Source organism: Nicotiana sylvestris, chromosome 7 (assembly GCF_000393655.2).
Source record: "Nicotiana sylvestris chromosome 7, ASM39365v2, whole genome shotgun sequence".
In the NCBI taxonomy this organism is placed as follows: Eukaryota; Viridiplantae; Streptophyta; class Magnoliopsida; order Solanales; family Solanaceae; genus Nicotiana; species Nicotiana sylvestris.
In genome coordinates this window covers 69650883-69722971 of record NC_091063.1, presented here as the reverse complement: position 1 = coordinate 69722971, position 72089 = coordinate 69650883, and the positions used below count along the sequence as shown (strand labels likewise).

The following is a 72089-nucleotide window of genomic DNA, read 5'->3' as shown; positions in this document are numbered from 1 at the left end:
GATTCAGAGAGTGCATATTTTGGAAACTCAAGCACTGCGGCCGCAAAGCATTTTGTACAAACCGCAGTGGCCTCACCGCGGCTGCAATCAAGTTTGTGCGGCCCGAAAAGATGGGGTTCAGAGAGTTAGGAGTTTTGGGGATTAATGCCAATGCGGTCCGTGGTCCTTTTTGTGCGGACCAAAATTGAAGCCACCACGACCACAGTGTATTTTGTGCGGCCTGTAGTGGCCAAGTTCAGAGAGTAGAGTTTTAAGCCAAAACGCCTCACTGCAGCCGCACTCCATTTCTTGCGGTCCGCAGTACCCCCGCAGGGGTATTTTTGTCCAATAAATTTGGCCTAGTATAAATACTTTCTTCTCTCATTTTTAGGTCATCAGTTGTAATCTAACTTTGAGTTGAGCTCGTGAACAGTGGTTTTTGACCATTTTGAGTAATTTGTAGCTCCTTTAACACTGAAGTTTCTTTATCTTAGTTTGTAATTAAATCTTATGGGTTTTTCTTCATCTATTTCTTTGTTTTCTTCTATTATTATGAGTAGCTAGACCCATTAGATAGGGTTGTGGCTCAACCCTAGTATGCGTATTTGATGGGTCTTGAGTTTTAAGGCTTGAATGTCTATGGGTGTTTGATATTTGGACTAATTTGTATTTTCCATGTTGAATTACTGGTTACAAACACTAATTTCTGCCTTTTTGACTTGGGCTCCTTGAGAAAGAGAGCTTGATTCTAGGAAAATTAGCCCAACAAGGAATTGGGGTGTATTCAAGAGATTGATAGCCCCAATTAAAGGGTTAACCCTAGAGATAGTAATACCCGACTTGAACCTAAATTGCTTGCACAAATTATCATACCCAATTGGTCTTGAGCAAGTCAATTAGGGAAAAATCACTCAAACTACCGATAGGTATAGAGTGAGAAGTTTCGTGTATTGGTTATATCGGAGTCCCCAACATGACAATCTTGCCTTACATCCGAGAACCCGTCAAGTATTCACCTAGGAGAAAGTCACTTCCCTAGTGCCTCTTTAACCACTTAGACAAACTTTCAAGTATCTTACTCTTATCTTAATTTAGCATCTTATTAGCATAATATTAGAATTAATCAAAAGATCAACTATGGTTGGAAGTGCAATTAAAAACAATTACGCATCTCTAGTTTAGATAGGAATCCAATTCCCACTTCTAGCTCCCTGTGGATTCGATCCCGACCATCTCGGATAAAAGCTGCTTCGACCACTCTCGCTACTTTGTAGTGGTGTAAGGTTGGATCCGATAAAAAAGAAAAGGCCAACGTGGAGGCAGTTGTGGCTGTCTATCGAGCCGATCCTGAAGCCGCTAATGCTCGAGCAAAGGAAATTTCCGATGTCGCTCAGGTTCGATTATCCTGCACTACCAAGCATGCCAAATGTCAGTATCAAAGGGAGACTCTCGAGGAGGTTCATGCTCGTGGCTTTGACCTCATGGCCGATATTGAGAATGCAAAAGTGCTGGAAGCCGAGGCCGAAGCTTTGCTCTCTGATGATGATGACTCCAGGAGTGTGAGCGAATCCGAGAGTGAAGAAGATGAAGATGAATCTCCCAGGGAAGATTAGGCACTTAGGATTTTTTCCTTATTTTTGAAATTTTGTGTAAGGCCCTTGTCGGTTCTTGTACATATTTTTGTCCATATATATAAAGAAATTTCTATTTTGAATGCCTTCTCAAATTTTGTCTTCGATCATGTTTCGTGCTTGTAAAATTTTAGCACATTTTTATGCTTTAAATAATATGTTCGAGACTTTGGTTTTAAACGACTTGATCGAAGCCATAATACTGCTTTTATAGTCGGGTTCAAGTGAAAACTGAATTTGGAATAAAAGTACCCTTAGGTTTGTATTGAATAATAACGAACCTCGATCTGTAGTCGAGTAGGTTCTTATTTAAATTCGAGAGAGTGGGACCCTTAAGTTCTAATCCAATGAGAACGTGTTCTCGAATTCAAAGTGTGTTGGCCCTTAGGCTCTTTGAATTGGTCCGATATGGCCTCTAAAGAATGACTATTTTCCCTCTCTTTTGGCTCAAAGACTTGGTAAAATTTTCTTATGCCTTAGCATGATTTTTTTGTACCCATTGGGTTTTTTTTCGAGGGTTTAGTGTTGATCGAAACCCCTTTATTTTTTGTGCCTTAGCACAAGTTTTTATTTGAATAATTCGATACCTCTTAAGGTTTTTCGAGGGCTAATTTTATCAAAGAGCTTTGATTATTTTGCCGAGGGTATTCTTTTTAAACTGCTTTTTAGAGAATTCGAAGGCATGTTTTTATTGCAGGGTTCGGACGTCTCCGAGACATGTTAGTTTGGTCGTAACCTTTGGGTGTGACTCTTGGTCTTACTTTCCCATCAACACTTTTCAAAGTGTTAGTCCCCGAGAATGATGGCCTTGGCCTATAAATCGAGGGGTGCCTCTTTGAGGTCTTTAGATAATTCGAACATATTGATTTTCGACGACAGTCCCCGAGTAAGGGGGTTAACCGTTCGAGATGTATATATACTTGGACCTTGGGCCATTTACTATTGAAGGTAGAGTTGTACTTGGCCCTTGAGTCATTTTTCACAAAAAATCATAAGCATGGAGCTTGTATAGTAGAAAATTTTCTTTGAGGCATAAGATATTTGATAAGGAAAAATACTTCTTTGTATAATTTATACATGCGTACATGTTTTGCCATTGGACTCGATTAATCTACACGGACATGGTTTGTTCGACCGTTTGGCCCATTACAAAGTTTCCCTATAGAGGCCCTTTTGACACAAAGTATTTTCCCTTGAAAATAAATCATCCGAGGGTGATGCCCCACAGTATTCGAGGTTGAATATAGAGAAGCCTCGGATGCTGTTGAATTGTCCCCAGGTAGCACATATAATTATTGCCTCATAAAAAACCTTGCCGGAAAAATCCATTTGGGATTAAAACCGATCTAAGGGAAAAAGAGTGCAACACGTGCTTTAAAACCTAAGGTTCTCGTGTTGAAGAGCTTCTCGACATCTTCGATCGAAGGCCTGCAATGAGTTAGTATCAAATGCAAATGGAAAGGGAGAAAGTCATACCTTAGCAATAATATCGTTTGAGGAGTGATATATTCCAATTGTTTGGCAATTGTTCGCCCTCTATTGTGCCAAGTTTGTAAGATCCCTTCCCAATGATATCGAGGACTTGATAGGGTCCTTCCCAATTTGGGCCAAGGTTTCCTTCATTAGGATCTCGAGTGTTGATGGTGAGTTTCTTTAAGACTAAGTCCCAAATTCTGAAGTGGCGAAGGTTGGTTCTTCTATTATAATATCTCTCGATTCTTTGTTTTTGCGCAGCCATCCGGACGAGTGTGGCTTCTCATTTTTCATCCAATAGTTTGAGGTTAGTATTTAAAGCCAATTCTTCCATTGTATGTCAAAATATGGCGCTATGTTCCCCGACTTCAATAGGAATCAAGGCTTCTAAGCCATTATAAGAAGAACGGGGTTGCCCTCGTACAGGACTTCGTGTTGTTCGATATGCCCAAAGGACCTCGGGTAGAATTTCTCTCCATTTTCCCTTGGCGTCGTTCAATCTTTTCTTTAGATTCTGAATGATAGTTTGGTTCGTTGACTCGGCCTGTACGTTTCCACTTGGATGATATGGTGTTGATAAGATCTTTTTCATTTTATGTTCTTCGAGAAACTTTGTTACCTTGATGCTGATAAATTGCTTTATGTTGTCGCATACGATTTCGGCAGGTATCCCGAATCGGCATATGATGTGATCCCATATGAAGTCTATAACTTCTTTTTCTCTGACTTTCTTGAAGACTTGTGCTTCCACCCATTTAGAGAAGTAGTCAGTTATAAACAAAATGAATTTAGCTTTTCCTAGAGCTGATGGCATAGGGTCGATGATATCCACCCCCCATTTCATGAATGGCCATGGGGATAAGACCGAATGAAGTTGTTCCCCAGGATGATGGATCATTGGCGCATACCTTTGGAATTTATCACATTTTCGAACAAACTCCTTAGCATCTTTTTCCATACTATCCTAATAGTATCCCGCTCTAATGATTTTGTGAACTAGTGATTCGGCACTGGAGTGGTTCCCACAAGTACCTTCATGGACTTCTCGTACAACATAATCGGTGTCCCTTGGTCCCAAACGTAATGCTATGGACGTCCTTCTGTACAATGTTCCATCTTCAACCAATCTGAATCGAGAAGCTTTTGTTCGTAGGGTCCTCAATTCTTTAAGGTTCGATGGGAGCTTTCCGTTTTTCAAGTACTTGATGCCCAAGTTAAGCTTGTGGAGTTTATCTCAGCATGACCTTCTTCGACCATGGATCTCGAGGGTTGGACGATAGTCGCCGAGCTAACTTCATCATCTTCGACTGATGACCCTAAGTTTGCAAGGGCATCGGCCTTACCATTCTGTTCTCGAAGTACATGTTGTAGGGTCCATCCTTTGAACATGTGTAAGGTTACCTGCAATTTATCCAATTACCTTTGCATTCAGTCTTTTCGGACTTCGAAGGTTTTGTTGACCTGGTTAACCACGAGCTGGGAATCACACTTGGCCTCGATGACCTCAGCACCTAAACTTTTAGCCAACTCGGCCTCATTGTTAGTCAACTTAGGGGTTTTGATAGATTGTCTAATCGTATTGCGTGTAGGCAACCTCAAAACGATGCCTAGCCCGGACCCCTTCACATTCGAAGCGCCATCTGTGAAAATGGTCCTCACCCCCGATGATTTACCCGATTTTAACAAGAGTTACTTCTCGATTTCGGGTACGAGGGTTGGCGTGAAATCAGCCATGAAGTCTGCTAAAATTTGAGACTTGATGGCCATTCGAGGTTGATATTCAATATCATACCCACTGAGTTCGATGACCCATTTGGCCAATCAGCCCGACAGTTCTTGCTTATGCAAAACATTACAAAGTGGGTAAGTGATTAATACACATATGGGGTGACACTGAAAATACGATTTTAGCTTCCTAGAGGCACTTATCAGTGCAAGTGCTAATTTCTCTAAGTGTGGATATCTAGTTTCTACTTCTTCTAGAGTTCGACTTACATAATAAATAGGGAATTGCGTACCTTATTCCTCTCGAATCAGGACACCACTTACCGCGATCTCTGAGACTACCAAGTACAAGTAGAGTTTTTCATCTGCCTTTGGAGTGTGAAGTAATGGTGGGCTCGAGAGGTATCGCTTCAATTCCTCTAATACCTGTTGGCATTCCGGGTCCAGGCGAAATCGTTCTTCTTTTTGAGTAGAGAGAAGAATGTATGACTCTGATCCGATAATCTCGAGATGAATCGGCCTAAGACAGTTATCCGCCCTATCAGCCTTTGCACAACTTTAATGCTGTCTACGACAGTGATGTCTTCGATAGCCTTGATTTTGTCGGGTTTGATCTTGATCCCCCAATTCGACACCATGAAGCCAAGGAACTTGCCCGAACCGACGTCGAAAGTGCATTTCTCAGGGTTGAGCTTCATGTTGTATTTTCTCAGTATCTCGAACGTTTCCTGCAAATGTGTTAAATGGTCCTCTGTGTGCAGGGATTTAACTAGCATGTCATCAATATATACTTCCATTGACTTACCTATCTGTTCTTCGAACATTTTATTTACTAGGCATTGGTAGGTAGCTCCTGCGTTTTTTAGCCTGAAGATCATTACATTATAACAATATGTTCCATACTTGGTTATAAATGAAGTCTTTTCTTAGTCTTCCGAGTTCATTTAAATTTGAATGTACCCGGAATATGCATCGAAAAAACTAAGGATCTCGTGGTCGGCCGTGGCGTCAATCATGCGATCGATGTTAGGCAGTAGAAAAGAATCTTTGGGACATGCCTTGTTTAATCCTTATAATCTATACACATCCTAAGTTTGTTCCATTTTTTAGGAACTGCGACTATATTGGCTAACCATTCGGGATACTTCACTTCTTGAATGGACCCTATTGTGAGAATTTTATTACCTCGTCCTTTATGAATGCGTGCTTTACCTCGGACTGGGGCCTTCTATTTTGTTTCACCGGTCTAAACTTTGGGTCCAGGCTTAGTCGATGTGTTCTTCTCTCCAGCGGGATCCTTGTCATGTCTAAGTGGGACCAAGCAAAACAATTTACGCTATCAATAAGAAATTGAATAAGCTTTTTCCTGAGTTCGGGGGTTAACCCCGTTCTCAGGTATACATTTCACTCGGGCAGGTACTCGATCAATATAACCTATTCCAGCTCTTCGACCGTTGATTTGGTGGCGTTGGAATCTTCGGGAATAACAAAAGTTCGAGGGGTCAAAAAATATTCCTCTTCCTTTTCCTGCTTCTCCGATTTTGTTGAGGCTGGTGGCAGTGATTTCTATTTGGCTTCTTGTTTACCCTTGATGCTCGATCCTTCCGATGTTGATAGCGCTGATATCAGTATTACCTCATCGACCGTGAATATTTCTTTTGCAGCATGTTGCTCCCCGTACACTATTTTCACCCTGTCCGACATCAAGAATTTCATCATTTGGTGGAGAGTCGAAGGGACTGCCCTCATGTTGTGGATTCAAGGCCTCCCGAGCAGGGCATTTTACCTAATGTTGACCTCGATTACGTGAAACTTGGTATCATGGATAGTTCCAGCCATGTTCACCAGTAGGATAATCTCTCCTTTAGTTATTTCACTAGCCATATTAAAACCGTTCAAGACCCGAGCTGTGGGCACGATCTGATCTTGTAGGCCAGGCTGTTCCACGATCCTTGATCGGATGATATTTTCCGAGCTACCGGGATCCACTAAAACACACTTAACTTGAACTTTATTTAATAAGATAGAAATTACTAGAGAGTCGTTGTGAGGCTAATATATTCCTTCTGCTTCCTCATTGTTAAATGATACGGTGCCTTCTGGCTCATAATCCCGGGTCCGTTTCTCCCTAGTAATTGATACCTTAGTGCGTTTGAATACGACCCTTGTGGAATATCGACCCCTGCGATGATCATATGAATTACATGTTGCGGCTTCTCCTGTTTATTTTTCCTGTTGGAGTCCCTTTCCTTGAAATGATTCTTGGCTGGGTCACTTAGGAATTCTCGAAGGTGTCCCTCATTGAACAAACGAGCTACCTCATCTCTCAATTGCCTGCAATCCATGTGTACCATGATATTTACACATCAGATTAGGGTTCCTTTGGGAAGGATCGGTTTGTATGGTCCTGGGCCATCTGGTATCTTTGATTCTTCCAATTGCTGATACAATGCCCGACACATCGACACTAAAGTTATATTCCGACAATCGAGGTGTCTCTGTGGGATAGGCATACTTATCAAAACCATTTTTGTTCATGAGCACCCGAGAATTCTATCCTCGATCGCTTCTTCGATCATTCCGGGCGGAATTGCATCCTGGACCACTGTTCCTGCGATCTGAGGTGTACGGTTGATATCGATCTTTGTTCGATCTTGGCTTCCTGTCAATGTCCCTCTGATTTTTGACTGCTGGCCTGTTTGAGTGCACTGAACCAAAAGGAGCTCCTAATTGGTCATCCTAGACCCTGATCATCGATTGGTACGATTGTGTACATCTGCCCAAGTTACAGTCGGATACTCGATCAAATTTTGCTTCAGCTGATATGATGTTATCGAACTTCGTTTATTCAATCCCTGAGTGAAATCTTGAATGGCCCAATCATCTGTGACCAGTGGCAACTCCATGCGTTCCATTTGAAATCGGGATAAAAACTCCCTCAACATCTCATTATCCCTCTTTCTCACTTTGAAAAGGTCCGATTTCCTTGCCGCAACCTTTATGGCTCCGACATGTGCCTTTACGAAAGAGTCTGCCAACATGGAAAACGAGTCAATGGAATTCAGCGGTAGATTGTGGTACCAAATCATTGCTCCTTTCGAAAGGTTTCCCCGAACTTCTTCAATAAAATAGATTCGATCTTATCATCTTCCGAATCATTACCCTTGATGGCGCATGTGTAGGAGGTGACATGCTCGTTGGGATCGGTAGTACCATTGTAATCTAGGTATGTCCGGCATACGAAACTTCTTTGGAATGGGTTTCGGAGCTGCACTCAGAGGGAATGACTTTTGTACAATTTCTTTGAATCCATCCCTTTCAAGATTGGTGGTGCCCCCAGTATCTGATCAACTCGGGATTTGTATTTTTCACTTTTTTATCATTTGCTTCGATTTTCTTCTCTCCTGACTCAATTCTTTTAGTGAGCTCCTCGAGAATGAGCTCCTCGAGAATTTTCATTATTGCATGATCGATCCCAGATTCGTTACCATTTGACCTCTCTAGCACTGACTTGGTACAACGAGAGATTTCTGGGTTGACCCCACTCGGAGTCCTATGTTGATTTTGTAGCTGAGCAATAGCGGTTTGTTGAGCATGTAGCAACTCGAATATCACTTGGAGACTAACTCCTCTATCTCCTCTGCCCTGTGTACCTTGGCCACCAGATCGACTTTCCCTGCGTACGCTCCCTTCGGGGTCCGCATTTAAAGCAACGTGTGAACTGACATCGATCGAATCGGCAACCAGTGCTCCCCCGTGATTAGCCGGTGGCACCTTGGCTCCTGGAGCAATTACGGTGTCATTTTCCCCGTGAAATCCGAAGACCATTGTCACCATGTGTGGATGCGTTTTGTGAGTTTGACATGTTTTAACCCGAGAGCAAAAATACTTGACAAGAACAAGCGTGAAATAATATGTGTTATCAAAATCAGCACCGAACAATCACTATTATCCGTAGTCCCACGGTGGGCGCCAAACTGTTTACCCTCAAATTCGGATAATAATTAAACTTATATTATGGTTTTAAGGATATGTGATTTCGTTCAATACTAATTGATAAGCAAGGAAATAAATGAATAAATTAGAGAATAAAATAAATCAAACCAGTACGCTAGCCAGGTCTCGACCTCGACTTGGGATAGTCTCGAGGTGGGATAGTAAGAATAGTAAATGATAAAGCAACTCTGATGAACAGTAAGTGAAATGGTAGGAAAGTAATGAGTGTATATATTCTTATCAGTGAAAAATGATGATCCTTACAAATGAATGGGATCCCTCTTTATATAATAGAGGAGTCATAAATAAGGCACACTTCTAATTATAGCAGGAAACCATATTAACATCTGATTAACCGTCGTAGATTGATCCGTTCCGAGATTCACGCCATGATCCTCGACCAATCGCGGATATCTCGCCTTTTCCGTTATCAAGCTATACCGATGTCACTCAAAGTCTGTCTCTTTCTGGCCGCAATTGATGTCGACCTTGGTCCGGACTCGACGTCCTAACTCTTTGACGCGACATTCTTCTCTCAACCAAAGAATAAAATCGGGTAGCCCCTATTTCTACCATTTACGAGTACACTTTTGCGAAAGGCCTTGAATAGTAACGTACATTTTCACTAAGTTTCAAGAAAAAGTATCCTTCGCACTGTTAGTGTTGAAAAATGCATTCAGTTTATTTAAGACACCCAAGTCAACTCAATTGCATTAAAATTCAATTATTTTTTATGCTATGTTATTAGTAGAGTTTACCGTTTACACACTGATAATAAAAACTTTTACGATTTCAAGTTCTTTAAATTGCGATCCACAGTAACTAATCGCATTAAAAACATAAATAATTGATAATGTGGAAAAGAAAATTAACGGATATCAATAATATTTTCTTCATATTATAATATACTACATCCCTCTTATATTACTTGTTCATTTTTTCTTTTATACGCCCCATAAGCATAAATAAGAAAAATATTTTTACTAATTTACCCTTTTAACTCTTTTTAATATCTACTATTTGACTATTTAAGTGGCCTCAAACTAATCAACTCAAGTTAACAAAGTGTATCCAAAAGTTCTCGTTGACGGACTAGCATAAAGCATATGAACAGACACCATCAAAACTGATTTAATTTTTAGGGTAAAATGGGAAAATTTTAATTTTTGTTTTGTAAAATTGACAAGTAATTCGGGATAGATATTTTTAGTAATGTGGACAAGTAATATGTGACGGAAAGAGTATATAGCTTAAATTTTATATTTCCTTTGTTATTATCATTATAGTATTATTATTGTTCAGTTGATGGGGTGGATGGTACTGAGCCATTTCTAACCCTTGCCTCCATTTTCTCCTCCAAAATGGAATAAAGTTACTCCAACCATTTTTTACTTTTATTTTATATTTCTCTCTCTCTTCAATATTATATTATTATCTTTTATTTAAATTTTATTTTCTTATTTCTATTAAAGAAATTCTATCTTTTTTTCTTTTTTACATATTCATCACATATAATTTAATATAAAATTATTTTATACCATAAGTTTTTAAATAATATAATTTGTAAGCAAATATTATAAATTATATATATGAACGGATATTTCAAATAAAAGTGAAATCATGGAGATACAAAGAAGTTATTATGCTATTTACCATAGTTTCTATTTTTATGTATTTTAATTTAATGTATTTTCAGTTTTCGCTTTTCAATTTTAGCAACATTTTTATATTCGCACCTTTCAATTTTACAACATATAATATTTTATATTTGCATCATTCATTTTTTGAGATGATTATATATTTTTTGTACAATTATAACTTATAATAAAATTAACTTACAATTTTACATAAAAATAATAAATGCACGAAAATTAATTTATCAAAATTATACGCTAAAGTTAATATGTAAAATTAATATTATAAAAATATTATATAAACATAATTAAGTATATATAAAGAGATAAACTAAAAGAGTTAAATAATAATAAAGTAAGAATGAATAGTAATGGAGGAGATGGGGTGTCACTCCAAATTTAGAGTAACACTATTCATTCCCATTTTGGGGGCAAAAATGGAAAAGTATTGAAGCTACATTTTGACAAAAAAAAAAGACTTATTATGAAAAAATGGGGAGGGTTGGAGATGCCGTGAGACCTTGATTGCACATTTTACTACTCCAAGAGAACGGAGTAATAAATTCTTGAGGGAATGAAAAGGGGTGGAGGGTCAAAGTCACCTGAAAAGTGTTTGTTTAATTACCTAATTAATTCCTACCCTCTAACTAACCTACGCCAACAAACCTAGCCGACAAATATAAATGTCGTATATGAGTAACGTCCACTCAGCCACCTTCGTCTTTAATTAACCACCAATTATTTTTGTACTTACTCCCATGTTCCCGTTCACATAAATTGAAACGGAGGGAGCATCAATTATTACCCTCTATCTTCCTTCGCTCGTAAATCTATGATTTGCTTTGGTTCAAACGTAAAATTAACTTTTTTTTCCTCGATGCATATGTTATATAATTTTCATTTTAAATACGAATAGATATATTTATCATGATTTTTAAACTATTTTAAAATTATTTTAAATTAATAACTATTGTAAATTATACTAGGACTTATTATTACTAGTTTTCAAATATTTTAATTTTGGTTAAAAAGTTCAAACTATTCAAGTTCGTACTAAAAAATAATTTGACACCTTTGCCCTTAAATGGAAGGAATAATATTTTCCTTATATATGCAACCACCACCTAGTATTCGGAACATACTACTTCGACTAATTTAGATTTTCGCAGGGTAAGGCCTTTTGAATAAAGGAATTGCTTCCTATATATTGTGAATTATTGTGCTCTGAATCCGAATACATAATGAATGGAAAAGAATTATATTTATTGTATAGGTCCAAATTTGATAACAACTATAAAGGAAAAGTAAGACTTAGAACGGGGTCGACCACGACACAGCAACTGACGGTCGTCCAAATAAAGGCCAGCGACTAGAAGCGGGCAGCTGAGATATGATAATAACGGTAACTTAAACTGAGAAAGAGACAGGAAGAATATTCCTCTGGATTTTATGTTGTACTTTTTAGGGGGTTTTGGGGAATGTTCCTTATAAATAGGAAGAGATAGTGAACAAAGAGGGGATCTGCCTTTTTGAGAATTGAGACATATTATAAAATTGAGAGAAGAATATACGAAAGAATTGTCTTATTCACTTTATTCAAGCACATGTTATTCAACCTTCATCCATAAATCTCAAGATTCCACATTCATATCGACTGCTTACCTTTTCACGTCGTTAGAGAAAGGAAACACCCAATCACACAATCATTGGGTGATAATCCCTTTACACTATAACCCTTATCATTTCTTGCATTTATTATACATTTATAATATTACATATGTTGTCAATCATAGCATATCAAGTTTACTATTTAATGCTCCTAAGCTCTACTCGTTGTACAAGAGTCTTGTTTTATTTGGTCTAGGATTTATTAAATTCAACTGAGATTCACCCTATTAACTTACTATTAATTGGTTTAGCAATAATTTGCTCAAACAATTTGGCGCCGTCTGTGGGGAGGGTTTAGTTGAAACTATAGTTCTTTCTAGATCATAAAAAAACCATCTCTTCTACGTTTGCAAAAACTAACAATGGCAGGAAAAGGAGATGCGAGACTGAAAGCGATAGCAGGCGTCACTACCAACATTTTAAACACCATTAACAAAGATGGCAGGGGAGACGACGAGAATGTGACACCAAACGTTATGCCCACGCGAAGTATTTCACCTCCCCCTCACGAAAGCATGACGGTTTTCACGCGAAAGGGGATCCTCCACATCCACAGCTAAAGAAGCACCACCATCAGTGAAGAAACTACTAGAAGAGTGAGTGACAAGCACTCTAAACAATATCCTCGATAGACCTGCCCAAAGGGAGAATGAAAACACCGCGCAAGCAGATATTGTAACAACTACTGGCGAGCAGCCCCTTCTTCAAACAGGTAACACTTACCCCACTGTGGATGCAGGTAACGATGCGCTCACAGCCGTCCTAAAAAAATGGAAGAAATGGGAAACGAAAACAAGGTGCTCCGCGACCAGATGAAAGAACACCAAGAAAGGGTCGACAAGATACCAGGCACCCCAAAGTTACTACCAAAACGAGACATTGGTTGACTCGTCGAACAACCGTACAGCGAAGAAGCGGCTCCACACGCTATTCCCAAAACCTTCAAAATATTGTACATGAAGATATATGATGGTACTACAGATCCAGAAGATCATATTGTCCACTACGCTACAGCGGTGAAGGGCAACGATCTCTTGAAGGAGCAAATACCATCGGTGCTACTGAAAAAGTTCGGCGAAACCCTAACAGGGGGAGCCCTAACCTGGTATTAACAACTGTCGGCGAGGTCAATAGCAATGTTTAAGGAAATGGCTGACAAGTTTATCACCGCCCATGTAGGGGCTAAGAAGGCGGAAGCCAGGGTGAATGACATATTCGTCGTTAGGCAATCGACTGGCGAGGGACTCAGGGACTTCCTTGCCCGGTTTAATAGGGTGAGAATGAGCCTACCAAATATATCAGAAGGGATGGCGGTAGTGGACTTCCAGAATGGGTTGAGCAGGAACGAGTTGAGGGCAGCCAAAAAACTATTAATCAGGCTCATGAAATACCCTCCCACCACTTGGGAAGAAATCCACAATGCCTATTGCGCCGAGGTGAGAGCCGACGAGGACAACCTTAACGGTCTGATCCAACAACTGACATCAGTTCAAGCAGAATCGAGGAAGGATCGTCGTAACAACGGTCGAAAGGATCAGTCGGGCCCCTATCTCAGCCGAGAAAGACATCGGCCATATGTCACAATAGCTATCCCACCACCTCCTCAACATACGGAAGGGTCGTCAAGGCCGCACACAGGGACTCAACAAAACGAACTTATCCTCTCACAATTTTTGTGTTTCCCCTTCAGAGATTGTGTACGCACTAGAGAAGTTTGGCACGAAGGTGAAATGGCCACAAAAGATGAAGTCCGACCTAAATACTCGAAAGTCCAACGTCCTCTGTGAATTTCACCAGGAATGAGGTCACAAAACCGAGGATTGCATAGGTTTGCGACAAGAGGTAGTGAGAATGTTAAACCAAGGGCACCTGAGGGAACTAATGAGCGAGCCTGGACGAGCCAACTTTGCCCGCGGACGCAAACCACACTAGGGACCTCCAAATCCACCCTCTCCCACTCGCACCATCCAAATGATCATCGATGGAGGCGATGAAGCAACGATCAACCATGTGAAGTTCACCACTACGCATAAACTGAAACGGTCGATCACCCACGAACGGTACGACGACTTTAGAGATAGTATCATCTTCGATAAGTCGGATATCGATGGTTTGACTTTCCCTTATTTCGATGCTCTTATTATCACTTTACTTATTTTAGACACTGATGTAAGAATAATAATGGTATACGACGAAAGCGACGCATGTATTATCCACTCTCGAGTCTTCACACAAATGAGACTCGAGGACAAGATAATACTACGTTGCATAACACTAATAGATTTTAACAATGCAGTTGAGCGAACCTCTAGGGAGATAACGCTACTCGTTTTGGCCGGGGGCGTCACCTTGGAAACAATATTCCATGTCATGAACCAAGACATAGCTTACAACGCCATCATAGGGCGGTCATGGATAGACGCCATGAGGGCTATCCCATCGAGCCTCTACCAAGTAATCAAGTTCCCTACTCCATTGAATATTCAGTATCTAGGGTGAACAACGCACCGCCCAAGAATGTAATCGTATCGCCCATGATTGTACGTACGCCCAACAGATGAAGGGAGCGGACGCAGAGGCATATATTACCACAGTCGAGGATCGGACTTGACATACAAACAAATGTCATCAAGGACCCCGACATCATAGAAGCGACTAAATCAACGGTAGAATATCTCGATCCCGTCCAATTGAACAACAACAACAACAGCAAAAAAAGGCTTATGTCGGGCATAAACTCTCAAAACTAGGTAAATTTCACAAGTTTTTAATTGATAACGCCGATCTGTTTGCTTTCTCCCATGTAGATATGCTGGGTATCCCGAAAGACGTGGCCACACATAAGTTGAACGTCGACCCACTCTATCCGCTAGTACGGCAAATAAGAAGGAAATTCAACCCTGTAATCAACGAGGTTGTAAGTGATGAAGTGGAGAAGCTCCTCGCTAACGGTTCCATTCGAGAATCAAAATACCCCCAATGGGTCGCTAACGTGGTCATGGTAAAAAAGAAAAATAAAAAATGGCATATGTGTGTAGATTTCACAGACCTAAACAAGGCATGCCAAAAAGACTCTTTCCCATTGCCGCACATCGACCAGCTCATTCATGCAACAACAGGACATGATTTGCTAAGCTTCTTGGACGCCTACTCGGGTTAGAACCAAATCCTCATGGAGGAAGAGGACCAAGAGAAAACTACTTTCATCACTCATCAGGGAACGTACTGCTACAGAGTTATGTCGTTCGGGTTGAAGAATGCGGGGGCAACGTACCAAAGGTTGGTCACCAAGATGTTCAAAGATAAACTCGAAAAAATAATGGAAGTCTACATTGATGACATGTTGGTTAAATCAAAAAGAAAATAAGACCACATCGATCACCTGAAGGAAGCCTTCGGTATACTGAGGATGTAAGACATGAAACTAAACCCCAAAAAATGCACCTTCAGCGTAACCTCGGGCAAATTTCTTGGTTTCTTGGTATCACAAAGAAGCATCGAGGTCAATCTAGATCAAATTAAAGAAATTGAAGGGATACCTGAGGTGTTGATCAGCAAGAAATAGGTGCAAAAACTGACTGGCCGTATAGCGCTCTGTTAAGATTCATCTCGCGGTCATCCGACAGATGACACAAATTCTTCAACATGCTGAAAAAAGACAACGGGATCCAGTAGAACTCAGAATGCATTGATCCCTTGAAAGAACTAAAAGCATACATGTCCTCGCCCCCACTACATGCCAAAGCAGAGCTCGACGAGTGCCTTCTAAAAGATTTGGCTGTCTCAGAAGTCGCGATAAGTGCGGTGCTGGTCCACGAGAATAAAGGTTTGCAATCCCCAATTTATTATATTAGCAAAACACTGGTCGATGCCAAAACAAGGTACCCCCACCTCGAAAAATTGGCCTTAGCATTGGTTGTAGCTTCACGAAAGCTTAGACCCTATTTTCAGTGCCACCCCATATTGGTAGTGACGACTTCCCCCTACGGAGCATCCTACATAAACCTGAATTGCCGGGAAGATTGGCCAAGCGGGCCATAGAACTAAGCGAGCATGATATAACTTATCAGCTGCGAACGACGATAAAATCACAGGTACTCGCCGACTTCATTGCCGATTTCAGTGCCAAAATAACGCCCGAGGTCGAGCAGGAAGCTTCACGTACTTCCTTTGGGAAACCCGACCTCTAGGTCCTTTACACCGTTGACGCAGCTAACGCGTCAGGGTCTAGACTAGGACTCGTACTCGAGGTCCCAATAGGGGATGTTATTCGCCAATCCATACGGTGCCCCGATATGACTAACAATGAGGCCGAGTATGAGGCCGTAATTGCAGGGTTAAAGCTAGCTCTCAAATATGGAGCACAACGAGTCGTCCTCAGATGCGACTCACAACTCATCGTCAACCAAGTTACAAGGACTTTCCAAATCAAACAGCAAAGGCTACAAAAGTACCAGGCAGAAATTCACAAACTACTGCAGCAATTCGATGAATGCCGACTCGACCAGATTCCCCGAGCTCAAAATATCGAGGCAGATGGCCTCGCCAAACTAGAAGCCGCCACCAAAAATATCACTAAAGAAAACGCGGTCACCCTCCTCCACTCGTCAATAGACCAACTCGAGGTACATTCCATAAATTTGACTTGGGATTGGCGCAACCGCATCGTGACATATTTGCAAGAGGGAACACTCCCACAAGACAAAAAGGAAGCCAAAAAGCTTTGAATGCAGTCGTCCAAGTACAACCACATAAATTAGGACCAACACAAGAGCACGTTCGGGGGGGCCTTGGCAAAATATCTAGGGCCGAGCCAAATAAGACGTGTGCTCGAAGAAGTACACGAGGGTCATTGTGGTGCCTATACAGGAAACCGAGCCCTCATCAAATGCCTCATTCGGGCAGGGTATTATTGGCCCACTATGAAAAAGGAAGCCACAAATTATGTCAAGAGATGCGAGCAGTGCCAAAAGTACGCGCCTATGATACATCAAGCGGGCGAACTCTTCTACTTTATCATTTTGCCATGGCCGTTCATCAAATGGGGAATGGACATCGTGGCCGTTCATCAAATGGGGAATGGACATCGTCGGACCCCTCCCAACGGGGTGAGGTAAGACACGTTTCCTTTTAGTTTTAACTGACTACTTTTTAAAATGGGTGGAAGTAGGTGAGTTCACCCAAATAAGCGAAGAGGAAGTCATCACATTCATATGGAAAAATATCATATGCCACTTCGGCATCCCCAAAGAAATCAGCTGCGATAATGGGCCCCAGTTCACTGGGAAAAAGACGACCGAGTTCTTCAAAAAATGGCGCATCAAGCGAATACTCTCCATGCCATATCATCCTACTGGCAACGGTCAAGTTGAATCCTCCCACAAAACAATATTGAATATCTTAATTAAAAAGCTTGAGGACGATAAAGGGCTATGGTCGGAGCTACTACCAGAGGTATTATGGGCCTACCGCACCATGCCAAAAACGAGCACAGGCGAAATGCCATATTCATTAGTCTATGGGACAGACACTATGATACCTGTTGAGGTCGGAGAGCCTAGCCTGAGATACTCCAATAAAAGTAGATCAAAAAATGATGAGAACAGAAAATAAGACCTAGACGAGGCAGAAGAACAAAGAGACATGTCTTATGTAATGATGGTAGCCCAAAAACAACAAGCGAAAAGATACTACAACAAGAAGGCCAAAATATGACCACTCAAGCTGCAAGTGCTTTAACACGAGCACCCTCGAGTTCTACCTCGGAAACCTTCCCGTTAGCTTGCACGGGCTTATACACGTCAAGCTGAGCCTCGGCATAGACCCACATCTCATACAACTCCCCACACACGACGACATCATCCAAGGTATGAGATGTGGAGGGTTGTGACTGTTGTCGCACCTCCTCCACCTTCAAAGAAACAACCTGTTCGTTCAACACGGATAACTCTGCCTCCAGATCTTGCATCCGTTCCTCTAACCTCGCTACATAAGCGTCGACGTCTCCATCTCATTATCCCGCTCAGATCTACAAACACGAAGGGCGTCTTCCAGAGTCGCTACCTCAGATACAGCAGTCACCCTGCCCTTTTTAGCATGAGCTAATTCATTAGCCTTAATGCTCAATTCACCCCTCAGATCGACAACCTCCGCCTCTCTTTGACCAAGATCAGCAGTCAAGGTGGCCACCTGTGCCTGAAGGTCGGCGTTCTCGGCCATCACCTTCTTGCTCACCTCAAACTCATCCTCCTTGGCCTTAAGAGCCGCCTCAAGTTCACTACATCGGTTAGTGGCCTTCATAAGCTCTTTATCCCTCTCTTTTAGCTTTTCAACCTACTACACCAACTCTTCCTCCTTCTGTTTAAGCCCATCACGAAACAGCTGAAAATTGTTATCCTGAGTGAAGACATCGGCCAATGTACGGTGCTTGGTGCGGTACTCTTTGTACTTATAGGCCACTTTGCCAAAAACGGTCGTCCTTCGTTCATCCCTCCAATCACGCTCAATCTCCATGATGAGAGTTTGATATGCAGAGGAAAGAAAGTCAGCTTACGCAGATTACGCATACAAAACAAATCCAAAAAAATAAGAGAAAACACTTACCCACAAAGCCATGCCGGAAATACTCTGTGATAGCTCCGCGTCACTTATCACCTGAAGCGCCATGTTCTCGAAAGTAGCGCACAAAAGGTTAAATGCTGACACTGCCTGCTCGAAGTATGCCAAAAGGTCGTAATCCATGGGAATGACTACGTGTCGGTTAGGGCCCTCCGTCCTCACTTCCACGTGGGTATGTCTCTCCAAAAAGGCTCGCACATCTTTGGGATCGATGTCCAAGCCTGAACTACCGTCCTCTGTAAGCTTTGCTACATCCCCTCCGGTAGTAGAAGACGTGCCACCTTCAGCAGCACGTACAGGTCCCCCGCCTTGATATGCCTCTTCGGCCCTAGGGGACCTCCCTGCCAAAATGGCATCCGCCATAAAAACGGTCCTTGTGCTTGACTTAGGAAAATACGCCACTCTCGAAGCAATGATTTTTCTCTTTTCAACGTCGGTGGTGACGACCTTCCCAAGCTCCACCCTTCTCCTCTTTCTCGGCGGAGATTCATATCCGTTGGAAGACTCATTTATAGGGTGGGGTGGTAGGTAGGCCGAGAAGGTATCTCATCTTGTACAGCGACATCCTGAGGAGGGTCCCTTATTGATAAAGTCTGAGTACGACCTCCGCAGACGGACTTGGCTAAAGTAAATTGCATCCCCGCCGATATAATGGCCTGGCAAAATGCCGGGACTGTAGCCTTTTTTTTGGAAATCCGTCGGCCTATCACCACAAAGAGGTCGTATCAATAAACGACAACAAACAACCGAAGGCTGGAGAAAACGTAACACTTAATAGATGGAACCTTAGATCCAAAGCGTTTGAGAAAAGCGACCCAATCTCGAATCCCCACCACGTGAGGTAGCACGCGAGCTACTCAATTGTCAATGTCGACGACGGGAAAAGGTGCACGTCTCTCAGCTGCACAGAAAAATCACATGTGAATAAAAATCAGAAAGAATGAAAGTAGATAACAATCGTACATCATCGACACCTACGATTATGATTCCATTGCTTTAGAAATCCAGCAGGGGCTGACACCAAGTGCTCCGTTTTGATGAAAAAGTCTTGTGCCAAAACTTTCGACTTTCCCTGTCATCCGTTCCAACCACCAACCACCTGGTCCCACGATGGCACAGATGTATCATGGCACCCCTATGAAAGCTCGGGGAAAATAAATGTAATAGGTGGTGGATGTCAACCTCACACCCAACCTACTCTGCATACTTTGTTAGCATCAGAAAGATTTTATACAAGTACGGAGACAGCTGTACTGGGCAGACTTTGTAAAACCGACAGAACTTCTCTACTAGCGGAAGAAGAGGGAGGGTATGACCAATCATGAAAAGATACACATAAAAAGCACAATATCCAAGTCTATGGACCTCCACAATGTCCCCCCAGCCGGAACCATCTCGACGTAAGGTGGAATATGGTATATAGACTAGAGTTCATCTATCTGAGATGCCCGGTTTCAAAGATCATCAGAACGGGAGAAGGAGCAGGTTCCTTATGGTAATCGGTCCTGGACAAAGGGTTTCTGGGGAGTATCTCTTCTATGGTAGGGAAGCTATCACCCTCATCAGCCGCAATATCCTCGCCACTAGAAGGAGGGGCCACTGACAAAGGGGTGGCATCGGAAACTTCATCGTGTGCACGAGAGGTTTGGGACATCTCAATAACAGAGGGTGTGCTAGTAAACCTGAAGGGAGAGACGATGACCAAACGGGAAGATGGGAAGCAGAATCACAGAAACGGAGCTAAGAAAGATGATCAAATGAGAATAAGGTACACAAAAGGAAGAAAATGGAAAAAAATTCTGAAAAAACGTAACCCTCACCTTTATAGGGCTGAATGGCGCAAGAATCGAAGTAGAGGACTGTCAATGGCGCTAAACCAAAGCGACAAGCACACAGACACTGTCTCGGGAAGATGCATAATGATGACGTGCGTGGTAGTGACGTCACACCTTGATAACCACATCAATCAGAACTCTGCAGGTTGCGTTGTTCTTTCAATCTTAATCAACCCGACGTAATTTAATAGTCTCCCACAACGGAAACGAATGATGTCCGCTTATCGAGGACGTGTAGGGCTACGACCTCAACAAGTAGAGGGACTAACTGTATAGGTCCAAATTTGGTAACCACGGTAACGAATAAGCAAGACTTAGGACGGGGTCGACCACGACACAATGACTGACGGTCGTCCAAATGAAGGCCGATGACTAGAAGTGAGCAGTTGAGATAGGATAATAGCGGTAACTTAAACTCAGAAAGAGATAGGAAGAATATTTCTCTCGATATTCTTTATGTTGTATTTTTTAGGGTATTTTGGGGAATGTCCCTTATAAATAGGAAGCGATAATGAGCAAAGAGGGGATCTGCCTTTTTGAGATCTGAGACATATTGTAAAATTGAGAGAAGAATATACGAAAGAGTTGTCTTATTCACTTTATTCAAAAACATGTTGTTCAACCTTCGTCCATAAATCTCAAGATTCCACATTCATATCGACTGCTTACCTTTTCACGTTGTCAGAGAAGGAAAACACTCAATCACACAATCATTGGGTGATAATCCCTTTACACTATAACCCTTATCATTTCTTGCATTTATTATATATCTATGATATTACATATTTTGTCAATCATAACATATCAAGTTTACTATTTAATGCCCCTAAGCTCTACCCGTGGTACAAGAGTCTTGCTTTATTTGGTCTAAGGATTTATTAAATTCAACTGAGATACACCCTATTAACTTAGTATTAATGAATTTAGCAATAATTTGCTCAAACATCTATCCCATCATAATTGTCGGTTTTGAAGGTGTTGGACTTTAAGCCATTGGGCTTTAAAGTAGAAGAAGTGTGAATTGGAAATGGAGGGAAAATGAAAAATTTGAAGAAGTGAACTTTTGTCTTGCACTTTGTCCCTCATTGGTGAGGGACAACCACATTTGTGTGCTTATATATAGAATCACTTCTTAAAGCTCTTAAAAGGAGTTGAAGAGAATGAACCCTCGCGCTGTCATCGTCGTCGCTCGCTCGGCTTTGGCTTTGGATTTGGATTTGTCAAATGATCGATCGATAAGATTATTTTTTGGACAAAATTTATTTAATTATTTAATTAAATGCCAAATCACTGCTGAAAAAATGCCAGAATCCTGCTGAAGATTCAGAGAGTCTCTCTGGCCGAGGTTCTACCGCAACCGCGGTGGAACCGCGGTAGGCAGATTCAGAGAGCCTCTCAAACCGCGGTTCTGCCGCGGTCGCGGTAGAACCGCGACAGGCAGCGTATTCTTCTGAAAAGGCACCTTTTCCAGACACATCTTCTGATAATTGCCTATAAATTCTGATGCAAGGCTCCATTTTCGATATACGAAAAATACTCCAGAACTTCTTTCTTTCTGAATACACTGCATCCTAATTCGCAGTCTCTCCAACTCAAATTCGTAAGTGTGAGTTTGCTCCGTTCTTTGAGTTCGTTGGTATCCTGTAGTTTGTATTGCCACTATTGAAGGAAGGTTTATTCCGTTTTATCCTGGGAGGATTTAATCCATTACCTTGGCAACATGTGAGGGGATTAAAATTCCTTAAGGACACACAAGAAAATTGTGAACTCGGAATATTTCTTATTGTTTACTATTTTTTGTTCCAGTTTTTCCTTCTAACAGTTTTTCTTTAGTTTCCTCCTAATTTTGTGTTTCCACACAGGATTGTTAACAAGCTTAAGGAATCTTAAAAAAAAATCTAACAGTTCTGTGTTGAAATATATATATTAAACTGTTATCTATATTTTGTATACTGGTTTGGAGACTAAAGCCTTCGTGCTTTCTACTCCAATAATTGTTCTGTCCGATTTAAAGTATAACAAAACTTTACCGGAATAAGAAACGTACGGGTTTGAAGTATATAAAAACTTCACCATTGTTATGTGTTGTGTGTTTGGTTTGGTATTCAGTTTGAAGATATCAAAACTTCACTAATTTAACAAAGTTCTGTTTTGTTTCCAACTCTACAGAAACATGTTGAATGAAAACCAAACTAATGGAAATGTTGCAGGAATGGGTGCTACTGTTACGAGTGTTGCTGCCTCGTCAAGCCGTTCAACTCCTGCTCATGCTATGGCACCAGCAGAAAAACCCGGAAAGTTTTCCTGTATTGACTTCAAATGTTGGCAAATGAAGATGCTCTTCTATCTGACTACGTTGAGTTTGTAGCGATTCATCAAGGAGGATCCTCCAGTCCTGGCTGAAGGCACTCCGGATGACGAACGATTTGTGGTAACTGAAGCATGGAAACATTCTGATTTCTTGTGCAAAAACTACATTTTGAGTTGTTTGGAAGATAGCTTGTACAATGTCTATAGTGTCATGGAAACTTCAAAAGCATTATGGAATGCGCTTGAGAAGAAGTACAAGACTGAGGAGGCCGGACTTAAGAAGTTCGTGGCTGCAAGTTTTTGGATTTCAAGATGACTGACACTAGGTCGGTCATAACTCAAGTCCAAGAATTACAAGTCATTGTGCATGATCTCCTTGCTGAAGGTATGACCCGAATCAATAATTTTATTAATAAGATTTTTCGTGTTATTAATTGTGAATTTATTATTGAAGGTATGGTCATAAATGAGGCCTTTCAAGTCGCCACTTTCATTGAGAAGTTACCTCCGTTGCGGAAGGACTTTAAGAACTATCTTAAACACAAGCGGAAGGAGATGACACTTGAAGACTTGATTGTTCGTTTGAGGATAGAAGAAGACAACAAAAATGCTGAAAAGAAGTCACGTGGAAACTCGACAATAATAAGGGCTAACATTATTGAGGAGGCGCCACAAAATAAGAAGAAGAAGAAGGCTTCTGGACCAAAGAATTACCCAAGCAAGAAAACGTTCAAGGGTAATTGCAACAACTGTGGAAAATTTGGGCATAAGGCCGTGGATTGTCGTGCGTCATAGAATGATAAGAAGAAAAAGAACCAAGCTAACATGGTTGAAGATGGAATGGAGGACTTATGTGTCATGTTGTCTGAATGCAACTTGGTAGGAAATCCAAAAGAATGGTGGATAGATTCTGGAGCCACCCACTATGTTTGTGCTAACAAGGAGTTATTTTCTTCTTATGCCCCCGCAGGACCCGACGAGACAATCTTCATGGGAAATTCATCTACGGACAAAATTGAAGGAGTTGGCAAGATTGCGTTGAAGATGACGTCGGGAAAAATAGTGACTCTAAATCAAGTCCTCCATGTTCCAGAAATTCGCAAGAATCTTGTGTCTACCTCACTTCTTGTCAAGAATGGATTCAAATGTATTTTTGTTTCTAATAGTGTTGTACTTAGTAAGAACGATGTATATGTAGGAAAAGGTTACCTAAATGAGGGCCTTTTTAAGCTAAATGTAATAGCAGTTCCTATCAATAAAGTGAATGTTTCTTCTTACTTACTTGAGTCAAACACTTTATGGCATTCGCGTTTAGGTCACGTAAACTTCAAAACATTGCGGAAGATGATAAATCTAGAAGTATTGCCAAAATTTGATTGCATTAATTCCAAATGTCAAATATGTGTGGAATCAAAGTATGCTAAGCATCCTTATAAGTCCGTTGAAAGGAATTCAAGTCCTTTAGACTTAATTCACACAGATATTTGCGACATGAAGTCAACACCATCTCGCGGTGGGAAAAAGTATTTTATTACTTTTATTGATGATAGCACGAGATATTGCTATGTTTATTTACTTAATAGTAAAGATGAGACAATTGATGCTTTCAAGCAATACAAGAGTGAAGTTGAAACACAACTAAACAAAAAGATCAAAATGATAAGAAGTGATAGGGGTGGCGAATATGAATCTCCTTTTGAAGAAATATGTTTGGAAAATGGCATTATTCACCAAACAACTGCCCCTTACTCTCCACAATCTAATGGAATTGCGAAGAGAAAGAATCGAACGTTGAAAGAGATGATGAATGCGTTGTTGATAAGCTCTGGTTTACCACAGAACGTGTGGGGGGAAGCAATACTTACAACTAACCGAATAATCAACCGTGTACCTCATAGTAAAACACAGTCCATTCTTTATGAAAAATGGAAAGGAAGGAAGTCCAGCTTGAAATACTTCAAAGTGTGGGGGTGTTTAGCTAAGGTACAAGTTCCTAAACCTAAAAGGGTTAAGATAGGTCCAAAAACGGTTGATTGTGTATTTATTGGATATGTAACCAATAGCAAGGCATATCGTTTTCTGGTTCATAAATCAGAAAATCCTGAGATTCACGTTAATACGATAATAGAATCAGATAATGCTGAATTCTTTGAAACTATTTATCCGTATAAAAAGGAAAATGAATTGACCTATCAAAAGTCAAAATGACCTCGGGAGGAAATAATAAATGGTATGCCTAATGAAGAAAATCCAAGAAGAAGTAAACGTCAAAGGATATCTACTTCATTCGGTCCAGATTTTCTGACTTTTCTGTTAGAAAATGAGCCTCGTACCTTCAAGGAAGCAATGTCTTCCTCAGAAGCACAATATTGGAAAGAAGCTGTCAATAGTGAAATAGAATCCATATTGAGCAACCATACCTGGGAATTGGTTGATCTTCCTCCAGGTAACAAAACGTTGGGTTCTAAATGGATTTTCAAGAAGAAAATGAAGGACGATGGTACTATTGACAAATACAAGGCAAGACTTGTTGTCAAAGGATTTAGACAACGAGAAGGTCTTGACTATTTTGACACATACTCGCCAGTAACAAGAATTACATCCATTCGGATGCTAATAGCGTTAGCCGCCTTGTATGGTCTTCAAATCCATCAAATGAATGTAAAAACAACATTCTTAAATGGTGATCTTGAGGAAGAAATTTACATGAACCAACCTGAAGGGTTTGTGGTTCCGGGAAAAGAAAAGAAGGTGTGTAGACTTGTCAAGTCCCTTTATGGACTAAAACAAGCACCCAAGCAATGACATACAAAATTTGACCAAACAATGTTGTCAAATGGTTTTAAGATTAATGAATGTGATAAATGTGTTTACATTAAGAACGTTCCAAATCATATAGTCATTGTTTGCTTATATGTTGATGATATGCTAATAATGAGCAAAGACATTGCCGACATTCAAGCTACTAAACGTATGCTTGCTAGTAAGTTTGATATGAAAGACTTAGGAGTTGCCGATGTAATTCTAGGAATTAAAATCCAGAGGACTCCTCAAGGTCTAGCTTTGTCTCAGTCACATTACGTGAAAATGGTACTGGAAAAATTCAAACACTTGGAATTTAGAAGTGCAAGAACTCCAATTGACTTAAACCATCATCTTATAAAGAATAAAGGTGAAAGTACGTCTCAATTGGAGTATGCTCGTATGTTGGGAAGCTTAATGTACATCATGAACTGTACACGACATGATATAGCTTGTGCAATAAGTAAACTTAGTCGATTCACAGGTAATCCCAACAAACATCACTAGGTGGCAATGAAACGAGTTCTGGGATACTTGGAGTATACCCAAGACTACGCTTTGCACTACAATAAATATCCTGCGATTATCGAAGGATATAGTGATGCAAATTGGATAACCGGCTAAACAAAAACAAAGTCCACAAGTGGATATGTTTTTACTGTTGGTGGAGGAGCAGTATCTTGGAAATCTTCCAAACAGACGTGTATCTCTCATTCTACAATGGAATCAGAGTTTATAGCTTTGGATAAAGCCGGTGAAGAAGCTGAATGGCTTCGAAATTTCTTAGAAGACATTTCGTTCGGGCCAAAGCCTTTGGCTCCTATTTGCATACATTGTGATAGTGAGGCTGCCATAGGACGGGCAGGGAGCGTTATGTACAACGGAAAGTCTCTTCATATACGACGAAGACATAACACCATTAGACAACTACTTTCTAGTGGAATTATCACTATTGATTATGTAAGATCAAAGGATAATGTGGCAGATCCGCTTACAAAAAGGCTTAACTAGAGAGGGAGTTGAGAAATCATCTAAGGGAATGGGACTATAGCCGAGGACAAGTCAACATGGCGGTAACTCTACCTAGAATTTTGGATGTTCCGAGATCTAGGTTCAAGGAGCTCAAACAAAGTTGTGATTGACCGGTTCAACATTGTCAAAATAAAATCTTTGGTCCATTCTCGTGATGAAGACAATGTTCAGTAACAAGGATAGAACTTTACACGTTCTTTAATGATTACCAAAGTTTGATGAGGTATCTATCAAATAGTGTCAATCTAAAGGATTACACGTTTAGGAATCACCTACGTAAGTGTGAAGTGTAAGCCGCTTCAAGGAGAATTCTGTAAGGCCAATTCTCTACGCACTTATGAGACCAGGCGGTGTTCATGGCTAAAACGAACACAACAATGAGAACCAAAAGACGGTTAAGGGTTGGTTGTGTGACATATGGTTGTCTAGGTATACACTAAAGTTCGACGGTTCAAAGATATCAAATCTACCGATTGACCGAGTATATCCGACATATGTTCACTACGGAAAGTTCAAAGGGAAACCTACTTATCCAGATGCAATTAATCCTTACTTGCAAAATCACATAGCTTTCATCTATGATCTTTCTTGATACAACCATTCCCATTCATGTGAGGGATTGTTGGACTTTAAGCCATTGGACTTTAAAGTAGAAGAAATGTGAATTGGAAATGGAGGGAAATAAAATGGAGGGAAAATGAAAAATATGAAGAAGTAAACTTTTGTCTTGTACTTTATCCCTCATTGGTGAGGGACAACCACATTTATGTGCTTATATATAGAATCACTTCTTAAAGCTCTTAAAAGGAGTTGAAGAGAATGAACCCTCGCGCCGTCGTCGTCGTCGCTCGCTCGGCTCGGCTTTGGATTTGGATTTGTCAAACGATCGATAAGATTATTTTTTGGACAAAATTTATTTAATTATTTAATAATTAATTAAATGCCAAATCACTGCTGAAAAAACGCCAGAATCCTGCTGAAGATTCAGAGGGTCTCTCTGGCCGCGGTTCTACCGTGACCGCGGTGGAACCACGGTAGGCAGATTCAGAGAGCCTCTCTGACCGCGGTTCTGCCGCGGTCGCGGTAGAACCGCGGCAGGCAGCGTATTCTTCTGAAAAGGCACCTTTTTTAGACACCTCTTCTGATAATTGCCTATAAATTCTGAGGCAAGGCTCCATTTTCGATATACGGAAAACACTCCAGAACTTCTTTCTTTCTGAATACACTGCATCCTAATTCGCAGTCTCTCTCTCTCAAATTCGTAAGTGTGATTTTGTTTCGTTCTTTGAGTTCGTTGGTATCCTGCAGTTTGTATTGCCACTGTTGCAGGAAGGTTTATTCCGTTTTATCCTGAGAGGATTTAATCCATTACCTTGGCAACGTGTGAGGGGGTTAAAATTCCTTAAGGACGCACAAGAAAATTGTGGACTCGGAATATTTCTTATTATTTACTATTTTTTGTTCCAGTTTTTCCTTCTAACAGTTTTTCTTTAGTTTCCTCCTAATTTTGTGTTTCCACACAGGATTGTTACCAGAAGGTAATAATATACTTGATGCTCATTGATAACATTGCTAACCAGTAGGTGTGCGTGGTCATTATGGTTTTTTGTCATTGGCTAACAGCCATATGCTGTGCCATTTCACATTCGTTGTCATGATAGTCTTCAACTGCACAAAAGTTGTGCCAAGAACTAGTAAGAATTGTGCCTACCATCCAATTCTTGACGCATGACGAGATTACTCTATCACTCTATAAATGAAGGCTCGATAAGTGTTTTCACTTCATTCATATTATTGTTCCTCTTTCAAATCCATTCGAACTTACACACTCCTCACTCTTCAGCTATGCATTTTTTAATTTAATGATGTTTGTATGCATTTCGATTTTAGTGCTAGACACGTTTTCTTAATCTTTCTCACAAAAAAAAAATCAACTTTTATTCCTTGAATGTGTTTACTGATTTGAAATCACTTAAATTATGTCTGTTAATTATTGTGATTGAAAAAGATGATGTGGTTTCACGACAAAAATGAAATTTAATTATAAAACATATTTGATAGCAATAGTACTGGACTATATATTTTTTTTCTGTGAGTTAAAGAAATTTAAGTGAAATGTGATGAATTTTAAAATATTAAATTTAAGATATAATCTGTGGATATGAAAAAGAAAACAAATTCCAAAAGATAATTATTAAAGTCAAAAAATTTATTTAAAGGGCTATGAGAGAAGTAAAAAATGTAGAAGGATTTTTAAATGACTTGGACTTGAAACTTTTACACTTTTAAATGCAAAAAGGGGAAGAAGAAGAAAGAAGAATATATGAAACTAAAATTTCTTTCAAAACATGCACATGGCATTGATTTTGAGCCGATCTCTAGATGATTGTTAAATATTAAACATAAAAAAATATTTACGTTATTTATCTTTCCTTCAAATATAAAAAATTCCATCTCCCGTCAATCTCAAAATTAACAACTCCGTCATGCTGTGTATTATATTATTATATAGGAGTATATGTAATAACTAATCATCCAGAAGAGATTGCAATAAATTAACAACTACTCCGGCAATGATGTTCAGGTTGTTAGGGTCGTGTAATTGTCAGCATAGAATGTTAATTTTGCAAGATTTTTTTTAGTAAATGTTTAAGGTAAGCGTGGACGGACATGAAAACAAAAGGAAAATGCAATTAAAACTGTGATTTGAAGTCCGAAAAAATGCGCTTGTTTCTGTGCACTTTCCACTTCGATCAAACTGCAACACTTTCTCCAGACAGTAAGTAACGACAATTTACGAATTACAACAAATCCACCCGAAGACTTGAATATAATTACAATACGTGACTTCTTTCTGACCTTAATAACATTTAAGTCAACGTGAAAGTTTTTCCTCACAAAGGACAATTCAACGAGTTGCCCTAATTTTTATGACCTGAAAATTGGAGAACTCCAGTAGAATTCCGGCCAAAACTCCACTCGATGGCCATCGCCGACCACCGCAAGCCACATAATTCCGACGGAAAGCTTTGGAAGCTTTGTCCTTTTTGGCAATCAGGAACTACCTCTTCATCTTCTTCGTCTACACAGAATCTTCACTCTCAGAATCACAGTCACCAAAACGGCGTCGGATCCAATAATTCTCGTTCTACTTCTTCCGTTACCTCAGTTGCCAGATCATTGCTTCCGGCTCGGCGTAGGCTTCGGCTCGATCCAGCTAACAATCTCTATTTTCCTTGTGCGTCGCCGTTGACTATCTTTGACTTTATTTATATTACTTTTTCATTTCCTTTTAGCTCAACAATTTTCGGTTTTTTTATGTCATGTAATTTCGTGTTGGAGTGTGAAGCAATTACGTTCTGCTTTTATTAAGATAATTTAATATTTTTTCGGCAGATGAACCGGGAAAGCAGGTGAAGAGTGCTGTAAAGATTAAGAACACTAGCAAATCTTATGTCGCATTTAAGGTAATTTGTTTAAGGATCCTTTACGTAATAATTGGTGCTAGTAAGGTCTGTAATTTTCAGAAATCGCTTTTAATCTTATTAATTAATTTATGCGACCTGTGTCAAGTGTTTGGAATCTATAAATTGAAGGTGTTACATTAAAAAACACGAGAAAGAGACGCTAGTAGGAGGTGTAATTAATTTCCTAAGTGATTTTACCGTATCTGGATCTTCTGGATGGTTCATGTTGAACCAATAGTATCTACCTTCAAACCATTCGCATTTACTTTTTGTTGTGAAGCTTATTCCCATATCTCAAATTAGTCTGTTCTATGCTTTAGGGTCGAAGACTAGACCAAGACAAGTGAGCTAATGACAAAGCAGAATCTCAAGTACATTGATGTCGCAAAAGGGCGCTGGCTTAATATAATTATGTATCTTTCTGTAATCAAAAATCTAAAAAAGATAAAATAACGAAAATCATTTTTTTGCTGTGCAGTGAAGCTCCCTGATTTATAACTTTTGTCTTAAGTTCTTGAATTGACTATGCATCTTGCAAAGACTTTTCAAGTCTAAATTGTTGTTCTGGTATTCTTATGAATAATATAGCTGACCTTGTCTAGTTCAGGGTTGGAGCATAGCAGTTCTTGTTGTTATTTATGGAGGTTTAATTTCTGATTGCCTTCACAGTTCACACCATATAATTAGTGGTGTAAGTTTCTGATTATTGCCTTTTTTTTACCTTGATTCTTCCTTTTGCATTTCAAGTTTCAAACTACTGCACCAAAGAGCTGCTACATGCGACCTCCCGGAGGCATTCTCGAACCTGGTGAAAGCGTTATTGCCACTGGTAATTGGTTTGCCTAAGTTATCTTGTTTCCAGTATCTTTTTTGGATGTAGAAGATCAACTTATATTTGGATTTTGTGACTGAATGATAGTCTTCAAGTTTGTTGAGCACCCTGAGAACAACGAAAAGCCTGTAGATCAAAAGAGCAAGGTAAAGTTCAAGATCATGAGCTTGAAGGTTAAAGAAGGAACGGATTACGTACCTGAGTTGGTAAGCAACTGAACTTCCTAGGTCTTTTTAAAAGTGGCAATTTTATGGGTTTGCAGCATCTTTAACCACAAAGTAAGTTAGGGTATCGTGCTTCTTCAACTTTGAATACTCATCATGTGCAACACATTGATTTTCTTACTGATGATTCATGCATTTTAACTTAACACATTAACATGGAAAGGTGTATATGGACTTGTCTGGATCTTGGACATTTTTTTGTTTTTTGTCCTTTTGGTGCTGAAAGTCACGAGTTCTTTATTTGTCTATCTGTTCTATTTATTTTTCTTTATGTAAGGATGGACCCTGTCCTATCTTCCGAACATCTTTATGAAAATCAGCTGGGGATTATATTATTTACCGCTTATATAAATAGAGCATTTTATGGTAAGATGCAGGTAAATATGGAGCTCTATCATAGGTCGGCATTATTTGAAATGACATCTTCATGACATGCTCCTATATATCTATCTTATTAAATATGTTAATAATTTGTTAGAACTTAGAAGTAGTAAATTAGAATTTAGAAGAAGCTCGGATCTTTGGTACACCTTAATTTCAAGATAAAAAGTTCATCCAGGATGTATAGCTTATTTGTGGTGGCTGTATTCATGTAGTTCTGTGCTTGCTTGCTTCTTTGTCCTTCACTTAATCCAGGAGCTTCTCTTACCACCTTGGCTATGGTGACATAGCAGAAGCTCTTTCCAGTAGGCTTTGATTAAGAAAGGATATTTTAGCTGATTCCCGTCTTTTGAGTAGAGTAGCATTAAAAATTAGATAAGTTGCCTTTGGTATATTCCAAGAAAAGAATTGTTAAAATTGCATAGAGATGTGCTTGTAGTGTTGTCTTAAAATCATGACCTTCAGTACAAAAATATTTGATGATGTCTTCAAGGCAAAGCCTTCAGCAGATTTTGGAAAATCCTGTTCGATGCTTGATATGTACTTTCCTTTATTGTAAATTTAATCAGTTAGAACATCCTGAAAAAATGACATAGACTGTGAATACATGAAGTTATTGAGGTTTGGGGCTTTTACAATGTAGCTAGGAACAGTTGCTTTTGTCTGCAACTCCCAAGTTTGAAATGTTTCATCCTTTTTTAGGATCAAATTTAGGAGCATCAGAATGTCATACACAACCCATTTCTTCCTGTCCTGTCTTTGCGATAGTCAGGATTACTAAAGATTTTCTTTTCTTTCACCATCATTCTATACTCCCTTGGAAGGCAATCTTGGTGCAACATACTGTTTCTGACTTGGGTTCTCTCCTTGGAAAGCGATTGTGTATGTGCATTCCCAAAACTAAACGTGGGAATTTCGTGCCTCAGTTGCCACTGTGTGCGAAATCTGATGTGTAACTACGGAATATAAGTCTATAGTGTGACTCGAATTTGTTGTCAATAAATCCAACAGTGTTATAATCCTGTTGGTTTGTGTTGATGCAGTTTGATGAACAAAAGGATCAAGTGACTATTGAACGTGTCCTACGGGTGGTGTTCTTGGACCCGGAACGCCCTTCTCCGGTAAGAATTAGACATGTTACTGTTTATCTGCTTGTACAATTTGCTCCAAGTTCACTCTCCAACTAAATAACTTGATTGATTAAGGCACTGGAAAAGCTAAAACGTCAGTTGGCTGAAGCTGAGGCAGCATTAGAATCTCGCAAGAAACCTCCAGTTGAAACTGGACCAAAAGTTGTGGGAGAAGGTCTAGTAATAGATGAATGGGTAAGACTCTGTATGTGTAAATCAAGGCATGTATATTTCCATGTTCGATTCCTTTAGGCTCTAACTTTGTTTTTCTGCTTGCTCTTGTTCATCAATAGAAGGAGCGAAGGGAGAAGTACCTAGCTCGGCAGCAGGTTGAGGCTATTGATTCAGTGTAAAGCACTAGCGGATTTTAATGCACGTGTCTCTTTTGCCAAAATTGAAATGTTAAACCAGATCCATCCCTTTTCTGCTTTGGTTCTTTCGAAGGATGGTGGAGAAAAGGGCAGTGCGGTGCTTCTTGTAAAGAAAAATAATCAGTGGAGGTTTAGTTTCCCTTTCATGGGGTAAAAGTTTGTTATGTGATCGTTTGGCTGTTTTCTTGTAGATATTGCATTTCTTTTTGCTAAAAACATATTCTTTTGGTGCCATAAAAATATAAAACTGAGTACTGCTCATGTAGCGGCTATGCTACCGAATGCTTCTTGTATGAGTTTCCCAGAGAGACAGAAACTAAAGTGTTCCTTAATATGGTAGGTAGTCTACATTTAACTTCATAGAAACTATTGAGAGCTTAAGGTTGGAAATTGGATGTTATCTTTAGGAGTTTCATGCACTTTGTAGCTGCTAGGAATTGGAATAATACAACTATACGATTTACAAAGATGCTTAATGTGGTAGTAAAACTCTTCGTCTGTTTAGGCGGTAATTGTGTAGACCGTCGTGTCCACTGAAAACAAAAAGGAATTGCATAGTACCATATTCCACCGTATAACTTTCTCGCATAAGCTTATAGAAAATCTAATTTCCTTGCAAAGATATCAAAGCTAGAGTGCTAGATTTCTATAAAGAACTCGGGAGGGAAAGACGCGAGGAAGTATTGCCTCTGCTTTTTGATCTATTAGTCCTGCGATGAATTTCCAACTGTACACAGAGAAGCACAATTTTTTACCAAACTAGTGCCAGCTAAGAAAGAAAAGAAAACGAAATTAGAAGTGCTAACCTAATTTGGTCATTAAATAAAGAAAAAAAAGCAAACCAAGGTGAAAGAATGCATTATGATCTATGCAGTCTTCAACCCAACAAACAAGTTGGAGAAAAGCAATTACACTAAAATATCTCTAGTCGCATTTTCTAATAATCCAATCACTTAGTACAAAGAAAGAATAAATATGTCAAACTGAAAAAAAAAAAAAAAAGAGTTTTAAAAAAGAAACGGATAAAGAAGCTAACACCAACATTCACACACAACCTATACATAATGAACAAGTTTGTATCTGGAATGCTTCGCAAGAAATTTTGATAAGAAACTCATTACAAGCAATCCAACCAGTAACCAAAGAGTTTCAATCAGTAAATCATCAAACTATTCAGAGATTTTCCGGCAATTTAAAGTTCTGTGATCCACAAATTTGATGAGAGCCATTTTCGACAAAGAGAGCTACGCCACATTTGCTACTATTGAAGCCATCCCAAAGAGAGAAATTGACAGTTCCAGAGATCGTCTTCTTTGCAGTAATATCCTTGACTGAACAGAGCTTTTCCAGCTTCCTAACAACATAGTCATTTGCAAGCATTTTTCCTTTGTTTTCTCCCGTAGCGCAATCAGTCACCAAACCGCATTCGTACAGAGCAATCATGATATTGACACCATTGTTGTCCACCTTACTCCTCAGAGATCCTAATAGGGATACTTGCAATGACTCTGCTGTTGGCCTCTCGAATGTCGCCTGTTAATATGTCTTTTGCAACATTAGCAACTGAGAGAGTTTTGATTATGGAGCAGCTTCTCTTCCAATTTATAATCAGTAAGTACATGTGTTGGATATATCATAGGAGGCTGACAATACCACTTACCTAGGAGGATGACTTGTAGACTTACCACTATAATTTACTAACATTTTGTAGTTATGAGAGTCCTAATAGCGACCAATATTTTCAATATAAAATGTAGCCATATATAGGAAAAACCACTAAAGTTTCAATAAATATTAAATTCTGACCCATAATTTCAAAATTATACTAAGCTCAGTTTAAAACCTAAAGACTGAATACATCAAATTTTAAATCATGAATCCGCCTTCCAATTGACACGTATTTTCATAAGAGGTGGTCCATATGGAATTGTACTAATCCAATGAATGCAAAAGAGTCTAATGACAGTAGTTAAACTAAACTGTACCAATTCAATAAAATTCTTTATCAGAATAATGTGTTGAGGTCAAATTTTAGTTACTTTTTCTTGATATCCAAATGATCAAATTATCTTGGATTGCACATATTAGCTTATCATTTCCAGTAGACTGTAACTTGGTGCAAGATCATGACGAATTAAATCAATCCCACATTAATTTGAATCTAACATAAAAATTCTCCGTATCAACTACGATTGTTTTTTATCAGACGGAATAACCAATACAAATTGGTAATACAAAACATGATTTGATTTTGAAGATTAATTATAAGATCATGAAGAAAGATAAAGATTTTTTTTTTTTTCTGTTTCCCACCCGGTATTCGGTACCCGCATTGGAGCCGACTATATTCGAATTCGCGCCATGTAGGGCCCAATTCGGGGGAAACGCTCCCTACCAAGTATTTTTTCATACCCAGAGCTCAAACCCGAAACCTTTGGTTGAGGGAAGAACAGTCTCTGCACCACATCCTTTGGTATGTCGGCAACACCAAAATGCACCATTTTATTTATTATATAAATCTACTAATGATTCCATGTATGATCAAAAGCAAATCTTTTTAAAATCAACAATATGGTAACAAGAACAAACCTGGAAGGAAGGAGCAGGAAATCTGGGGGCAGATTTGATGCAAGAGAAGAGAGCTTCTTGTTCATTGGCAACACATTGAGCTCGTCCTTGGACCACAATTTGTGGAGTAAACATTGTATCAAGATTTAAGGCCTCAACATAAGCCTTCTGTTTAACGGTCCATAAACTAGACCCAAATGGATCTTTCCAGCCCATATAATCCCAGTAATCCACATGATATGCCAACAGAATCACCGGCATCTCCAGGTTAAAATCGCCTCTTCCTATCCTCGAAAACAACAGCTCCGCCTCAGGTGAGGTGGCGCAGCCCTGTGATGAGAATAACTCCACCACCACTGGCCCGCACCGTTTCTGCTCCTCCGCCGTTAAGTCTGCCGTTGCATTGTCGTTAGAGGTCTGGTGGTGTTTGGAAGAAGAATGAGAAGAGCCTTTGCCGAAGCAAGTGAAGAGACGGCGCGCCATTCTTGACGTGTCGTCTCAACCTGGCGATGCCTTAAGGGAGATTAGAATGAAATGTGCCGATGAATAATTTGTTGCCTTTTTTTTTGGTTTTGTTTAAATAATTTTTATGTGGTGTTGAAGAAGAAGAATGATAAAAAGAGAGAAACTAAAAAGGAAAGCGTAGAATTGTAGAAATACGAGGAGACGGTGAAGAGAAAAAGGCGGCGGAACAAGTGCTTACAATGGTGTGCTATTGATATCTTTATTACAAAAAACGATTCCTTTGCTCTTCTTTTGTTTTCTTCTATATAAGAAAAAAAATGAAAATTATTATATTTTCTTATTGATGGAAACAAAAGAAGAGTAATTGCAATCAAGGTTTCCATAAAAGTGTAGCACATGAAATGTGAATTAGATATACGATAGATATTGTTATATAAATAAAAATGTAATAAGCATAAAGATTTTTATCTTATTATAAATAAAAATTTAATATTTAAATGAAGAAGAATAAAAGGATGGTTATTCATTATATTCGAATTATGCGCCACCATTTCTTGAAAATTTTCTCGGTTATATATAAAAAAGTAGTTATTCACATACGCGAGTTTGCAATTATGTTTGAACTTTGAATGATTTATGAACTAATTGATGAAATATTTGCGTTATCTCACCCAATTTGCCAACGTAAAGTACTAATTAGATGATTAATTATAGTTAAATTATACTCTTTCTGTCATAATTTATATGATTCATACTTATTATTTTTGACTATCCATTTGGACATAAAGTTTTTCAGTTTTTAAAATAAAAGTTATATATTCAAAAATTACGCAAAAAGTACAATAGGTCACAATAATTAATAATTAAAAATATATGAAAAATTATAATTAAAAATAATCCGTATGACTCTCGATATCTAAATACCTTCACATAAATCGGAACAAAGAGAGTATAAACTTAGACTGTGAATATATTATAATCTATCTTTCTTTATCTAGACTAGATTGGAAAAAAATTACTATAAATTATTCAACATGAAATAAAATGTTATGCTCTTTGCATTATACAAAAGTCAAAAGAAAAGTAAAAATGGGAGGTGTAGCATTGCTGCGAAGGAAGGTCGGCGGCCATAGATTGAATGTCGTTACCGACACGAAGGAGGAGTCGGTGACACGTTATTATTTGTTTTAGGTAAGGTTACGTTGAGTTGGAAATGTCAGTCGGACCATCTGTCCACTTGCAACACTTTGCAAAAAGTGCGATGCCTTCACTGGGAATCTCTTTCAATAAACAATTAGTCTCTCTTATTATATTAAGGGAACACAGATTTCCCCATATTATAAAACAAAAAATAAAATTAAAGCTTGAAAATAAGAAGGACAATTATACTTCCGTAGTGGTATAAACAAAGTAACATACAGAGAGATCAAAGATAGACGTCTATTGCACTCTCTCCGTTCAAGTTATATGATGTAATTTGATTCCGAAATTTGAAGAAAAAAATATTTTTAATTTTTGATGAAAAAATTTATGATTTTAAGCATACAATCGAATTTATATCCTTATCAGATATGCTATTAAGTGTCATAGGTTGGTCAAACTAGAGACAGACTGTATTGGACCAAATTTGACAATCACGACAACAGATAAGCGAGGCTTGGGACGAAATCATTACAATACAACAACTGACGATCGTTGTGGTAAAGGATGACGACTAGAGGCGCGCAGGTAAAATGAAGTAGTTTCGGTAGTCTAAACTTAGAAAGAGACATGAAGAATATACCTTTGGAATATTCTTTGTGCTATACTTTTTAGAGTTTTTTGGGGAATGTCCCTTATAAATAGGAGTGGATAGTAAACGAAAAGGGATCTGCCCTTTTCGAGAACTGAGTGATATTGTAAGATTGAGAAAAGAATATACGAGAAAGTTGTCTTATTCATTTCATCCATACACATGTTGTTCATTATTTGTTTATAAATCTCAAGATCCCACATAGATATTGATTACTTTCCATTCCACGTCGTCAGAGAAAGGAAACACCCAATCATATAATCATTGGGTGACTATTCTTTTATACTACAATCCTTGTTATTTCTTACATTTATTACACTTTCATAATATTGCACATCTTGTCAGTCACAACATATTAAGTTCACTATTTAATGTTTATAAACTCTACTCATCATACATGAGTTTTGCTCCACTTGATCTAGAGATTATTAAATTCAACTGAGATTCATCCTATTAGTTTTTGTTACTAATTAGTTTAGCATTTATTTGCTCAAACAATTTAGCACCGTCTGTGGGGAGTTTTTCAGTTGAAACTATAGTTCTTTCTAGATCATAAAAAAAAACACCTCTTCTTCGTTTGCACCAACTAACAATGGCATGGAAAGGAGATGCGAGGTTGAAAACGATAACAAGTGTCACTACCAATATCTTGAACACCATCAACGAAGATGACAAGGAGGACAATTAAAATGTGACGCCAAGCGCTATGCCTAGGCGAAATGCTTTGCCTCCCTCCCGAAAGCGTTACTGCTTCACGCGAAAAGGAAGCCTCTACGTCAATAACGGAAGAAGCGCCACCGGTGGTAAAAAGGCTACTGGAAGAATGGCTAACAAGCACTCTGAACAACATACTTGATAAACCCACCCAAAGGGAGAACAGGGACGCTGCACATGTAGAAATCACGACAGCCGCCGGCGAACAAGATGCCCCCCGAACTGGTAACACTCACACCACTATTAATGCAGGTAACGATGCACTCGCAGCCATTCTAAAGAAGATGGAAGAAATGAAAAACAAAAATAAGGCGCTCCGCGACCAGATGAAGTAGCATCAAGAAAGGGTTGATAAGATACCAGGTGCCCCAAAGTTGTTACTGAAACGAGACGTTAGTCGATTCATCGAGCAACCATACAACGAGGAAGCAACCCCCCATGCCATTCCTAAAACCTTCAAAATGCCACCGTACTTGAAGATATATGATGGTACAATGGATCCAGAAGATCATATCATTCACTACGTCACAGCGGTTAAAAACAACGATCTTTCGAAAGAACAAGTACCATCAGTGCTACTAAAAAAGTTTGGCGAAACCCTAACAAGGGAGGCCCTAACCTGGTACTCACAACTACTAGCACGATCAATAGCAATGTTCGAAGAAATGGCGGACAAGTTTGTCACCACTCACGCATGGGATAAAAAGGTAGAAGCCAGGGTAAATGACATATTCGTCGTTAGGCAGACACTTGAGAGGGACTCAGGGACTTCCTAGCCCGGTTTAACAGGGTGAGAATGAGCCTACCGAATGTATCAGAGGGGATGGCGGTAACGGCCTTCCATAACGGGTTGAGCAAAAACGGGTCGAGAGCAACTAGAAAACTAGTAAGCAGGTTCATGAAATACCCTCCCACCACTTGGGAAGAAATCCACAACGCCTATTGTGCCGAGGTAAGAGCCGACGAGGACGATCTTAATGGCCCGATCTAACGACTGATGTCAGTTCAAACAGAAACAAGGAAGGATCGTCGCAATAACGGTCGAAGGGATCAGTTGGGCCCCAGTCTCGGTCGAGAGAGAAATCATCCCTACATCAAAACAACCATCCCACATCCCCTGCGGTACATGGATGTCCCTCCTCGGCATACCGCGACACCGCAAAACAAAAGAGGTATGCCTTCGCTCTTATCTGCTCACAATTTTTGTGTTTCTCATTCAGAAATAGTTTACGCACTAGAGAAGCTTGGCACGAAGGTGCAATGGCCACAAAAGATAAAGTCCGACCCAAGTACTTGAAAATCAAATGCCCTCTGTGAATTTCACCTGGAACGGGGTCACAAAATCAAGGACTGTATAGGTCTGCGGCAGGAGGTAGTGAGAATGCTAAATCAATGACACCTGAGAGAACTGATGAGCGACTGAGGGCGAGCCAACTTTTCTCGCTGACGCGAACAACCCCAAGGACCTCCAAAGCCGCCCTCTCCCACTCGTACCATACAAATGATCATAGGTGGAGGTGACGGGACAACAATCAACCATGTGAAATTCACCACTACATACAAACTCAAACTATCGATCACTCACGAATAGTATGATGACCTTGAAGATAGTATCGTCTTCGATAAGTCAGATACTGACGGTTTGTCTTTCCCTCACTACGATGCTCTTGTTATTACTTTACGTATTGCAGATACTGATGTGAAAAGAATAATGGTGTACGACGGAAGCAGCACATGTATTATCCATCCTCGAGTCCTCGTAGAGATGAGGCTCGAAGATAAAATAATATCGCGTTGCATAACACTAACGGGTTTTAATAATGCAGTCGAGTGAACTTTTGTAGAAATAGTGCTACCCGTTCTAGCCGGAGGAGTCACCCTGGTAACAACATTTCACATCATGGATCAAGACACAGCCTACAACGCCATCATAGGGCAACCGTGGATACACGCCATGCGGACTATCCCGTCAAGTCTCTATCAAGTAATCAAGTTCCCTACTCCATGGGGAATATTTAACATCAAAGGCGAACAACTCCCCGCACAAGAATGCTATCGCAATGCCCAGGATCGTGCGCACACCCAATAACTAAAGGGAGAGAATGCGAAAGCATAGCAATTAGCAACGGGAACCAAACCCGACACACAAATAGACGTTATCAAGGATCCCGACATCATAAAGGACGCTGAGTCAACCATAGAAGATCTCTATCCTGTCCAACTATACAACAATAGCAACACAACAAAGGCTTATATCGGACACAATCTCTTAGAACCAAGTATATTTCATAAATTCTTAACTGACAATGCCGACCTATTTGCCTTCTCCTATTCAGATATGTCGGGCATTCCGAAAGACATCGCTACGCATAAGCTGAACGTCGACCTGCTATATCCGCCGGTGCGATAGATAAGGAGAAAGTTCAATACCGCAATCAATGAGGCCGTCAGCGTTGAAATTGATAAACTACTCTTCAACGGTTCTATCCGAGAATCAAAATATCCCCAACGGGTCGCAAAGGTGGTCATTGTAAAAAAGAAAAAAGGGAAATGGTGGATGTGCATTGATTTCATGGACCTAAACAAGGCATGCCCGAAAGTCTCTTTTCCACTGCCTCATATCGACCAACTCATCGATGTAACAACAGGGCACAAACTGCTAAGCTTTTTGGATGCCTACTCGGGTTACAACCAAATCCTCATGGAGGAGAAAGACCAGGAGAAAACCAATTTTGTCACCCATCAAGGAACATACTGCTACAGAGTCATGTCGTTCGGATTAAAGAATGCGGGGGTGACATACCAAAGGTTGGTCACCAAAATGTTTAAAGACCAACTAGGCAAAACGATGGAGGTTTACATCGATGACATGTTGGTCAAATCCAAAAGGAAAGAGGACCATATTAATCACCTTACAGAGGCCTTCAACATATTAAGGCGGTATGGAATGAAGCTAAATCCCGAAAAGTGCACCTTCGGTGTAACCTCAGGCAAATTCCTCGGATTCTTGGTATCACAAAGAGGCATCGAGGTCAGTCCAGACCAGATCAAGGCCATCGAAGGGATACCCAAAATGCTAACCAGCAAAAAATAGGTACAAAAACTGATGGGTCGGATAGCCGCCCTATCGAGGTTCATCTCACGGTCATCCGACAGATGCCATAAATTCTTTAACGTGCTAAAGAAAGACAATAGGCTCTCGTGGAATTCAGATTGCATCGAGGCCCTAAGAAAACTAAAAGCATACTTGTCCTCACTGCCACTACTCGCTAAGGCAGATCCCGGCGAACGCCTCCTGATCTACTTGGCCGTCTTAGAAGTCCCGGTAAGCACTCTTCTAGTCCGCAAAAACAAAGGTACGCAATCCTTGATTTATTATATCAGCAAAACCTTAGTTGACGCAGAAATGAGGTATCCCCACCTCGAATCACCCCATATCGGTGGTGACGACTTTCCCCCTCAGAAGTATCTTACATAAACCCGAGTTGTTGGGAAGGTGGGCCAAATGGGCCATAGAATTAAGCGAGCATGATATAAACTATCAGCCGCAAACAACGATAAAGTCGCAGGTACTCGTTGACTTCATCGCCGATTTTACCACTGAAATATTATTTGAGGTCGAGCAGGAAGCGCTTCGCGCCTCCCCTGGGCAACTCGACCTCTGGGTCCTCTATACCGACGATGCATCTAATGCGTCAAGATCTGGACTAGGACTCGTACTTGAAGTCCCAACATGCAAAGTAATTCACCAGTCCATACAGTGCCCTGATATGACTAACAACGAGGCCGAGTATGAGGCCGTAATTGTAGGATTGAAACTGGCCCTCAAATATGGCACACGACAAGTCGTCCTCAGGTGCGACTCACAACTCATCGTTAACCAAGTTACTGGGACTTTCCAAATCAAGGAACAAAGGTTACAGAAATATCGGGCAGAAATCTATAAGCTACTGCCTGAATTCGATGAATGCCGACTCGATCAGATACTTTGGGTGCAAAACATCGAAGCAGATAGACTCGTCAAACTAGCAGCAACGACCAAAAATAGCACCAAGGAGAATGTGGTCACCCTCCTCCACTCGTCAATAGACTAAGTTGAGGTACATTTTATAAATTTAACTTGGGATTGGCGCAACCGCATCATGACATATTTGCAGGAGGGAACACTCCCGCAAGACAAAAAGGAAGCCAAAAAGCTTCGAATACAGGAGGCTAGGTACAACCTCATAAATCACGACCTTTACAAAAGGACGTTCGGCGGTCCTTTGGCAAAATGCCTAGGACCAAATCAAACAAGGCACATGCTCGAAGAAGTACATGAGGGTCACTGCTGTGCCCATACAGGTAACCGAGCCCTCGTCAAATGCCTCATTCGGGTAGGATACTTCTGGCCCACTATGAAAAGGGAAGCCGCAGATTACATCAAGAAATGTGAGCAATGCCAAAAGTACGCACCAATGATACACCAAGCGGGCGAACTCCTGCACTCCGTCACTTCACCATGGCCGTTTATCAAATGGGGAATGGACATCGTTGGACCTCTTCCAGCGGGGCGAGGTAAGACATGTTTCCTTTTAGTTTTAACTGAATACTTTTCCAAATGGGTGGAAGTAGGTGCATTCGCCCAAATACGCGAATAGGAAGTCATCACATTCATATGTGTCACAACTCCTTTTTTCTACCCGAAAGGGAATAGAAAGGAGTTTTTCCAATTAAAGTGACAATAATCGAAATGAGATTATTTATTTTTATTCAGAGTCTCCACTTGGGATAATTTATGGTGTCCCAAGTCACCGGTATAAAATTCCGAGTCGAGGAAGTTGACTCTGTTTTACAGTCCGCGAACACATAAATCCGAGTAAGAAATTCTGTTAACACGGGAGAAGGTATTAGGAATTTTCAGGTTTCGTAGTTTTACCACGGTCGCTCAGCTATTATTAATTGGCATAATTATATGATAAATTACATATTTTATACCTATTGTGCATTTTAGCATTTCAACTGCTTTTAATTATCTATGGAGTTATTTCTGGAACATGTTACGATTGTCGTACACTTGTTTGTTTTTGTACATGTTACGAATCGTGTCACGGGAACCATACCCACAATCTACAATACGTGTACTTTATTAATGTTCAAAGTTGTGGTCGGGTCACATGAAATGTGTACCCAAATTGGTATTTACGTATCGTGACCATGCCACAAAAAACGTACCCATAGTCACGATGATTATTCACGCGCCGGAAAAGTTTGCCTACCCGAGTATGGCCGGCCTAAATCATGCTCCTAGCGCAAACAATAGAGCAAATTCACAACTAAAATTATCACGCTCGAAATATTTGATTCTATTTAAACCCAAACTCCCACAATCCAATTCAATATCCAAAACAGCAAAAACAACCATTTCCTTTACGTTTTTAAAGCCAACCCCTACTGTCAAACACTTTCAATTAATATTCCAAGTTAATTTCTTACATATCCATATTCAAAGTTAGATTTAAACAGCAATGGAACTGATAGCAAGAAAGAAAACAAAACTAATCCTTAATTAAAAGGAAAGAATATTGAAGTCAAAAGCATGGCACTTAATGGCAAAATAATTACCATCGCAATTAATCATCCAAATATCATATAGGACAAAATCAATATACAAAGGATGAGATATTGACGGACCTTAAAGCAAAATAAAAAAATGCTCAACACCGGGAACCTTCGAATCGACCCCCAAACACCTTAGCTACTCTATTTCGATTCCTTGAAACAAACCAGAATTCCGAAATGACACTATTCAAATGAATAATTGATAGGAACCTCGATCTGGTAACGGATTGAACCTCACCAAAAAATCTAATAATTGGCGAGGCCCGGAATATGAACTTGACTTAGATTCGGAATCCGACGACCATTGCTCTCATTGTGAAAGAGAGAGTGAGGTGAAGAACGACCGGTTTCTGGCAAGCTTTGGTATGTTTGGTGGCAGTGATGGGGTCAGCAGCTGCGGCTGCTTTGATGGTGAAGAGGGGGAGTGGCATTAGGGTATGATGAAGGTTACAGTTGTGCTTTTGTCTTAGGGTTGGGGTCTTCAAATTACATGGGTGTTGGAATGGAGATGAAGAAGAGGGGTTGTTTTTTGTCTTTGGTTTTGTGAGGGTGTGAAGAAGAAGAAGAAGTTCGGGAGGATGGATGGGGGTCTCTTGTTTTTGGGATTCTGCGGATGATTTAAGGTAGGAAATTTAGGTTAGTTAAAAAATGTGGACCTAAAGAAATATGTTGGAGTAGGGTATAAAGGTCATAAATCTGATGGGTCTAAGGGTACTGGCTTGGGATTATGGGCTAAGATGGCTTTTGGATTTTGGGTTGGATCTATGTATTATTAAATTAAAATTGAGCTAAAAATTCATAAACTATAGACCCAAATCCAAATCTTCTTGTACAATAGTATAAAACACCTATAAAAATGTAAAATCACTCTTAATTAATTAAAATAAACGATTAAAGATAAACCTAAAATGAAACTGTTTTTGGTATTTTTTCAAGATTATGTAAAAATAAAAACTTTAGTAAAATAGTATGACTACAAAACATTAATGAAACTATTTTTTGTGATAAAATAAAGTAAAAGAGTCAAAACTAGTTAAAATAACGATATCAGACCTAACTAACTATTTAAACGCTAAAAATGTGTAAAATCTCGGGGAGGGTCAAAAATTACATGTCTATAGCTGCCCCTCTTTGACTGAAATGCGAAGAGTTTTCAGACAAAGAACGACGAGACAAATTTTTTGACCAGACCCTTATTTAGAGAGACCAAAAACTAAAAGAAGGGAGAATGTGACCGATTCCTGGTATCTGAGCTGCTTACATATCCTTGGATATAAAGGAATCAGGCCACGTGTAGTTCAGAATTAGGAAGAGTGATGGAGTATACCGAGGTGGAGAGCCGATTGAGGTGTCGTCGAGGTTCCGGTCCGCGGTTTCTGTATTACATCAAAATTGAAAGAAAACTTTACAGCAAAAATAAAAGAAAAATACAAAATCCTATCTATTCCTTGTCTTGAATTTTCCTTGAATCTCTACTTGCTCCTTCAACATGAAACTGAAAATTCACCCCATCTTCAGGTGGGCATCTTGTTGACTTGAATTTGAAGAAAACTGAAAGTTGACCCTGTTCTTCAGTCGGGCATCCTACTGACTTGAATTTGAAGAAAACTGGAAGTTGACCCTATTCTTCAGCCAGCCATCCTACTGCTCGCACTTGAAATAAACTTGAAATTTGTGTAGACTTGAGCTTGCAAACCTTGTCTTTCAGTGGGCTCGTGCTACTTCTGATTTGAACTAAAAATTGCCCTTATTCTCCAGGTGGGATCCTGCTGTCTTTGACTTGAATCTTGAAAATTGAAAGTTGACCCTGTTCTTCAGGCAGACTCCTGCTGTCTTTGACTTGAATCTTGAAAACTGGAAGTTGACCTTGCTCTTCAGGCGGGATCCTCCTGCTTGATTTTGACTTGAACTTGAAAACCGAAAGTTGACCCTATTCTTCAGGCGGGCTCCTGATGCCTCTTTGACTTGAAATTTCAAACTGAAAGTTGACCCTGTTCTTCAGGCGGGATTCTCCTGATGCTTTTCTAACTTGAAATTGCAAACTGATCATGTTCTTCAGCCGGGCTCCTGATGCCTCCCTGACTTGAACTTGTAAACTGAAAGTTGACCTGTTCTTCAGGCGGGCTCCTGACGCTTCTCCAACTTGCACTTGAAACCAATTTTTGAAATATTGACCCTCGTTCTCCAGGTGGGATCCTCCTGCTTGATATCGAACGAAATTGAAAGTTGACCCCATTCTTCAGGTGGGTTCCTGGTGCTTTTTTGAGTTGAACCTAAAACCGATTTCTGAAATGTTGCCCCTCGTTCTTCAGGTGGGTGCCTGCAATAAAAAATAACAAAACAAAAAAAAAAATCTGCCCCAGTTTGTACGAGGAAGATTTGTAAGTTGTTAGCAAAACTGTAAATCACCTATGCTATTGATGAAGGAGGCAATGATGCAGGTAAAACTAAAAACTCGACTAGGATGTGCGTCTCCTGTGAGATCGAGCTTATAGAAAACTATAAGCTAAGCTTGAATAAACTAAAAATTGTCCCTATTCTTCAGGCAGGACCCTGAACTCAAGAAAAACTAGAGATTGAAAACTTAAGGAAACTAACAACTGACCCTATTCTCTAGGTGGGACCCCTGAACTTTAAGAGAAACCAAATATTGAAACCTTAAGGAAGCTAATAACTGACCCTATTCTCCAGGCGGTATCCCTGAACTCAAGGAAAACTAAAGACTAACCACTTAAGAAAATAAAAAAACTAGCCCTATTCTCTAGTTGGGACTCCTGAACTAAAGATTAACAACTTAAAAAAAAACTAAAATTGATCTTATTATCGAGGTGGACCCCTAAACTTAAGGAATGCTAAAGATTAACAACTTAAGAAAACTAAACTAACCTATTCTGTAGGCGGGACATTGAACTTTGAGATTAACAGCTTAAGAAAACTAAAATTGACCCTATTCTACAGGTGGAACCCCTGAACTTAAGAAAAACTAAAGATTAACAACTTAAGGAAACTAAAAACTGACCCTATTCTCCAGGAGAGACCCCTGAACTTAAGGAAAGCTAAAAACTCTTCTGATTAGGGAGAATGCCTTGGAGGTACGATTCTTCACAACTAGGGAAAATGTGTAAGAGGTAAAAACCTTCTCAAACAACCTTTATGGTGACAAAATTTGGGCACTGCACTTGAAAAATTGAAGCTTCCAACCTTTGATTTGGATATAGTATTCGTCCCTGTTTCACACAAAGAAAACTTGTGAGTTTAAACATGGTACTTAGTTTGTGGCCTTGACTTTGAGGGTGATTTCTCCTTCACTTGCCATGATAACTTTGATTTCAACTTGAGAGGCCTTTCTTGTTTGTTGACTAACCACTTTCTCTGTCACCCTTATCACAGAAAACACCTCTGAGCCGTTCAAACCCAATACCCTTTATCTGTTGCATTGTGCTTATGAATTGACATATACCGAACCTTTGTATTTCACATGAATCACAAAGCACACCAAACATTGCCAACTCAGTGCGCATACTGCTCTTTCTTGACTTATGCCGCTTTGATATGCTAGCCAGACTCCGCTTTGTGTAGTTGAAAGTTGGTAGTAGATTTTGAAGTCATTTCTTACTTGTTCTGACAAAACAGACTCCAGAGGACTTAAACAAAGCAAGAAGAACAAAGTTAAGGAACAATGGAAAGGGTTGATACCTAACAAGAAAATTACAAAGTAGAAACTTATCAGATGTGGATACCAACTCTAATGACCATGATATGTACCTTTGATTAAGTGGCCTAATCTGTCAAAGCAAGTCTAATATTCAACTCTTGTTGTACCTCTTCGTTGTGAAACTGGGCTTCAATGCTCGGATTATCCCATCTGATTCACGATCCTTATTCGACTTGTAGTACCCGAAGGGTTTTCACCATTAATCCTCTCTCATTTTATTTTTTCTCTCAACTCACCGTTACCTTATGGTACCTGTAAAGGTTTTCACCAATAAGACTCTCTCATTCTGTTTTTTTCTTCTTATTTCCTCTGATTCTGTAGATGAAAATGCATTAACCATGGTAAAAATATCATATGCTCTTGGCATGTCTAAACTCAGCACTCTCAAAGATTATCCGGGAGGTCTTTTTTGGACTGTAATATGGGTTTTGGACAGGGTTAGAAAGAAAGGATATCATAAAGACTCAAAATAACTAAGATAATAGGGTTAATTTATTTACAACTTTTGGAATCCATTTCAAAACTTTGCCCTAATTTCTAAAACAAAAGAATTTGATTCTAAGAAAAAAACAAACCGCCCCACTCTTGACTTCGTGGGATTATGAAATATTTTATTTGGTGCGACCGAACCATAAGACTGCCTACATATCTTGTGGTGACAAGAATCAGGTTGAACGTAGTTCACAACTAATTCTTTTTTTGTTTTTTTGTTGCGATATTTTTTCCTTTTTTCTTTTATTTCTTTTCTTTTTCTTCTTTATCTCTCTCTTTTTTTTTGAATTTTCTTTTGGAATAAATTTTCTGAAACAAATCTATGGGGACATGAGATTCTTTTTTTTATGACTCTAACTTGATTCCAAAAGAGGGGAGGTCAAAGAAATCAGCACAGGCTCAAAGAGGTACCAAAGGGTATAAAGTGTATGGATAGCTGAAAGAGGGTCTCCCAATTTCTAAGAATACCAAGTATAACACATGCAACTTGAAGATGAAAAATGAAGATCATGCATAACACTTCTTTTGCAGCATCAACATTGGTATCATATATATGCCTTCCACCTTTCTTTAGTGCCTTGTTAAGTACAGAGCTCTTCTTGGGTGATTTCTTTTTAAAAATGGATGTGCTCCGTCAGTTTGGAGCAAACTCCCTTGGCTTTATGTTGTAACTTGAGATGCGCTTGAACTCAAAGTTGCTTGCTTAAAATTGTCTGGGACACACTTTCTTGTAATAAATTCTTGTCGTCCTCTTAACTTTCCAAACCATCTGCCCCAGTTTCACATAATTCAGGCTTTAAATGATCTCAAAATATCCAAATCTTTACTTATTTACCTCAAATGTCCCTGTCATCTTCAAAACTTGTTTCATTGTTTCATAATTAGACTAACTTAAGACTAGACTGAGAATTCCACATGCATGTCAAGCCAGTAGAGTCACCATGAAAAGAACTATAAAAGAAAAAAGAGAACTAAACAAATACAGACTAGAAATAAAAAAGAAATAGGAGATTGTATTAAACAGACGGTGAACGGGTTCGAATAACAAAACAAGCAAACTAAACAGGGGTTACAATCCTAGAACAATCCTAGATAACACTAAACGAGTTACTACGACTAAACAAACTAGGCAAAATAAAGGATAGAAGGGTTTGAGCCACAAGACAATATCCAGATTACAACCCTGAAATAAATCGGATAACAGAAATGACAACAAAATAAACCACCAAGACTCCTCCTTGGCTAGCCAAGAAAGGAGCATCTTTCCAATCACTAAGCTCAACATCTTAGCCACTGAGTTCCACATCAACAATACGAGGACCTTCACAAGTCTTCATCACATTGACCTTAGCAAATTGCTTTTGGGTCCTTTTTGTCGGCTCGTTCTTAAGATCAACTTCCGGAACCATGAGTGATAGCGCTAAAAGCTTTGCGGCAAGTGGCCCTCCGAGGATCTTAGAAGAGTTCTCATATTCCTTTTCAATACAAATCATACCCACCATATGCGTCTCATTATGAACAGGCGATGTACTTTGGCTAGTGTCCACTGCATCTAGATTTTGCACGATAATGTCACCTACCTCAATAAGCTTCTGAACTGCTCTTTTCAGATGCCAACACTTTTCTATGCGGTGACCCGGGGCATTAGAGCAATATTCACACCTTTGAGAATAATCAAAATTCTTTGGAAGAGGGTTTGACATTTTTATCTGAATCGACTATAACATGTCCAATTGCCTCAACCTTTGGAACAAACTGGCATATGATTCTCCAATAGGAGTGAAAGTCTTTTCTTTTTCCTGTTGCCTTTTCATTTTGTACTCTGACCTCGGTTGGAACCTTTTGCGGGTAAGTGGTTGATATGCTTGAGGAGACGGGCAACCTCTGAGAGGTAGTATTGGGCATCATGAGTTTTGAGTGGGTGTTCATTGTTGGATCTATGAAGGGAAGATTGTTGAGAAGTTGTGATCGTAGGGATAGCGGATATAACAGGAGGTCAATTTTTGGAAAAGGTAGTTGGAGGACGAGTGATGGAGCTACTAAGGTGGTTAGGAAAGCTGTGATAAGCGGGAGAATCTAGGGAGTATGGGGATTCATCTAGCAATATGACCAGAGTTTGGGTAAGGGTAGCATCTAGGAAACTAGGTGGTGGCGGGGGTGGCGTCTTCCCAGTCATCCAAGCCTGATACATGTCCGTCATGTGTTATCTTAACATCCTTACCTCTTCAACCAACCCATTGTCCTGTTCAACCAATTGCTTTTAGGCACCAGTATCAACCAACTCAATTCTGTTGTCATCTGCCTTTGCCGTTTAACTTTATGTTGTAGAGAAGAGTTACCACTTTAAAAATAAAAAACTAACCACCCTTCTGCTATAATGAAGATAACAAAGAGGAATAAAATGAGGTCACCATGTTAGCGTTAGGGCATTTAACATAAGATAATCTCACTTTATATGCAATGCACCTAGTCACAGTTATCGGTTCTAAAATGACTTCGAGGGTACGAAGGTCAGATGACATCATCCCAATTTCATTCTTCTTTCCCCGTTTCCTTATTCATTTTCATTTCTAGCACAACTTGGTTTTTTATTTCCTTTCTCATCTTTTTTTTGCTTATCCCTCTTTTCTTTCCTCTCATTTCTCACGTCCCACAACTTCATTCTCTTTTTTTCTCTTTTTTTTTTTGTTGTTTTTTAATGCTTTTTTATTTAATGATGATTAGATCGAACCTTATGTAGGTTGCCTACGTATCATGTCCCTCATAAATCAGATCAAGCGTAGTTCTGAAAATGTAATAAACTAAAAACAAAAATCTTTTTGAGTTTTCATTTATAACTTTTTTTTTGGTTTTCAAATACAAAATAGGAAATACAATATCGAGAGACTTGACAAACTCAACTATACTACATCAAACTCTGACACCAACTAAAAGAATCAGTGCTACTGAACATGACTATAAAGTACAAGACAACAAAAATACAAACTCAAAAATAAGTAAAAAAAATCCCCTTAAGCAACTCCTGGATGCAACAGTCCTCAGTAAGAGGGTCCTTGGGCGTCTGTCATGCTCAAGCTCTGGTAAGCAGATCCACACATGTATGAGAAAAATAAGGCAAAATAGAATTAAAGACTTAGAACACTATGTGAGACAATAAGACTTCCTATTGGACACATGCAAGATATGATTGAGGCTATTTTGTAAAATAGCTTATGTGGCCAAAAAGGTGGCTAGAAGTGCAAACTCAACAAAAGTGACCTCTAAGACATGGAAAAATTACTTTGCAGAAATGACCCATTTTGTAGAAATGGCCTATGTGGCCAAAAAATGGCTAAGCATGCAAGTTCAACAGAATGGACCTTAAATAGAGAGGATACTTTGTTGTGAACTTAGCACTCTAAGACATGGGTTAACAACTGCTTTTGCGAAAATGGCCCCATTTTGCAAGAACGGCCGACGCGACCTAAAAGTGGCTAGATATGCAAATTTAAGAAGGACGGACCTTAAAATAAGGAGATAGCTAATTGTGGATTGAAGACTTTCCAAACACAATTAAACAAGCCACTTTGTGAAAATAGCCCTATTTTGCAAAACGGTCGATGTGGCCAAAAGAGGCTAAAGATGCAAGATTTGGCTACGACCCTCGAAGTCAAGAACGTAAGACTCACTAAGAAGACCAGACCCTATGTGGGATGCCTACGTATCACGCTCCGAAAGACGAGAATCAGGTATGCGTAGTTCAAAAAGATTGGATACGGGCGAGAATTAAAAAAATAACTAATTTAGAGAAAATATATTTTTTGTCTTTTTTTTTGAAAAATGATGAAACACGTAAATTCTTTTTGGATTTTCTTTTTTCCTTTTTTTCATTTGATTTTTTTTTCCGGAAAATGATGGGAAAGTGCAAAATCTTTTTGGATTTTTCATTTTCATTTTTTTTTGTCTTTTTCTTGGAGAAAAAAAATGTGAAAGAAAAATATAACTAGCCCTACTTGCATCATTTTTATACTTCACTTCCTTTTCTTTCCCATTTACCCTCAACCATCATTGGTCCGCCACATGACCCTTTTTACCCTTGAAGAATGGAACATGTAGCACATAAGATGCATCAGGATGGTCTTTTGATTTTGGGTACACCTGTCCTAGACGGACCCAACCCATGTGTTGAGTCCCCAAAGTCAAATGCACGTGATGCAAACATGCGTTCCTACTAGGGATCCGACATGAGGCTATGTTATTCTAGGTTTAAAACCTGGGTGTATTGTTCTAGACCTGGCTTACCCGAGCAGACAACTCGAGCCGAGGGGGCAACGTACCGGTAACCAAAAGGCCATCCAGCTTTGTAGTTGATCCGATCCTCGTTCTAAATTAGGGTATGACACTAACATAAAAGAAGTCACGCCAGCGTGAACTTACCAGAAGATTTAGAAGACTTAGAGAGAAGAAGGGTTTCGTAACAGTTTTATATACAGTTCACACAATACCAAAGCGGTAAAAAGCGACATTTAGCATATTAGGCTCAAACACGTAAAATCAAATAATAAACAAAAGCCAACTATAACAGCTATTCTAAACTCGAATTTTGAACCCTAAACCAGAAGTTCTGGGTGCTTTTCCCCAACAGAGTCGCCAGAGCTGTCACACCTCCCTTTTTCTACCCGAAAGGGAATATAAAGGAGTTTTTCCAATTAAAGTGACAATAATCGAAACGGAATTATTTATATTTATTCAGAGTTTCCACTTGGGATAATTTAAGGTATCCCAAGTCACCGGTTTAAAATCCCGAATCGAGGAAGTAGACTCTATTTTACAGTCTGCAAATACAAAAATCTGGGTAAGGAATTCTGTTAACACGGGAGAAGGTGTTAGGCATTCTCGGGTTCCGTAGTTTTAACACGGTCGCTCAACTATTATTAATTGACCAAATTATCTGATTAATTACAAATTTTATACCTATTGTGCATTTTTAGCTTTTCAACCGCTTTTAATTATTTATGGAGTTATTTCTGGAATAAGTTACGATTGTCGTACACTTGTTTGTTTTTGTACATGTTGTGAATCGTATCACGGGAACCGTACTCATAATCAACAACACATGTACTTTATTAATGTTCGAAGTTGTGGTCGAGTCACATGAAATGTGCACCCGAATTGGGATTTATGTATCGTGACCATGCCATGTGAATCGTACCCATAGTCACGATGATTATTCACGCGCCGGAAAAGTTTGCCTACCCGAGTGTGGCCGGCCTAAATCACGATCCTAGCGCAAACAATAGAGAAAATCCACAACTAAGATTATGATGCTCGAATTTATTTGATTCTGTTTAAACCCAAACCCCCACAGTCCAATTCAAATCCAAAACAGCAAAAACAACCATTTCCTTTACGTTTTTAAAGCCAACCCCTACTGTCAAACACTTTCAATTAATGTTCCAAGTTAATTTCTTACATACTCATATTCAAAGTTAGATTTAAACAACAATGGAACTGATAGCAAGAAAGAAAACATAACTAATCCTTAATTAAAAGGAACGAATATTGAAGTCAAAAGCATGGCACTTAACGACAAAATAATTACCATCGCAATTAATCATCCAAATATCATATAGGACAGAATCAATAAATAAAGGATGAGATATTGATAGACCTTAAAGCAAAATCGGAAAATGCTCAACACCGGGAACCTTTGAATCGACCCCCAAAACACCTTAGCTACTCTATTTCGATTCCTTGAAACGAACCAGAATTCCGAAATGACACTATTCAAATGAATAATTAACAGGAACCTCGATCTGATGAAGGATTGAACCTCACTGGAAAATCTAACAATTGGCTAGGCCCGGAATATGAACTTGACTCAGATTCAGAATCCGACGACCGTGCTCTCAAAGTGAAAGAGACAATGAGGTGAAGAACGAGCGATTTCCGACAAGCTTTGGTATGGCTGGTGGCAGCGATGGGGTCAGCAGTTGCTGATGCTTTGATGGTGCATAAGGGGAGTGACGTTAGGGTGTGCTAAAGGTATCGGCTGTGCTTTTGTCTTAGGATTGGAGTCTTCGAATTACAGGGATGCTGGAATGGAGATGAAGAAGAGGGATTGTTTTTTTATCTTTGGTTTTGTGAGGGTGTAAGAAGAAGAAGTTCGGGGGGAGGGGGGTCTCTTGTTTTTGGGATTCTACGGGTGATGATTTAGGGTAGGGATTCTATGCTAGTTAAAAAATGTGGACCTGAAGAAAGATGTAGGGTTAGGGTATAAAGGTCATAAAATTTGATGGGTCTAAGTGTATTGGGCTTGGGATTATGAGCTAAGATGGCCTTTGGGTTTTGGGTTGGGTCTATCTATTATTGGATTAAAATTGAGCTAAAAATTAAAATTCTTAAACCATAGACCCAAATCCGATTCTTTTTGTACAATAGTATAAAGCACCTATAAAAATGTAAAATCACTCCTAATTAATTAAAATAAACTATTAACGATAAACCTAAAATGAAACTGTTTTTAGTATTTTTTCCAGATTATGTAAAAATAAAAACTCTAGTAAAATAGTATGACTACAAAACATTAATGAAACTATTTTTTAAAATTTTCATTTTTTTTTGATAAAATAAAGTAAAAGAGTCAAAACTAGTTAAAATAGATATTAGACCTAAACTAACTATTTCAACGCTAAAAATGTGTAAAATCTCGGAGAGGATAAAAAATTACATGTTTACAATATGGAAAAACATCATATGCCACTTCAGTATCCTTAAAGAAATCAGCTGCAACAATGGACCTCAGTTCATTGGTAAAAAGACGACCGAGTTCTTCGAAAAATGGCGCATCAAGTGAATACTCTCTACGCCATACCATCCTGCTGGAAACGGTCAAGCAGAATCCTCCAACAAAACAATATTGAATATACTAAAGAAAAAGCTCGAGGACGCCAAAGGGCTATGGCCAGAACTGCTACCGGAAGTATTATGGGCCTACCGCACCTCGCCAAAAACTAGCACAGGCGACCCGTCATATTCATTAGTCTATGGGACCGACACCATTATACTCGTTGAAGTTGGAGAACCTAGACTGAGATACTCCAATGAAAGTGGACCAAACAACAACGAGAATAGAATACAAGACCTCGACGAAGTAGAAGAACGGAGAGATATGGCTCATGTAAGGATGGTAGCTCAAAAACAACAAGCGGAAATGTACTACAACAAGAAGGCCAAAATACGACCACTCAAAGTCAGGGACAACGTCCTCAAGGTCAAAACACACGCGACCAAAGACCCAAAAGAAGGAAAACTGGGAACCAACTGGGACGGGCCGTAAAAAATCACAACGGTGGAAAGCAAAGGGGCATTCCAACTAGAAATAATGGAGGGAAAACTACTACAAAACTACTGGAATGTCGCCCACCTCAAATACTTCCACTTCTGAAAAACGATACCACCCGAGTCGTACTCTTTTTCCCTTACTCAGGTTTTGTCCCAATTGGGTTTTCTTGGGGAGGTTTTTAACGAGGCGATGAGGGGGACGTCTCGAAGTTCAAAGTGGCATGTAAAGTTCAATAAATGAAACTGACATGTAAAATACTCCAATAAATGAAATAAAGCAACATTTTACTCCATCGATCTTCGTTCGCAATCTAAAGTTCGACGTCGCTGGAACTACGACGGGTTAACATTTCAACCAACTCAAAATAACACCCCTATGGCCAAGGGCCATCGCCAAAAAAGCAAAATTTGACCTCGTTCGAATTATGACTGTAAGCACGTGATTTTTGCTTCACGGACAATTGCTCCAAAAGAAAATAAAAATAGCGGCAAAGGGCTTCGCTGTACAATTTTTCGGTCTTTCCGTGACATGTTTTGTTAATCGTTTGTGAGTCTGTCCGTTTTGCATCTAGTCATTATCAAACAAAAATACAAAAAAAAGGCCTGTCGTTAAAAGAAAATTCAAAAAAATGTGTATGTGTGCATCGTTCATTCTCAGCTGTGAGCTAACCATTTTTATTTTTATTTTTTTATTATTTATTTTGTTCATTTTGTGTTAATTGTTATAGGTGCTAACCAATATGTGTGTGAGTTTATTTTAATTTTTATAATTTTTAGGAATTTTTAGTTTAATTTGTTGATTTGAAAAAGAAAAAAAAAAGAGAAGAAAAGGGAAAATCGGATTGGGCCCCAAAATGAGGCCCAAAGCCAAGGCAAGACCCAGTCCAAACCAGGCCTGCCCAGGCACGCCCCCAAAACGACGCCGTATAGGGCGTTCGATCTGAGCCGTCCGTCCAGGCCAATCCAACGGCTCAGGACCTTTTTCAACAACCCGTGTTCAAACCCGACCCAATAACCAATCCGACCCAACCCCTCATTTAAACCAAACGACCCCGTTTAACTACTGAACGACCCCGTCTTGTTTCTCACCCTCAGATCCAAGCCGTTGAGATCGTATGATCCAACGGCTCAGATCCAATCAACCCCCCCATATATAAACTCAGCCCTTTACCCCGCACCCCCTATCCGAACCCCCCCTTCAGTCATCTCCTTCCCCAACCCCTTCTCATCCTCGAACCCTAGCAGCCGCCCCAGTATCCCTCGCCATTAAAGCCGGCGGCATGAACGCCGATGACCGCCTCCTGAACACCCTAGGACCACCTCACTGACCTGAACACGAATCCACTAACCACGAGCCTCGAATCACTTTCGTTCGTCTCGAATCTTCATTTGAAGATTTGAGTCGAACCCGGATCTATGCCAAACCATCCCATCTTCATACCAGACACTCCCCTGACCTTCCTCGTGACCAAACCAAACTTGGTTTGGTCCGAATCTACCCACAACTCCCAAAAATCCAGATCTGGATATCCAGACTTTAGAACACATGCACTTGGGGAATCCGGCCGGTTTGGACATAGGTTTGAGGTCTAATAGACCTTAATCAAGGTGTTCTCATGTGAGAACACCCTGATTAAAGTTTGTTCGGCCTCAAAAGTTCGAAGTCGAGTTTGATTTGGGTCCGTTTGATTTCAAACTTTTTCAGTAAGTTTCCTTTTCTCTTTGTTTGGTTCTAATTAAGTTGTCATCATATTTCTTTGTGTTTGTTTGTTATTTTGTTATTTTTCAGTCGGATTTCTTCCATCTCTGTTAAAGGCCTTTTTATTTGGCCAATTGTCTTCTGTTTGTGTTCTGAATATACCCTGTGATATAGATTAGTCGTCAAACGAGTTTAATTCACATAAGTTCCCAGTGTTTGAACAAATTGGTCTGAAGTCATTCGGGACTCTATACGTGTTGTTCATATGAACGATTGATTGTTATGTGTTACGATTAATATAGTCGAGTCGATATATGTCGTCAATTAGTTTCAATCGTTAATGGTAACAACTTGATTCGTATTGCTTATTTCTGCTGTGATCGTATTTGAGTCCCATTAGGAACTGAATTGTATTGCCTATTGATTTTGTTCAAATTAAATTAAAAGAACATCTAGGGGGAAAGGTTATAATGGCAGATTCAGATTTTGATTTTTAAACACAACGCCATTTGGTTTGGACTGTGGGCAGCATGTGTATGGTCTGCTTTAAGGAATTAAAATAATCGGACAGCATGTGCTGTCAGATTATATTCCTACTGCCCATACTTTGATTAAACAAACAAGTGATCAGTACACTTTAACAACCAAAAAAGAGAGAGGGGCTGTCAGGGATTTCATGGGGGCTTGGTTATTTAAAACAAGTGAGTGGAAAAGCAACATGGGGGGGGTAATTTTGAGTGGTAAAACAGACTGGAAGGTGTTAAGGTTAGGCTATAAAAGAGAGGACCATCCGTTAGAAAAGGGGATTCATTTTTTTTTTTGAGTCTTAAGAGATTTCGGTGAGTAAGAAAACTGAAAAGGAAAAACAGAAATAAATTTCAGAGCATTGTGAATGAATATTGTCTAGAAGAAACGGTGTAAGAGTCCAGTTGGATCAGGTTGTCTTTGTGGTTTTGCTTTTCTGTCGTTTGCCAAGCTTTCTTGTGGTCACTGGATTTCTGTGGCTGGACATTTCTTAGTCTTCAGAAAAGAAAAACAAGAAACATAAAGTCTCGGAATATTGTAACCAAACACTGTTTGAAAATTGCATAAGAGTTTATGTTGGTTTAGCTGTCTTGGCCAATTACTGTTCGTGGCCTGTTTGAGCTGCTTGTGGTTGTTGAATTGTTGGGGTGTTTACATTGAATACTTTGCTGTCTCCGCTGGTTCATATTCTGTTTCTGGGATTGCTGTTTGTTGCTCGACTACTCGGGAGCTTCATCCTTGTTGGTTGATTTTGTTGCTGTGTTGTTGCTGTGTATCTGTTGTTGCTGTGTTTACTGCGTACTGCCCAGCTGATTATTCCTTTCCTCTTTGTCTTCTATATCAGGTACACAACCAATGCACTGTCAAATGTAATTGGGAAAGTTGAGCATGAATATAAATGAAAGTCCTGAAGAATGTCTTCATACATAGATGGTTACATTAAATATTCATGTAATATGTAATAGTTTGCATCTTTGTTTAAATACTGAAGGTAGCCTGTGTGCCCAATAGATGGCAATATGTGGTGATTAAATGCTAGTTTGTATATGTAGGTTGATAGGTAAAAGGGTCTCAAATGCAGTAGGCTGTATCTTAGGTTTTTATGGTTAGCATGTCCTTAAAACATAGAACTATCCATGTTAGTTAATTTCATGTCCTTTTGATAAATTGTCTCCTTATAATTGACAAACCATCGCTTTAAAATAAACGGCGCAAGGCTGCACTTCTCAACCTCACGAAGGTCGAGCCCGAATCAATCGAACCCAGCAGCCTTTCATCAGAAAGGCATCGGCCCAGGTCCAGCCAATGCTGTGTGGGCTGGGTTTGGGCCCGCGGTGCTCGATTAGCTGCCCATGGGCATGGTCATGTTTTCTTATTCTGCAAAGGCACTCGGGATTCCGTTATAATAACTTGCAAGCATGTAATTGAATAGGGTCATTTTTAACCTCAACTAGTAGAGACAAATGCGACAAGAAACGTAGTTGCTATAGGATATCCTGTTAAAATAAAGACGAGATGAACTTCGACAAACAGAAACGCACAAGATACGGGGCCCTCATTAAACGTATATTATCAAAGCATTTGGTTTCAGGACGGGTTGTTTAGCAAATTTCACAACCCTCCTAAAATAACAATACGCTAGACTCTTTAGGACGCGCCTTAATAAATCTTACCTTCTTAAACCCGGGTGCACATTTATGTGACCCAAATCCAATTCTCAACGGAGTCGAAATGTGTTTCTAATCACGGGTACATTGATTGTGGCGTGGTTCGAGGTGCGTGTCCATGACGTTGCAATTTCATTTTAAAAAAAAAAAAAATATAATAAGAATAAGATGAGCCTCGCCAAATAAAAATACAAATTGCGGGGCCCTCAGTAAATATTTGCTTTAAAAATTGTTTAGACTTCGGGATGGACCGTTTAGTAAAATTCCACGGTCCTACCCAAAATAAACACGCTAGTCGCTTTAGGCGCGCCTTTAATAATTTAATTTCCTTAAACTCGGGTGCACATTGATGTGACCCAAATCCAAATCTCAACGGAGTCAAAGTGTGTCGACGACCACGGGTACATTGATTGTAGCGCGGTTCGAGATACATTTTCACAACGTTGCAATTCTTGATAAAAATAGTAAATGATAAGAGCGGTTAAAAGTTAAATTTTGCACATAAGTTCACACTTGTATAAAATCAGATAATCAAGCCGAATATAACAGTTGAGCGACCGTGCTAGAACCACGGAACTCGGGAATGCCTAACACCTTCTCCCGGGTTAACAGAATTCCTTATCCGGATTTCTGGTACGCAGACCATAATATAGAGTCATTCTTTTCCTCGATTCGGGATTAAAATTGGTGACTTGGGACACCCTAAATCTCCCAAGTGGCGACTCTGAAATAATTAAACCAATCCCGTTTCGATTGTCCTTTAATTGGAAAAAACTCCCTTGCGCCCCCTCGGGCGCGGAAAAAGGAGGTGTGACAGCTCTGGCGACTCTGCTGGGGATGATACCCAGAACCACTGGTTCAGGGTTAAGAATTCGAGCTTAGTGTAATTGTTATTATTTGGCTTTATTTATTATCTGATTTGATTACATGTTTCGAGCCTAATGTGCTAAATGCTGCTTTTACTGCTTTGATATTGTTTGAACTGTACATATAAACTGTGCCGAAACCCTTCTCTTCTCTCTTGAGGAGCGCACGCTGGTCGTGGCTTCTTTCTGTTAGTGTCATATGCCCAAAATAGAACGAGGATTCGGAGGAGTTGCAAAATCGGATGGCCTTTTGGTTACCGGTACACAGCTCCCATCCTTGGCTCGAGTTGTCCGCTCGGGTAAGCCAGGTCTAGAACAAGCACCTAGGTTTTACAGCTTAGCATAACATAACTTCATGCCGGATCCCTAGTAGGAACGCTTATTTGCATCATGTGCATTTGACTTAGGGGACTCAACACAGGGGCTGGGTCCGTCTAGGACAGGCAACCTGAGAATAAAGACCATCCTGCTACATCCTGTTTGCTTTATGCATTTACTTGTTTCAAGGCTTGCATGCTGACCGGTTTCTGAATATCGGAAAAGGAAGAGGAATAACGGTTAAGGGGCTACTTATTTATTCTTGAAAAGTCACAAAAATGGTCAAAGCTCCGCCAGAATTTTGAAAAAATGTGTGTCTTATTAATTTGTTTTAAAAGAAAAAGAAAAAAAAAAGAGAGTCCTTGATTCATTTTTAAGAAAAATAGTGTGTCCCCAAAATTCGATTTATGCCCGAACTATGTCAGTTTGATTCTCGCATGGTGCGGGATACGTAGGCAACCCCCATCGGGCTCAACTTGTTCTTTCAAAATAGAGGTATAAACCAACTAACGAAAGTTTTAAGGTAACATCGTACTTTCAAAAACAACCAAAATTTCGTTTTTCTAGAAAAAAAAAGGTGTCGATTTGTGTATTTGAGTCTAATGAGTCTGGATCTTTGCTTAATCACCCCAATAAACATGCAGAATAAGCATGAGTCCAAGTTTGCCGATGACAGTTAGAAGCAAAATTCCCCTGGAGGTGCGATTATGGTGGGAGGATTTGGAAAGGCCAGAGCAAGACAAGGTCAAACTGCATCTGGGGGTTTGGTTGATTTGTTGAAAGTCAGGCCTCGGTGCGACATCATAAAGGCTTTGGTTACATTCTGGGATCCGGCCCACAACGTGTTCCGTTTCTCAGATTTTGAACTCACCCCAACCTTAGAGGAAGTGGCGGGTTACATGGACGTCACTGAAGGTTTGAGACACAAATACCTGATCGCTCCAAGGGCTGTGAATTCACACAAATTCATGGATCTGTTGAAGATAAGCAAAGGAGTCCCATACGCTGAACTGGATAAAGGTTTTTCTACCCTACAATTCATATACCAGAGGTACGGGAGCATAGGAGGATTCAATGAGCCAGAAAGTGGTGTTTGCAGCAGGGGAAATCTGGTAAAATGGAATGAGCATAGGCGGTTCGCTTTTATGGTGGCATTTTTGGGCCTTGTGGTGTTTCCCCGAAAAGATAGAAATATCGACCTAAAGGTGGCTGGAATCGTCAGAATCCTGATTACCAACGATAAAAGCATCCTTGCTCCCATGATAATGTCAGAAATATACCGAGCCCTCACGGCTTGTAAGGCTGGAGCAGACTTCTTCGAAGGGTGCAACTTGTTGTTACAGATGTGGATGATCGAACACTTGTGTCACCACCCTCAGTATATGCGCTACATGTCTACAAATGTGGGCTGCATCGAGGGTTATAGCTTAAGGGTTTCAGGTTTCCGATCACCGGGAGGGTTTGAAGAATGGATATCCTATCTCCGGATCATCACCGCAGACCAAATAAACTGGACTTTGGGTTGGCTTTCTGTGGAAGAAATCATATACATGCCCGCCACTGGTCCTCACTTCCTCTTGATGGGACTCAGGGGTATTCAACCTTATGCCCCTTACAGGGTAATGAGGCAGTTGGGAAGATGTCAAGTACTACACCCGGACGAAGATCTCAGCACTTATGCAGTCGAGGTCAGCAGTGACGGCCAATTTCCTGAAAAGACAGTTCGTTGCATATGGAGTGAATGCCAGTACTTAACGGCGAATACCCGAGTAAATGATTTGTCTAGGGGTGAAGTCTCGCCGGCCTATATCACTTGGCAGAACAAGAAGAACATCGTAAAACGGCCAACCAAACGGCCTCACCTCCGAAATTTTGTTGAGTCATCGCAAGAACAATGGGACTGGCTTGCAAAAGAGGAAGGTTACCTGGTTGAAATTAGGAAGCTGAAGCGACAAATGGAAAGGATGGTATTCGAAAACAACGTACAAGTCGCCCAAGAGCAGGCTGAAAAAGACAAGTTAGCCCAAGAAAACCAAACCCTGAAGGCCCGGCTTCGCCAAGCCAGTAAGAATAACATCGATCGACAGAGGCGTTGCTCCGATGAAAGATTGATAGCCAGTTTGAGAAATCAGGTCATCCAGAGCCAGGTAGAATTAGACCTATCAGAGGCCTGCATAGCAAGGATGAGAGCCAAATGGGCAGAAGGTACAATGGCCCGGAGAAAGCGCCTACAGCAAGTCATGAGGAATTGTGAACTGAGCGTCAAAGCAGCGAAGGAAACAAATTCCGCTTTGCAGGAGCGGATCTTCAAGCAAACGCAAGATACCCAGGCCGACCGGAGACGCTATTACAATGCAATGACAAGGATGGAAAGGCAAATGGATATATTCCAGGATCAGCTCACCGCCAATGCACAAACGCTAATGTTGAAGAACCGACAGATAAGGCAATTGTTCGCAGAAAGAGACAACATTCGGGCAAGAATTGACAAAGTCGGGCATTACATCTACCTAAAATGTTTGGCATGCGAGCAGACACCTCGGGAAAACCTCATTGCTTCCATCATGGGCTGCGTCCATCGGATTATGAACGAGTTGAAGGGCTTGCAAAGAGACCTTACACCTAGGGCCGCGAAAGGGCCGAAAGATGCCTCGTGGGTCCCTAAGTTGGAAAATTAGTTGTTGATCGAGTCCTGGTTATTTTGTTTGTTGTTTCCCCAATGTTGTTTTCTTTTCCTCAAACCAAGTTTAAAACCCTGGAGTCTGTACTATTGCTATTTTGTTTGAAGTAATGTGTAATAGCAAATTTTGATAATGAAATTAAGTGACTCCGGAAGAATTTCTATGTGTCTTTACTTTAGGGCAGAACTACGCCTGGTCTGATTCACGCGGGGACGTGATACGTAGGCAATCCCCATAAGATTCGACCGCTTTTAATAAATAAAAATAAAAATACAAAATAAAACACAGGGTTTCCCAAAGTACTTTAAAAATGGATGAATGAGCAAACCGGGATGACGTATGTTGTTTGAGGCAAGGCATGTAGAAACGATTAATTGCCTAGGTGCATTGCATCCTCTATGTGTTATGATCAAATCTGTTAAGCTCTAACACTAACAAAGTTTGTTGTTGTCTGATACCAGACAGTTAGTTGTTAAAGAATTCTGGCAACACATTCATACCAAACCAGATCCAAAGGACCGGTAGCAACAAGCATGACCACTTCTGAGAATAGTAATGAGGAAGAAAGGCCGATGAGCCAGTTGCTAAAAGAGGCAATGGAAAAGATTGAAAGGATGGGACTAGAGATGCATGCAATGCAGCTAGCCCTGGCCAAAACGCAAAAGAGCCCTGAGACACTGGGACACGTGCCGGAGTACCCTCACTCTCTGGCCCTTCCACAAGCCGCCCAAACCCCCTCTATCATCAAGAAAGAAGCCCTCATGATTCCCAAGCTCCACCACCCCATCAACCTCTCCCAACATCCAATATTCCCATTTTTGTGGGACCTGCATCAGCCCCTTTGCAGCGAACGACCAGTGAGCCATTGTTTCAGGCTCACGATACACAATACTATCCCCCTGAGCCTACCTTCCACGCACCGGAACCACAGGTTTACAATCCCCATTTGGAAGTACCGGCAGAGGTTGAGAAGCCGGTTAAGGCCCCTGAACAGGATGAAGTGTTAAGAAAGTTCAAAAGCCTGGAGCAATCCTTCAGAAACTTGCACGGGCTGGGCAATCAAGTCAGCGTGGCATACAAAGATCTGTGCCCTTTCCCAGATGTCCAACTCCCGGCTGGGTTCAAGATGCCCAAGTTTGATTTATATGAAGGGCACGGTGATCCCATGGCACATTTGCGGGGATTCTGTAGCAAAATGAGAGGGGCAGGAGGCAAGGATGAGCTTTTGATAGCTTACTTCGGCCAAAGTCTGAGCGGATCTGCACTGGAATGGTATACCAGGCAGGATTTCAGCAGGTGGTACACGTGGGATGATCTGGCACAGGCTTTTGCAGGTCATTTCCAGTACAATCTAGAGATAGTCCCTGACCGTCTCACGTTATTGAGAACTGGGAAGAAACCCGGGGAAAGTTTTCGCGAGTTCGGATTCCGCTGGAGAGAACAAGCAGCTAGGGTCGATCCTCCCATGAGAGAGGGAGAGATGGTAGACTACTTTTTGCAGACATTGGATCCAACCTACTTTGGTCACTTGGTGACAACGGTTGGAAAATCTTTCAACGAGGTGGTCAAAATAGGGGTCATGATAGAAGAAGGTTTGAGGTCGGACAAGATCTTAAACTATTCGGCACTTAAGGCCACAACCCAGGCTATTCAAAGCGGCACGGGAGGTGCGCTAAGAAGAAAGAAAGAAGAGGTTGCCACGATCGAGGCAGGCAGTTGGCCCAGGGCTGGCAGGCCACACTACAACCAACCCAGGCCTCACAGGTCAAACTATCCATACAACCCACCACAAAATTTCTATCCACCTCGAGAACCACATTGTTCCGTACACCAAGCCCAGGTATACACTCAGCCTCCGGTTCGCCCACAATGGCGCGCACCGGCTCCCCAGAACATATATGCACCACCACAAAACACTTACCCTCCACCAAGGGCATATAGAAATCCTTCGGGGGCAGGTTTCCGGGGAAATCCAGATGCTAGAAATGACAGGTTGCGGAAACAAAGAACCTTCACCGAACTGGGAGAAACCTACACCGCTGTGTTCCACAAGCTGCGGCAATTAGGTTTGGTTAGTCCTGTCCATACTCGGGAACCAAATCCCCCGCCTCAGAATTTGGATCGTTCAATCAGTTGTGAATACTGTTCAGGGATGCTCGGGCACGATACCGAGAAGTGCTGGAAGTTAAGGCATGCCATACAGGATCTTATTGACAGCAATAAGATCGAGGTCCAGACACCAGAGGCTCCTAACATCAACCAAAACCCACTGCCAGCGCACCACGAAGCTCACATGATTGAGTTGGTGTGTGAGGGAGGCGAATTAAGAAAACCCTCACAAACAGTGATGATGATCCAAGCTGCCCCAAAAGAAGTCTTAACCAGGGGAGGAACAAATGTACAGTCGCAGGGAGAAGGTGTCAAGCCGGTAGTATTATGGGGGAAGAACCCGTCCGTCATAGCAAGCAAACCCGAGCCAAGCAAGTTGGTAATACCAGGGATCCTGCCCACACCGGCAGTCATGTTGAAAGGGGTATGTAGAGAACGGGTGACCATAAAGCCGGTGGTCCAACTGCCAATGCTTGACAGCAGGGCTGTGCCCTGGAAATATGAAAAAGCAGTGGTGACATACCAAGGAAAACAGGTGGAAGAAGTCAGTTGTGAAGCGCAAGGGCTGACTCGATCAGGTCGATGCTTTGCTCCGGTGGAGTTAAGAAAAACAAACCCAGTGGCAACCAAGAAGCCAGTGTCAGAAGAAGAGGCTGAAGACTTCCTGAGGAAGATGAAAGTACAAGACTATTCTGTGGTTGAGCAGCTGAGAAAAACACCTGCCCAGATCTCACTATTGTCATTACTCCTCCATTCCGAGGAACATCGTCGGGCCCTGTTAAAGATATTGAACGAGGCCCATGTACCCAGTGAGATTTCTGTAAACCACCTGGAAACCATTGCTAGCAAGATTTTCGAGGTGAACAGAGTGACATTCTCAGATGATGACCTGCCGGTGGAAGGTACGGAGCATAACAAAGCTCTATACCTAGCTGTCAAATGTGAAGACTCGGTGGTAACCCGAGTATTGGTGGATAACGGCTCAAGCGCCAATATTTGTCCATTATCCACCCTGGACCAGTTAAAGATTGACCGTGGAAGAATCCGGGAGAATAGCATCTGTGTCCGAGGGTTTGACGGAAACGGAACAGCCACTGTGGGGGATGTTGTACTTGAACTAACCATTGGCCCGGTCCTGTTTACCATGGAATTCCAGGTATTGGACGCCACGGTATCTTACAACTTGCTGTTAGGACGACCCTGGATTCACGCAGCTAAAGCGGTGCCTTCCACCCTACATCAGACAGTGAAGTTCGAGTGGGAAAGACAAGAGGTCGTGTTGCACGGTGAGGATACAACATGCACCATGGGCGGAACCATTGTGCCTTTCATAGAGACCACTGATGACAAGGGTCCTTGGGTCTACCAGATTCTCGATACAGGGTCGGCCAACAAAATCTCTGAAGGAGAAATCATCCCGCACCCTAGGGTAGCTGCCGCAACAGTCATGATGGTATCGGAGATGCTGGGTAACGGATTTGTGCCGGGAAAAGGCCTGGGAGTTGAACTTCAAGGGATAGTCCAACCTGTTTCCCTTCCTAAGAATCTGGAAACCTTCGGGTTGGGGTTCAAACCAACCGCAGCAGACAGGAAGGAGGCGCGAAGAATGAAGAAGAAGGTCTGGTTTCTGCCTAAACCAGTGCCACGCCTCTCAAGGTCTTTTGTTAAAGCAAGTGCCAAGGGGTCAGCGATCCCAAAGGTTCGAGGACCTTTGATCGGTATAAATGAAGACCTCAATCAGAGTTTTGAGAGGCTATTTGCGGATGTCAGTATGGTGGAAGCTGGAGAGGGTTCCAGCAGAGCAGAGATACAATTCGTGGGGCCTAAGGCCAAGACCAACAATTGGACGGTTACTCCTCTTCCTGTCCGAGGGGAGTCTTGGTAGTAGGCTTTGATTAATGTTTTGTTTGTTTGTTTGTTTGATCGGATTATTCAAGGGTGTAATCCCAATTTTACTTTCGTTTTGTAAAAGTGTGAACCCTTTTTATCCTGCAAATTTAATAAAGTTCTTTTCTTTTGTCCCATTTTAATTTCTTGTTTTGTTCTTTTTCTTTCTGAACAGTTCTCTTTTTACTGGTCCTAATGACATGGCATGCACAGCGGATCTTCGACCTAGTCTAATAAATCAATCTGAATCTGACTCAATGATACAAGAGGTCTTTTGTGATGATGAATCCGAATGTGACGAAGGGGAAGCCTTCGAAGAAATAAACCGAGAACTGTGCCAATTTGAAGAGAAACCCAAGCCTAACCTAAACGACACTGAGGCTGTGAACCTAGGAGACGCTGATATCATCCAAGAGACCAAAATTAGCATCCACATTGAGCCAAATGTCAAAGCAGAATTGATCGAAACTCTCAGGGAATTCAAAGATGTTTTTGCATGGTCATATGATGATATGCCTGGATTGAGCACCGATTTAGTGGTTCACAAATTGCCCACTGACCCGGCATACCCTCCGGTCAAGCAAAAACTAAGGAAATTTAAAACAGAAATGAGTGTAAAGATCAAAGAAGAGGTGATTAAGCAATTACAATCTAAGGTCATTCGGGTCACTCGGTATCCCGAGTGGCTGGCCAATGTGGTACCAGTCCCAAAGAAGGATGGAAAAATCAGGGTGTGCGTCGACTACCGCAACCTCAACAAAGCAAGTCCCAAGGACAATTTCCCGTTACCCAACATTCATATCCTGATCGATAATTGCGCTGGGCGCGAGATCGGATCCTTTGTGGATTGCTATGCGGGTTATCATCAGATCCTAATGGATGAGGAGGATGCTGAGAAGACAGCATTTATTACGCCATGGGGAACCTACTGCTATCGGGTAATGCCGTTCGGTTTAAAGAACGCTGGGGCAACGTACATGCGAGCAATGACTGCTGTGTTTCATGACATGATACACAAAGAAATAGAAGTGTACGTCGATGATGTGATCATCAAATCTTGGCGTCAGGAGGACCATGTAGCAGACCTAAGGAGATTTTTCCAAAGACTCCGAAGGTATGATATCAAGCTTAACCCGGCCAAATGCGCATTCGGGGTTCCATCAGGAAAGTTGCTAGGATTCATCGTCAGTCGACGGGGGATTGAGTTAGACCCATCCAAAATTGAATCCATCCGAGACTTGCCACCGCCAAGGAACAAAACAGAGGTAATGAGTTTGCTGGGTAGACTCAATTACATCAGCAGGTTCATCGCTCAACTCACAGCAACTTGTGAACCCATATTTCGGCTACTGAGAAAGGATGCTGCAGTAGGTTGGACGACAGAGTGTCAGGAGGCTTTCGACCAAATCAAAGGGTATCTATCTAATCCACCCGTATTGGTCCCGCCTAAGCCCGGGAAGCCCCTAATCCTTTACCTGACGGTCTTGGAAAATTCATTTGGTTGTGTACTGGGGCAACATGATGACACAGGAAGGAAGGAGCAGGCCATCTACTATCTTAGCAAGAAATTCACAGTGCATGAGGTCAAGTACACTCAACTCGAGAAAACATGTTGCGCCCTAACTTGGGTAGCTCAGAAGTTGAAGCACTACCTGTCTTCATATACTACTTATCTCATATCCCGTTTGGACCCGCTGAAGTATATCTTTCAGAAACCTATGCCCACGGGAAGGTTAGCAAAATGGCAAATTCTGCTCACAGAATTTGATATCATCTACGTGACGAGGACGGCCATGAAAGCCCAGGCACTGGCAGACCATTTGGCAGAGAATCCCGTTGATGAAAAATACGAGCCCTTAAGAACGTATTTTCCTGACGAAGAGGTGATGCATACGAATGAGTTGGAATTACCTGAGGAACCAGGTTGGAAGCTTTTCTTCGATGGAGCTGCAAACGCAAAAGGGGTTGGAATAGGAGCAGTACTCATTTCTGAAACAGGACGGCATTATCCTGTTACGGCTCAACTACGCTTCTATTGCACCAACAATATGGCCGAATATGAGGCTTGCATTCTGGGTCTGCGCCTGGCTGCCGACATGGGTGTCCAAGACGTCTTGGTCTTGGGAGACTCGGACCTCTTGGTACATCAAATTCAGGGCGAATGGGAAACACGAGATCTGAAGCTCATACCATACCGACAATGCTTGCATGATCTGAGCAAGCAATTTCGATCGGTGAAGTTCAAACACATCCCGAGAGTTCACAATGAGGTTGCAGATGCCTTAGCCACCTTAGCATCAATGCTGCACCACCCTGACAAAATGTATGTTGATCCTCTGCATATCCAAGTCCGTGATCAGCACGCCTACTGCAATACCATAGAAGAAGAAGCAGATGGCGAACCCTGGTTTCATGATATCAAGGAATACCTCAGAATGGGGATATATCCAGAACATGCCTCGGGAGACCAAAAAAGAGCCCTTCGGCGTTTGTCGAATGGTTTCTTCCTCAGTGGAGGAGTATTGTACAAAAGAACCCCGGATTTGGGATTGTTGAGATGCGTAGATGCCAGTCAAGCAATGACGGTCATGGAAGAGGTACATGCGGGAGTTTGCGGACCACACATGAGCGGATATGTATTGGCGAGAAAGATCCTTCGAACAGGGTGTTATTGGCTCACCATGGAACGCGACTGTATCACTTTTGTGAGGAAATGCCATCAGTGCCAGATACACGGAGATTTGATTCATTCTCCGCCAACAGAGTTACATACGATGTCAGCACCTTGGCCGTTTGTGGCCTGGGGCATGGATGTCATTGGGCCCATCGAGCCAGCAGCGTCCAACGGTCACAGGTTCATTCTAGTGACCATTGATTACTTCACCAAATGGGTTGAGGCTAAAACCTTCAAGTCGGTAACCAAGAAGGCGGTGGTGGACTTTGTTCACTCCCATATCATCTGCAGATTTGGGATCCCAAAAGTGATCATCACGGATAACGGTGCGAATCTTAATAGCAGCCTGATGAAAGAGGTATGCCAACAATTCAAGATTACACACCGCAATTCCACCCCATATCGTCCTAAGGCAAATGGAGCAGTCGAAGCAGCCAATAAGAATATCAAGAAGATACTGCGAAAAATGGTGGAAGGATCCAGACAGTGGCACGAGAAGTTGCCCTTTGCCTTGTTGGGTTACCGCACTACCGTCCGGACTTCCATAGGCACAACTCCTTATTTGTTGGTGTATGGAACTGAGGCCGTGATACCAGCAGAGGTCGAAATTCCATCCCTCCGAATTGTCGCTGAAGCCGGGATTGATGATGATGAATGGGTAAAAGCTCGATTGGAACAGTTGAGCCTGATAGATGAGAAAAGATTGGCAGCAGTGTGCCATGGTCAACTGTATCAGAAGAGAATGGCAAGAGCATATAACAAGAAGGTGCGCCCCAGGAAGTTTGAGGTAGGGCAGCAGGTGTTAAAGAAGATCCTCCCACATCAGGTCGAAGCAAAAGGCAAATTCGCCCCAAATTGGCAAGGGCCTTATATCGTGACCAGAGTATTGTCCAACGGCGCTCTGTGTTTGACAGATGTCGAAGGTAGATGTGTCGACATGGCTATCAATTCAGATGCAGTCAAGAGATATTATGCGTAATTTCTTTAAATTATGGCAATTTTGGTTTATTTGTTTGTATTTGGCATTTGTTGAATAATGAGATGACGGAGGCAATTCTTTCTTCTATCCAAACACTTTTAACCTTCGCTTCCCCCTTTGAGCCTTGAGCAAATTCTTTCAATACCCCTCTTTTGGAATCACTAATGGGAAAGATACGAAAAAAGGGAAAAGAAATGAAAGGAAAAGAAAGAGAAAAGAAAAGAAAGGGAAAAGAAAATGAAAAGAAAGAAAAGAAAAATCAAGGAATATAAAACCGTGGGAACTACGTTTGACCTGATTCCTCAAAGAGGATACGTAGGCGCCTCACGGCTCGGTCATAGTATGCATCATAGCAAATATAGGATGCATAATGTACATAGTGTGCATAATAGGCACAATGTGCGTAACGCACGTAGCTCAACATAAGCATAAAAGATAAATTCCCCAAGCAAGAAAACTGGGGCAGAAGTTATGTTTTGAGTTCCAACAAAGGTTTGATTCCAAAAGTCGTAGCACATCACCCTTCAAATTTGTTTTCATTTTTATAGCCTTTCTTCAAACCCACACCAAAACCAACGTCAACATCCAAAAGACCTCCCGATCAATGTTCGAGAGATGCCAAATCCGGCAAATAAGACCGAGAATGATACACTGATCCCCAGCAAAGAAGAGGATCGTGAGACTGGGAATGAATTGATAGTCAAAGGAATCTCCAGAAGAGAGGGTCGTATCTACAACGCCCTGATTCCTTGAAAGAAATAAAATGAGAGAGTCTTATCGGCGAAAACCTTCACAGGCACCGAGAGGCGATGTAAGACGAGGGATATGAAATGAGAGAGTCTTATTGGTGAAAACCTTCACAGGCACCATAAGGCGCCGGGAGATGAGAGAAAAGAGAGAGTCTCA

The 72089-nt window shown here is 40.6% G+C and overlaps 3 protein-coding genes across 3 annotated transcripts; 2 read left to right on the top strand and 1 right to left on the bottom strand.

The window, feature by feature from the left end:
- Nucleotides 1-22732: 22732 nt before the first annotated feature.
- LOC138873283 (uncharacterized) lies at nt 22733-23664 on the top strand. Its single transcript, XM_070151730.1, has 3 exons — nt 22733-22834; nt 22928-23165; nt 23324-23664. The coding sequence occupies exons 1-3, from the start codon at nt 22733-22735 to the stop codon at nt 23662-23664; spliced, it is 681 nt and encodes a 226-aa protein (XP_070007831.1).
- A 5747-nt stretch (nt 23665-29411) lies between these two features.
- Nucleotides 29412-33390, top strand: LOC104216649 (vesicle-associated protein 4-1-like). Its single transcript, XM_009766759.2, has 7 exons — nt 29412-29941; nt 30100-30170; nt 30918-30999; nt 31090-31208; nt 32651-32728; nt 32813-32932; nt 33031-33390. Exons 1-7 carry the CDS (start codon nt 29686-29688, stop codon nt 33088-33090), a joined length of 786 nt encoding a protein of 261 aa, XP_009765061.1. The 5' UTR covers nt 29412-29685; the 3' UTR covers nt 33091-33390.
- A 791-nt stretch (nt 33391-34181) lies between these two features.
- LOC104216650 (uncharacterized) lies at nt 34182-36420 on the bottom strand. Its single transcript, XM_009766761.2, has 2 exons — nt 35698-36420; nt 34182-34641 (listed from the first exon to the last, which is right to left on the bottom strand). Exons 1-2 carry the CDS (start codon nt 36157-36159, stop codon nt 34282-34284), a joined length of 822 nt encoding a protein of 273 aa, XP_009765063.1. The 5' UTR covers nt 36160-36420; the 3' UTR covers nt 34182-34281.
- Between the last annotated feature and the right edge of the window lie 35669 nt (nt 36421-72089).

Bases quoted from the DNA above. Each gene is read 5' to 3' on its own strand.
- LOC138873283 (XM_070151730.1), top strand. From the start codon at position 22,733: ATGTTGAATGAAAACCAAACTAATGGAAATGTTGCAGGAATGGGTGCT. The intron at 22,835-22,927 runs GCACCAGCAGAA...TTGAGTTTGTAG, and splicing joins CAACTCCTGCTCATGCTATG to CGATTCATCAAGGAGGATCC. The intron at 23,166-23,323 runs GTTTTTGGATTT...TTATTATTGAAG, and splicing joins TAAGAAGTTCGTGGCTGCAA to GTATGGTCATAAATGAGGCC.
- LOC104216649 (XM_009766759.2), top strand. From the start codon at position 29,686: ATGGCCATCGCCGACCACCGCAAGCCACATAATTCCGACGGAAAGCTT. The intron at 31,000-31,089 runs GTAATTGGTTTG...ACTGAATGATAG, and splicing joins TGAAAGCGTTATTGCCACTG to TCTTCAAGTTTGTTGAGCAC. The intron at 32,933-33,030 runs GTAAGACTCTGT...GTTCATCAATAG, and splicing joins GTCTAGTAATAGATGAATGG to AAGGAGCGAAGGGAGAAGTA.
- LOC104216650 (XM_009766761.2), bottom strand. From the start codon at position 36,159: ATGGCGCGCCGTCTCTTCACTTGCTTCGGCAAAGGCTCTTCTCATTCT. The intron at 34,642-35,697 runs GTTTGTTCTTGT...ACATATTAACAG, and splicing joins TTCCTGCTCCTTCCTTCCAG to GCGACATTCGAGAGGCCAAC.